At 46.3% G+C, this 62,768-nt stretch overlaps 4 protein-coding genes, 2 long non-coding RNA genes and 1 pseudogene across 7 annotated transcripts; all 7 read right to left on the bottom strand.

Annotated features, from left to right (window-relative positions):
- Positions 1-9,447: 9,447 nt before the first annotated feature.
- Positions 9,448-25,709, bottom strand: LOC127329700 (uncharacterized). Its single transcript, XM_051356171.2, has 3 exons — positions 24,910-25,709; positions 12,356-12,903; positions 9,448-12,233 (listed from the first exon to the last, which is right to left on the bottom strand). Exons 1-3 carry the CDS (start codon positions 25,679-25,681, stop codon positions 11,802-11,804), a joined length of 1,752 nt encoding a protein of 583 aa, XP_051212131.2. The 5' UTR covers positions 25,682-25,709; the 3' UTR covers positions 9,448-11,801.
- Positions 13,245-17,057, bottom strand: LOC127331063 (uncharacterized). Of its 2 annotated transcripts, XR_007869557.2 has the most exons (5): positions 16,078-17,057; positions 15,502-15,550; positions 15,265-15,384; positions 15,026-15,132; positions 13,245-13,938 (listed from the first exon to the last, which is right to left on the bottom strand). It is a non-coding gene; the product is annotated as an uncharacterized lncRNA (long non-coding RNA). The 2 variants fall into 2 exon arrangements; XR_011751284.1 differs by lacking the exon at positions 15,502-15,550.
- On the bottom strand, positions 18,510-19,147 carry LOC139835948 (uncharacterized). Its single transcript, XR_011751285.1, has 3 exons — positions 19,024-19,147; positions 18,717-18,827; positions 18,510-18,621 (listed from the first exon to the last, which is right to left on the bottom strand). It is a non-coding gene; the product is annotated as an uncharacterized lncRNA (long non-coding RNA).
- LOC127331062 (protein ALP1-like) lies at positions 22,314-23,512 on the bottom strand (annotated as a pseudogene).
- Positions 25,710-25,896: 187 nt separating the features above from the next.
- On the bottom strand, positions 25,897-30,699 carry LOC127331060 (indole-2-monooxygenase-like). Its single transcript, XM_071825231.1, has 5 exons — positions 30,532-30,699; positions 28,533-29,486; positions 27,781-28,404; positions 25,953-26,033; positions 25,897-25,911 (listed from the first exon to the last, which is right to left on the bottom strand). Exons 1-5 carry the CDS (start codon positions 30,697-30,699, stop codon positions 25,897-25,899), a joined length of 1,842 nt encoding a protein of 613 aa, XP_071681332.1.
- An 18,269-nt stretch (positions 30,700-48,968) lies between these two features.
- Positions 48,969-51,836, bottom strand: LOC127328186 (indole-2-monooxygenase-like). The gene is made up of 3 exons (XM_071825230.1): positions 51,778-51,836; positions 50,029-50,581; positions 48,969-48,989 (listed from the first exon to the last, which is right to left on the bottom strand). The coding sequence occupies exons 1-3, from the start codon at positions 51,834-51,836 to the stop codon at positions 48,969-48,971; spliced, it is 633 nt and encodes a 210-aa protein (XP_071681331.1).
- A 969-nt stretch (positions 51,837-52,805) lies between these two features.
- LOC127331058 (indole-2-monooxygenase-like) lies at positions 52,806-54,539 on the bottom strand. The gene is made up of 2 exons (XM_071825229.1): positions 53,571-54,539; positions 52,806-53,430 (listed from the first exon to the last, which is right to left on the bottom strand). Exons 1-2 carry the CDS (start codon positions 54,537-54,539, stop codon positions 52,807-52,809), a joined length of 1,593 nt encoding a protein of 530 aa, XP_071681330.1. The 3' UTR covers position 52,806.
- Positions 54,540-62,768: the final 8,229 nt, after the last annotated feature.

The raw sequence follows: 62,768 nt of genomic DNA, 5'->3' as shown, positions 1-62,768 counted from the left end.
CCTTGATAGGTGCAAAAATAAGGCCCCAATTACTAGGAAATGCTTTCATTTCCAAGATTTGAAGAAGGAAAGGCCATTTGATTTTATCAAACACCTTCTCAAAATCAATCTTGAAAAGAACCCCTTCTTATTTCTTTACATGAATATCATTTAAGATCTCATGTAGAACAGTAACACCGTCTAGAATATATCTCCCTTTCAGGAATGCTGTTTGAGAGGCTTTAATAACCTCACCAACAGACGGGATCACTCTATTAACCATGATTTTAGTAACAATTTTAAAAATCACATTCAGAAGACATATAGGTCTAAACTTTTGGATCCTATCAGCATCAGAACCTTTCGGTACCAGTGTGATAACCCCATAGTTAATTCTATCAATGTCAATTTTTTGATCATAGAAATCTTCGAGCAAGGCACATCTTGATGGTTTCCCAAAAATGCTGAAAGAATTCTAAGTTGAAACCATCGAACAACAGCTTTATTAGGTTCCATTTGGAAGACAACATTTTTTAGTTCTTCCAAAGTAAACCTACCATCAAGATAACTCCTATCAGCCTCCGAAATTCTAGCTGCCCCCCTCAGGATTAAGGGAGATAGTCGAATGATCTGATCTGCCAAATAGAGCCTTATAAAAGTTTGTGATGTATTTAATCAGCTCTGGTTGTCCCTCTATCACCCCTTCATCTTGTACCAAATTAGTTATGTTCTTCTTCCTTCTTCTCCCATTTGCTTTCATGTGATAATACTTTATATTATCGTCGCCTTCTAGCAAATTTTTCTCCTTAGAACGTTGTAACCATTTAATTTCTTCTTCATGCGTAACAGTCCTAAGGGCATTATATCTCTATCAATAGCAGTTAGTCCATTATCTTCTGCAAGTTTGTCCATCTCATCTAACTCAACAATTTTTTTTTCCTTTTTCTCTTATACTCACCCTCAAAATTTCTATTCCAGCCTTTAAGGCAATTCCTCATTCTCACCATTTTTTGGTGCCATATATCCATACTACTACAACCAGTTGTTCTCTGACTCCAGTTTTTAGTTACCAACTCTTTTAGGTATGGTCTAAGCAACCAACAGTTTTCAAATCTGAACATTGTTGCTGGTTGGATAGCTTTGTCACCGGTGGAGATCAGTAAGGGTGTATGGTCAGATAAATCCCTCGCAAGAGCCTCCACGGTGACTAGGGGATAATGCTCTTCCCATAACGGGGAGACAATAACCCTATCTAGTAATTCAAAAGTGGGGTTGTCAACATGGCCATTCGACCAAGTATATTTCCTTCCACTAAGTTTAATTTCCATAAGGTCACCTTGCGCAAGAACCGAATTAAAAAAGGACACTCCATTTGCTATAACCTCCTGGTTTGTTCTTGTCACTTTCTTTTCTAGTCATATTGAAGTCGCCAGTCAACATTAACGGGACCAATGACTTATTAATAATGTGCACAAGTTCAACCAGGAAGCTAACCTTACCGCACTGTTGCGCATCTCCATAACTATCACCAAATTCCAGGAAAAACCATCAGCTTTGTTAATTAGCAAAGCTCTGGTAAAGTATTTCCCAATTTCTTTTTCAACCACATCAAAAGTGTTTTTATTTAATCCTACAAGAATACCCCTAGATCTACCTCTTGAAGGATTACATATCTAGCCAAAGTCAAAGCCTCCACTTAGTGCATTTAGCAACCAAGGGGGGTACCCTGTTCTCATTGTTTCCTGTAGTCCCACAAAGTCGATTTGTTTTTCCTTGATAGTATCACTGACTAGATCCCTTTTTTGCCTTGTCACCCACTCCCCTGATATTGTATATAAAGCCGTTTAACATTTATACTTTCTAGGGGTTTTTCCTCTCCTCCGGAACACAGTCCTGACAGTGACTTGACAGCAAAGATTGTGTTAACAATCTCCCTATCATCACCTCCATTAATATTAGCCTTCTGAAAACGATTCAAACTGGCCATATTAAATTCATCTAACTCATCATTAGTCAAGGAGAGAAGCTCCTGGAGCACAGAATCCACATCAACAGGTTGCAGGATTTCTGGGACCGGTAGGTTTTCCTCTTTGCTAACTTTACAACTTTCTAAGAACATTTTAATCGAGCCTATTCGCAAAAGTGATAAATTATCTTCCACCATATATAAGGAAGCACCCAAACCAACACCAACAATATTAGATATATCTAACAGGGTAGCGTTTGAGGAGTTAATAACAGTAGGTAAGTTATCTTCGGTACCTTCATCAGTAGCCAGGTTCTTAGATTTGAAGTTTTTTGCTCTGTCAAGAATGGGCACATCATCACTGTACTTGCCAACCAATCTTCCACTAAACATGTTATTGATTCCCTGTCCATTCTTTGTCTTCTTTGTCCCTGAACCCCGGAATTATTCTGTCCATTCTTGCTCCCAAGCTCTCCTGCATCGATTGAACATCTCCGGCTCCCTCTTCATCATTAGACAACTGGACTTTCCCATCTTCTTCATCATCATCTGAGCTTTCCCATCGTGGAACTTATCTTCCCCATCTGACATAATATCATTGACATGCCTCATCACAGTATCTCTGACTTGTCCCTGCTGCAACACATCTGGTTCTGCTGTTTTTTTACTGCCTCCGCTTTTTTCCTTCATTGATACTTGTCATCAACTTGTTAGTAGGAGCTTTATTTCCAAATTGTATCAACTCCAACTCATCTTGCTCTCTTAGAGCTTGCCCCCGTTGCACAAGCGCTGCAATTGTACTTATGCGGATACTTTTTCCTCCACCAATCTGCTGACTCGGAGTTGAATTCTCAGCATCAGTCCCCTTAAGCCTCTAAGGATCTCTCTTGTCCTCCATCTCTGATATGTCTTCCTCTTCTATGGCATCAAAATTTAACAAGTTATCATCAGCACTCTTCATCCAACCTAGCTCAACTACTTCTGTAACTTTAATCCAGACATGGTAGATTAGCAAGTTAGAACCAGTGACTGTGGTAAACTTTGGAATCTTGTTGACATCTGTTATGCCAATCTTAATATGCACCTAACCATTTTTCCGGAATACTTCCATATCAACCTCAATCACAAAGCCAATTGTGGAGCCAACTTCATATAGTCCGTGAAAATTCTTCAACTCTTTAGGAATCCTCTTAGCTTGCACCCATACCACGGACAGCTTCCCATCCGCCAAAGATTCAAAGCTCCATTTTTTGACACTAATCCATGATACGCGTACAGCACGCGACCGTTGGGAACCCCAAGAGGAAGGTGTGATGCGTACAGCGGCAAGTTTTCCCTCAGTTAGAAACCAAGGTTTATCGAACCAGTAGGAGCCAAGAAGCACGTTGAAGGTTGATGGCGGCGAAGTGTAGTGCGACGCAACACCAGGGATTCCGGCGCCAACGTGGAACCTGCACAACACAACCAAAGTACTTTGTCCCAACGTAACAGTGAGGTTGTCAATCTCACCGGCTTGCTGTAACAAAGGATTAGATATATAGTGTGGATGATGATTGTTTGCAGAAAACAGTAGAACAAGTATTGCAGTAGATTGTATTCGATTAAAAGAATGGACCGGGGTCCACAGTTCACTAGAGGCGTCTCTCCGATAAGAATAAGCATGTTGGGTGAACAAATTACAGTTGGGCAATTGACAAATAAAGAGGGCATGACCATGCACATACATGATATGATGAGTATTGTGAGATTTAATTGGGCATTACGACAAAGTACATAGACCGCTATCCAGCATGCATCTATGCCTAAAAAGTCCACCTTCAGGTTATCATCCGAACCCCTTCCAGTATTAAGTTGCAAACAACAGACAATTGCATTAATTATGGTGCGTAATGTAATCAACAACTACATCCTTAGACATAGCATTGATGTTTTATCCCTAGTGGCAACAGCACATCCACAACCTTAGAACTTTCTGTCACTGTCCCAGATTTAATGGAGGCATGAACCCACTATCGAGCATAAATACTCCCTCTTGGAGTTACTAGAAAAAACTTGGCCAGAGCCTCTACTAATAACGGAGAGCATGCAAGATCATAAACAACACATAGATAATAGATTGATAATCAACATAGCATAGTATTCTCTATCCATCGGATCCCAACAAACACAACATATAGCATTACACATAGATGATCTTGATCATGTTAGGCAGCTCACAAGATCCAACAATGAAGCACAATTAGGAGAAGACGACCATCTAGCTACTGCTATGGACCCATAGTCCAGGGGTGAACTACTCACTCATCACTCCGGAGGCGACCATGGCGGTGAAGAGTCCTCCGGGAGATGATTCCCCTCTCCGGCAGGGTGCCGGAGGCGATCTCCTGAATCCCCCGAGATGGGATTGGCAGCGGCGGCGTCTCTGGAAGGTTTTCCATATCGTGGCTCTCGGTACTGGGGGTTTCGCGACGAAGGCTTTAAGTAGGCGGAAGGGCAGGTCAGGAGGCGTCACGGGGGGCCCCACACGCTAGGGCCGCGCGGGCCCCCCTGGGCCACGCCGCCCTAGTGTGGCGGCGCCCCGTGGCCCCACTTCGTCTCCCCCTCGGACTTCTGGAAGCTTCGTGGCAAAATAGGCCCCTGGGCATTGATTTCGTCCAATTCCGAGAATATTTCCTTACTAGGATTTCTGAAACCAAAAACAGCAGAAAACAGCAACTGGCTCTTCGGCATCTCGTTAATAGGTTAGTGTCGGAAAATGCATAAATATGACATAAAGTATGCATAAAACATGTAGATATCATCAATAATGTGGCATGGAACATAAAAAATTATCGATACGTTGGAGACGTATCAGCATCCCCAAGCTTAGTTCCTGCTCGTCCCGAGTAGGTAAACGATAACAAAGATAATTTCTGGAGTGACATGCCATCATAATCATGATCATACTATTGTAAGCACATGTAATGAATGCAGCGATCAAAGCAATGGTAAATGACATGAGTAAACAAATGAATCATATAGCAAAGACTTTTATGAATAGTACTTTCAAGACAAGCATCAATAAGTCTTGCATAAGAGTTAACTCATAAAGCAATAATTCAAAGTATAGGTATCGAAGCAACACAAAGGAAGATTAAGTTTCAGCGGTTGCTTTCAACTTGTAACATGTATATCTCATGGATATTGTCAATGTAAAGTAATATAACAAGTGCAATATGCAAGTATGTAGGAATCAATGCACAGTTCACACAAGCGTTTGCTTCTTGAGGTGGAGAGAGATAGGTGAACTGACTCAACATAAAAGTAAAAGAAAGGCCCTTCGCAGAGGAAAGCATTGAATGCTATATTTGTGCTAGAGCTTTGATTTTGAAAACAAGAAACAATTTTGTCAACGGTAGTAATAAAGCATATGTGTTATGTAAATTATATCCTACAAGTTGCAAGCCTCATGCATAGTATACTAATAGTGCCCGCACCTTGTCCTAATTAGCTCGGATTACCTGGATTATCACCGCAATACATATGTTTTAACCAAGTGTCACAAAGGGTTACCTCTATGCCGTCTGTACAAAGGTCTAAGGAGAAAGCTCGCATTGGATTTCTTGCTTTTGATTATTCTCAACTTAGACATCCATACCGGGACAACATAGACAACAGATAATGGACTCCTCTTTAATGCTTAAGCATTCAACAACAATTAATTTTCTCATATGAGATTGAGGATATTTGTCCAAAACTGAAACTTCCACCATGGATCATGGCTTTAGTTAGCGGCCCAATGTTCTTCTCTAACAGTATGCATGCTCAAACCATTCAACTCATGGTAAATCGCCCTTACTTCAGACAAGACGGACATGCATAGCAACTCACATGATATTCAACAAAGAGTAGTTGATGGCGTCCCCAGGAACATGGTTATCGCACAACAAGCAACTTAATAAGAGATAAAATGCATAAGTACATATTCAATACAACAATAGTTTTTAGGCTATTTGTCCCATGAGCTATATATTGCAAAGGTGAAGGATAGAAATTTAAAGGTAGCACTCAAGCAATTTACTTTGGAATGGCGGAGAAATACCATGTAGTAGGTAGGTATGGTGGACACAAATGGCATAGTGGTTGGCTCAAGGATTTTGGATGCATGAGAAGTATTCCCTCTCGATACAAGGCTTAGGCTAGCAAGGCTATTTGAAACAAACACAAGTATGAAGCGGTACAGCAAAACTCACATAAAAGACATATTGTAAACATTATAAGACTCTATACCGTCTTCCTTGTTGTTCGAACTCTTACTAGAAATTATCTAGACCTTAGAGAGACCAATTATGCAAACCAAATTTTAGCAAGCTCTATGTATTTCTTCATTAATAGGTGCAAAGTATATGATGCAAGAGCTTAAACATGAGCACAACAATTGCCAAGTATCAAATTATCCAAGACATTTTACCAATTACTACATGTAGCATTTCCCGTTTCCAACCATATAACAATTTAACGAAGAAGATTCAACCTTCGCCATGAACATTATGAGTAAAGCCTAAGGACATATTTGTCCATATGCAACAGCGGAGCGTGTCTCTCTCCCACACAATGAATGCTAGGATCCATTTTATTCAAACAAAACAAAAGTAAAAACAAACAGACGCTCCAAGCAAAGTACATAATATGTGATGGAATAAAAATATAGCTTTACTAGAGGAACCTGATAATGTTGTCGATGAAGAAGGGGATGCCTTGGGCATCCCCAAGCTTAGACGCTTGAGTCTTCTTGAAATATGCAGGGGTGAACCACCGGGGCATCCCCAAGCTTAGAGCTTTCACTCTCCTTGATCATATTGTATCATCCTCCTCTCTTGATCCTTGAAAACTTCCTCCACACCAAACTCAAAACAACTCATTAGAGGGTTAGTGCATAATCAAAATTCACATGTTCAGAGGTGACATAATCATTCTTAACACTTCTGGACATTGCACAAAGCTACTGAAAGTTAATGGAATCGAAAAATCCTTCAAGCATAGCAAAACAGGCAATGCGAAATAAAAGGTAGAATCTGTCAAAACAGAATAGTTCGTAAAGACGAATTTATAAGAGGCACCAGACTTGCTCAAATGAAAATGCTCAAATTGAATGAAAGTTGCATACATATCTGAGAATCACTCACGTAAATTGGCATAATTTTCTGAGTTACCTACAGAGAATTAGGCCCAGATTCGTGACAGCAAGAAATCTGTTTCTGCGCAGTAATCGAAATCTAGTATGAACCTTACTATCAAAGACTTTACTTGGCACAACAATGCAACAAAACTAAGATAAGGAGAGGTTGCTACAGTAGTAACAACTTCCAGGACTCAAATATAAAATAAAAGTGCAGTAGTAAAATCATGGGTTGTCTCCCATAAGCGCTTTTCTTTAACGCCTTTCAGCTAGGCGCAGAAAGTGTGTATCAAGTGTTATCAAGAGATGATGCATCAACGTTACCTTGGGTTTTACACCTACCTTTCTTGTTCTTTTTCTTACTCTTTGATTTAGGGAATACATGTCTACCCCCCCGGTGTAGAGGTGGATTTTAGGGTGCCTTCTCCCACATCTATGACTGCTCCCTATAGTTTCAGCAGGGATCTTCCGAGTGTGATTTGTCCTGTTCCTACACATTCAATAACAAGATAATCAATGGATATTGTTCTTCCAAGAATGGCTGTATGAACACCCGCGGCTATTCCCTTAGGAATTATAACAGAGTTATCGATAAGAGTTATTCCTTCTCCCCCTTCAACGAGTCCCCAAAGTGTTAAAGATTCAAAAATACTCTTAGGCATAAGGCAAAATTCAGACATAATATCACAATTGGCATGAAAAGTTTGACCACCGATAACAACTTTAATAGTAGGGTCCCATAATGAAGGTTCAGAGTTCACTAAAACTTGATCAAGACGGTTACGAACATAGCTATAATTTTCGTGCAAGCGAGATGCACTTGTCTCAAGAGTGTTTAATCTATTATAAATGCTAATAAGGGCGGAATCAAAGTTATTAGCTGAATCATGTGATGCAACCAATTTCTTTATGGCATTAAAACCTTGATCCCCACTGCAATGAAGGAAATCTCCTCCCACTACAGCATCCAAGGCATATCTATAGCGAATCATAAGCCCAAAATAAAAGTTACTAAGGAGCAAACTTAGAGTCATTTGAGGTTCAGCTTTACGATAAGAATCAAAAATTCTGGACCAAGCATCTTTAAAACTCTCCTCATCCGCTTGTTTAAAAGTGAAGACTAATTCCTCAGGTGAAGAAGTAACAGGTGCAGAACTAGACATGGTAACAAAAGTAAAATGCAAGTAACTAAGTAAAATGCAAGTAACTAATTTTTTTTGTGTTTTTTTAATATGGCAAACAAGATAGCAAATAAAGTAAAACTAGCAACTAATTTTTTTGTATTTTGATTTAGTGCAGCAAACAAAGTAGCAAATAAAACAAAGCAAGACAAAAACAAAGTAAAGAGATTGGAGGCGGAGACTCCCCTTGCAGCGTGTCTTGATCTCCCCGGCAACGGCGCCAGAAAACAGTCTTGATACGCGTACATCACGCGACCGTTGGGAACCCCAAGAGGAAGGTGTGATGCGTACAGCGGCAAGTTTTCCCTCAGTAAGAAACCAAGGTTTATCGAACCAGTAGGAGCCAAGAAGCACGTTGAAGGTTGATGGCGGCGAAGTGTAGTGCGACGCAACACCAGGGATTCCGGCGCCAACGTGGAACCTGCACAACACAACCAAAGTATTTTATCCCAACGTAACAGTGAGGTTGTCAATCTCACCGGCTTGCTGTAACAAAGGATTAGATGTATAGTGTGGATGATGATTGTTTGCAGAAAACAGTAGAACAAGTATTGCAGTAGATTGTATTCGATTAAAAGAATGGACCGGGGTCCACAGTTCACTAGAGGCATCTCTCCGATAAGAATAAGCATGTTGGGTGAACAAATTACAGTTGGGCAATTGACAAATAAAGAGGGCATGACCATGCACATACATGATATGATGAGTATAGTGAGATTTAATTGGGCATTACGACAAAGTACATAGACCGCTATCCAGCCTATGCCTAAAAAGTCCACCTTCAGGTTATCATCCGAACCCCTTCCAGTATGGTGCGTAATGTAATCAACAACTACATCCTTAGACATAGCATCGATGTTTTATCCCTAGTGGCAACAGCACATCCAGAACCTTAGAACTTTCTGTCAGTGTCCCAGATTTAATGGAGGCATGAACCCACTATCGAGCATAAATACTCCCTCTTGGAGTTACTAGCAAAAACTTGGCCAGAGCCTCTACTAATAACGGAGAGCATGCAAGATCATAAACAACACATAGATAATAGCATAGTATTCTCTATCCATCGGATCCCAACAAACACAACATATAGCATTACAGATAGATGATCTTGATCATGTTAGGCAGCTCACAAGATCCAACAATGAAGCACAATTAGGAGAAGACGACCATCTAACTACTCACTCATCACTCCGGAGGCGACCATGGCGGTGAAGAGTCCTCCGGGAGATGATTCCCCTCTCCGGCAGGGTGCCGGAGGCGATCTCCTGAATCCCCCGAGATGGGATTGGCGGCGGCGGCGTCTCTGGAAGGTTTTCCGTATCGTGGCTCTCGGTACTGGGGGTTTCGCGATGAAGGCGTTAAGTAGGCGGAAGGGCAGGTCAGGAGGCGTCACGGGGGGCCCCACACGCTAGGGCCGCGTGGGCCCCCCTGGGCCGCGCCGCCCTAGTGTGGCGGCGCCCCGTGGCCCGACTTCGTCTCTCCCTCGGACTTCTGGAAGCTTCGTGGCAAAATAGGCCCCTGGGCATTGATTTCGTCCAATTCCGAGAATATTTCCTTACTAGGATTTCTGAAACCAAAAACAGCAGAAAACAGCAACTGGCTCTTCGGCATCTCGTTAATAGGTTAGTGCCGGAAAATGCATAAATATGACATAAAGTATGCATAAAACATGTAGATATCATCAATAATGTGGCATGGAACATAAGAAAATATCGATACGTTGGAGACGTATCAATCCATATCTGGGTTCCTCTCAAAGGCACCCAATCATATATAGCTGCCTCACTAACCTTATCAGCAGAGGGAAATTCCACCTTGAAGACACCAGGTTTCAACTCCTTTGCCTTCCAATCCCATTTGCAGGGGTATGTTTTGCTCAAATTCAGAACCAGGATCTCAACAGTTACATTGAAGTATAAACCTTCCTTGATTTTCACTAAAGCTGAACCAGATTTTTTGTCATTTGAAGGAGTCTGTTTGGCATGTTCAGTTACAAAGAACCATATTCCCTCTGCGCCAAACCCAACCATTGCTGCCACAGATTTCTTCTGCTTAAGCCTAGTGCATTTGTTAGATATGTGAGAGGTTTTGTCACAATTGACACAAAGAACCTCCTCAGTGCATTCCTTCGTAGCATGCCCTTTATTCCAAAATTTGAAGCATTGAGCGAATGTGGTCGCGATCTTCATACATCTTCAATTGTGAGGTGTTACTTCAGAAGATGATTTTGTCAACCATTTTATTGTTGTGAATATATACCAAGCTAGGCATGTCCTACCTTTTTTAGAAATGGGGTGAGCCCCGGCCTCTGCATCGGTTGATGCACACAGCTTTTTATTAAGAAATTGAATATTCAAAGTTTGCAATTTAAGGATCAACGAGGGTCGATACAAAAATCAACCACCAAAAAAGAGAAAACTGCTAAGCAATCTAGGCATCATGTAATCTCTTAATAGGCCGCCAAGTAGCCCGATAGAAAATATCCTGGGCAACCATTCGAAGGCGGTTGCATCCAGAAACCGTGCACTCCCGCTGGTCCTCCGGGAGCAAGAAACGTCAAAGCTGGATCTAGTGAACTATAGTGTGAATAACCTTCAAGAAATTAGTAGAGTCCTTTCTATTAAAAATAATATCATTTCTGCAATTCCAAATTGACCAACATAAAGCCGAAACACTAATGCGAATTCTAACTTTATTAGTTTTGTCAGTTCCATTAAGCCAATTTCCAAACATATTTTTGACATTGGATGGAGGTGGAATATTATATACAGCAAAAATCACCGGCCAAATAAGCCTAGCAAAAGGACAGGAATAAACAAATGTTCAACTGATTTCTCAGCGTCACAGAAAGAGCATTTCGTATTTCCATTCAAATTCCTCTTTGCTAGATTATCACGGATCAAGAGGACTTTCTTACTAACGAACCACATAAAGATTTTAATTTTTAGTGATATTTTTATTTTCCAAAGATATTTACAAAGATATCTTGTATGCCCATTTAACATGTCACCATACATAGATTTAATAGTGAATTTTCCTGAAGATGTTAGGCCCCAAATGAACTTATCTTGATCATCATTTAAATTTATCTCCATTAATCTTTGGCATGTCCTACTATGAAAACAAAATCTCTTGTAACAACATGATCCGAGTTTTGCCAATGACTTTATATTGTTCGTACTTATTACATTCCAGCCGTGCCTCCTGCTAGGTTGATCTCATTGTTTCACTTTCATTTCAACTCGGTTCCTCTTAATTGACCTTGACACACTTGAGCACGCCGGCGATCACAATGTACGGCCAGAACTGCACCAGCAACCTCTTTAGGATTGCCCGTGGCAGCCTCTACCATGCCCGTGCTCCGAGCCTCTTCAGCAACATCAGCTCAGCAGCGAAAACCATCCACAAGATACAAGCGACATAAGCAAATGCAAGGGCCGCGATCGCAAAAGACGCCATGGCTGTTGTACGCGCGACCGGGGCCAGGACCACGTACAGTCCAAACACGAAGGCGGCGCTAAGGCTCCTCGCTGAGGAGGTCATGAGTATCGCCGCAAAGAGAAAGCTGATCATGCGGCCGCGTATGCCCATTAATTTTGGCAATCCCCGCGTATGTCAGCAGGGTGATGGATAGGGCCGAGAGGATGAACGCCAGCGTGTCGGCGATGATGAACACATGGAAGGCTGAGTGCCCAACGAGCGTTGGAGTGCCACCATTCTTATGGTCATCGCCCCGGTAGCCACCTGGCAGGGTAAAGGCTGCGGCGAAGGCAACCGTCGCGATCAGAACCGAGCCAATGCCAACGAGCTGCGTGTATGTGCTGATCTTCTGCACTTCTTCCTTTTGGTCTAGCTTAGGAATGTCTTGTTTGCTGAAGAGATCACATCTGTAAGTGCCAGTCTGAGCGCCAGCATCTCTTAGCAGTTTATGTATCACAATTCTAGTGTTCTGTACAGGAAGAAACACACCAGAAGAACCTGATCAGTACAAGTCAGTGGGACTATATGCATATATATCAGCACTACTGAAAGATTTACATATGCATGCATGAAGCAAGAACAAATGCTTACAAATCCATAATAAACCCCTGAGGGCATGGTGGTCCAAGAAAGATCAAGTGGTGTTTGCCCCTTGTTGTTTGTCACGTCCAGCATAACGAGTCTGTTTTTGATAAGCTGATTGAAGATCGCGAGGCCTCCTTTCTCAACAGCAAAGTGCAGAGCAGTGTTGCCACCATCATCCTGCATGTTTATGAAAGACGACGCTGAAAATTCATGCCCCTGCAGCATGCAAGCGTACTTGACCACGGACGGACTATCCTCTTCCACGGCCACGTGAAGGAAGGTCTTGCCCATGGCGTCGCACAGCTCGACGCAGTCATGGCGGGTGTCGAGCAAGACGCTAATCGCCTCAACTTTGTTCGCGAATGCGGCCACATGTATGGGAAAGGAACCGTTCTTGTCTGGCTGATACGCCGCCGATGGGTCGGCGGCTAGCAGCAAGCTAATCACCTCGTGTTTCCCCCATGACGCCGCAAAGTGAAGAGGCGTGCTTCCAGTGGATCGGTCTGCTTTTCTGATGAGACCCTTGTTCCACTCCAACAACATCTTTGTAGTATCTGCAGTTGCAGCTGGCTAGTCAAGAATTAAAGCAACTTAATGACCCGTTGCGCTATCGCGCAAATAGCAGAATCAAGTCGGAATTTAAATCATAAGTTGCAGCTTATTATAGTGATAATTATAACTTATTATAGTATTAAAAATTAGCAGGTAATTTAAACGAAATGTAACTGCTTTAGTATCCAGGGCGCTTTAGTATCGGAGGCTTGGAGCGCCCCTGTGAGAGCAACATGACAGTCCTCGTAGAAAAACACATAGCCCAAAGACTTGAATAACAAAGCCTGATTAAGCATGCAAAAAAATTCCAAATTCACAAATATTTTCAAAAAACAAAGTATTCCAATTTCTTATCACTTCATTTGCTTCCATAACTAAGGATTATTTTGTGTCCTTTTCAAAAACATAGCAGCCACTTGTGGCGTCTTAAGGAAGACAAAAATGAACATCTCCAACCTCAAAGTCTTCTTGGACAGTTGAAGTATTAAAACCTTACACATAGTCACTTGTAAAAACAATAAGAAAAGCAGGACAAACTTTTCTCATAGCTTCACTTGTCCCGAAGCGTTCCGAAGCTGGGACGGAACGATATTGTAAGTACATAACATAAAACCTGTATATATCATAACCATATATTGTTACAAAACCTGTGGATACAAACCTTTTGAACGAGTGGGTGAAGCAATATGGACAACTCACAAACTAATCGTTACAATATTTTTATTTTTCAAAGCATCATGCAATAAGGTTTTATTACTGCAAAGTTTGTCAAGATTCAGCTCTATCTGCACTGTGTGCGAAGAACAAACATATACCGGAACAAGTATTATACACCAGCATATACAAAATAGGTACCATTCGATGGTCAAAGGGAAAAGTCATAAAGTAACACAAGAAAACCTTCTTCCTTATCAGCGCATATGAATGGCTCCAATAACTAAGGATTTTATAACCTAACTGAAGGGTGTCGCTGTTAACTAAGTACCACAGTTCATCGAGCTCCATGGATAGATATCTGCACTACCTCCTGTAGTAGTCTGCAATGATCAAAAGCGATTGGAGAAAAGGAAGTACATGTGAAGGACAGAAGTTTGAAAGAAAAATCTATAACCTGGAATGGACACATTGCACATTACCAAATATGTTCTAAAACTAAATATATCTTGGGCATCTACTTATAGACCTATCAAAAGGGTCAAATAGTTAAGAGGTTGGGGCAATTGAAAGATTCTTGCGATCACATAGTGATGCGGTTGGGCTAGTCATTTTCTGGTAGGAGGGTTAGATGCCTTGAGTAAAATAATTATAAAGCAATTAACATGAACATACGAACGCAAGCACTTATATCCCAGTTTCTGTGAATGTATGCTTTGGTTTCCATACTTTATTCTTCAACTTGGACAAACCTCTCTGCAATTTATAAAAATAAAAGTATTTACGTTGTCCTCAGTTTAGCAAAGATGTCTTGCATTCAGAACAGATTCTTATAGTGTATTCCTGATTATTCTGTGTTGAATTTATAACAAGAAACGAAGAACTAATCGATATTTTCCATACGCAAGCAAACCACCGCGGGTCACGATACTTGCTATTTTTCCTAGGCTCTCTGACTGGGTTGGTTCCACCAATGCAATGTAAGATTGTACATGCTGAATGTTGATCTATATGAAGACCTAGACATTGCAGACCAGGATATTAGAGACTACACAATGGTATGCCACTACAAAAGAAGCGATTAAATATAACCTTGGAAAAATCATGTTAAGAAAATAAGTTCAGAAAGATGATTGAAGCAAGCACCACATAAAGAAGTCAACCGATAAAGCGTCAAACATAAAGGTATATACAAAGGAAACATACTTGTAATGTAATCTATACACAACTAATTTGTTTTCTGGCAATCATAAAGTGGTAAAATATCTATATTTTGAGAATGTACAACTGCACTAATACTGTATCAACCATGTGATACAGACACATATCTGTTTTGGATCAATCTCATTTCACAATTTTCTGTTACCATATGGAATGATTCATTCGTAAATAACAATGTTGCGGGAGAGATACTGAAATGCCAAAAGTAAACATAAAATAGAATATGGGAGCAGATCTGACTAAACTTACCTACTAACATCCCATCTCATCACCCTTTTGTCCGCAGCATCAAAGGCCAACAGTCTCCAAATTTGGATTCCACACAACCTGAAAGACATCGCCCCTACAGCTGCAAACTGTGCAGCACAAAGTATCAGATGGTTAACTGCATATCAGTTAAGGATAGCAGGTAGATTAACTGACCAATGAAAAACAGAAAATTAACTGACTGACGTAAAGAGGTAACAATAAAGAAAATACACACTCACAGTTGTCGGAAGTATGCAAGCTTCTTGATAGTTTTCACAAGTAAAATACTTAATAGTTGCATCACCAGATGCCGTAGCCAAGATCCATTAATTGAACAGATTGAAGAACAATGAGTTGACCTGACAAAGTAATGATATACACTATGAATAGGAAGCATGATAAACTGAAAATGAGGAACATATATTTTCACAGAAGCAAACCGTGGCACCAACATTAATGGTAAACAAAAAAATTACCTTCTTTCTATAGTTTCTTTTATTTATTGTGGGAAGTGGTAGAACACAACTGTGGTAGCAACAAAAATGGATATCTGAGCATTCATGCCATGATGTAGTGTAGGTTGCACTCAAACAAAATTTTAATAAAACTTGTAACGCCAACAAGAACCTATATTTGCATTAAAATCACATTAAAAAATGAGGACAACATTAATGGTATGATTAAATAATAACCAATCAAGATAAGTGTGAGCATATCTAGAGAATTCATAAACTTGCATGTATAATTTAAGGTTAACCATAATTCTCCTCAACTGTTCCGTAATTAGAGCCGGATGAAAATAACACATGAAAAATATTTTAATAAATAAAAAAATAACAAACCAGACGGGAATCTTTTCATAGGAACATAGGCTTTAAGATGTGTCAAACACTGATGGCTAGAGCACTCAAGGATGGAAGGGATAAGGACCATAAATTCAAAACTATGCAGTAACCATGCTTTAATCTAGGAATCAGCAAACTATCTAATGCCTAGTACAGATTTGCAGCAGTTAGTACTCATTCACATATGGGAACAAAAAACATTATCACCTTCAAAATTTTGTTGCCTTTGTCTTGACTCTTGAGTCTCAATAAATTTTCCTATAAACAAAAAGTGAGTTGATAATCTCCTGCAATGGAACAAAGAGCTAAATAAATTAGCATCAAAGTAAACTGAGTTTGGTTTAGTATTCCATAAGAAAGTCGTTGAAAGATGGAGGGTCAAATCAAACATAAATAAATGAAAGACATAATATCAGATGAAGATGGCATGTGCATGATTAGTCGTATTATTAGGTAATACCAGCAACAGCAAGTGCATCCATATTACCACCAAAAAAATATCAATTATTTTGACTGCAATGAAACTGATCAAAGCAAAAATACCAATTATTTTGACCCACAACAGACTACTCCTTTAGAATCACAAAAGGTCTGGCTTGACTACATTTCAACAGTAAATTTTTAATTTGGGGACAAACTTCTCAAGCGTGATCTAAAATCAATTTGAGTACTTGTTTTTTGATGAGTAAAGCAAGCTGCTTGGGGGGAACTTGCTCTGCTTATAGAATAGGGTTGGGGAAGAGGCGACCAGGACAGCGATGGGCGAGGGCATGGCCGAGGGAGGGCGGCCAGCACTGCTCGGCCTGTGCCCAGCACCTCCTTCACCCAACGCCACCCCAAGAGCCGCTCGCTGCTCCTCCACCTGCGGCCTAGCTCCGCCCTCACTTCTCCTCCTCCTCCGGCCCAGCGCCGTCCCTCGCTGCTCCTCCACATCCGGCCCAGCGCCACCACAAGAACGACCTAGCACAAGAGGAGTGACAAGGGAATAAGACTTACTTTCATGCGGCAATCCCAGCCTGGAGTAATGGCATACATCCCCCTTGTAGCGCAAGGACCAATGTGCAACTTGCAGTCATACACCCTCTCAAGTGACTGCAAATGAACATATTCAGTTACAGAAACTTGAATTGAGAATGGATTATAACCAGGAAAACTATAAATGGTGGAAAGCTACCTATGTAACTACACTTTTCACCATGGCTGTTTTTAGAACCTATTCATAACAGCATGGGTATTTCTTTGAAATGGTTCTTCAGCATATGGTACAAATTCCCTCAACAAGTTAGTTTTTTTGCAAATCATTTCTTATCCATAAACCATGAAGCAACTTAAGTAACTTCAATCAAACATACAATGAACAAGAGAGAATAATTGATCTACCCAAACTGTGAGACATTGAATCACAAGCCTATGCACGAACAACAACATACATCTACTTCCCATTCGGTAATTGCCTTAAACGCAAATGAACACTATTCATTTGTTTATCCATAGGAGCAACAACCAAAACCAAGTTTGATTGTTATATAATACTCCATTAGGGGACGGAGCACCTTATTGTCATAGAGTTGGCACCGTCTTTGTAGATCAGTGATAACACCAAAAATACTTCAATTTTCCTCGTTGGAAATCTCCTATCTCAAGGTTTAGCCAATTAATCAATATGCTATTTCTCTCAGACGAAAGAAATGCTATATATTCAGAATTCAGTTCAAACAGTCTCGGTAATCCTTCAGCTACGAAGGCAGTAAAAAACAATGAAATGAACAATACAAGTCAAAATCTATAACAAGAATGCTTCTAGCGGAAATGAGAGCAGTACCTAGACAGCATGTATCTGAATCTTGGCCTAGATCCATATATATTCTCGCCAGGAACGAGAGCATGTGGAATGCAGTATAAAACACAGCAATATAAGAATTTTGGCCTAGCTGGAGTTCAAGCATCATAGGACTAAAAACCATCAACAATGCTCTATTAAAAATAGGCACCTGGTCCATGTCAGGGAATGCATCAGGACCCTGTCAAGAAATCCATTCCTCTCATAACACGTCTATTAAAATATAGAGATTCTTCAGTATATAAAAGATAGTTGGTCCCTTGTAACGTGAAGTGTATTATTAAGTTATAAAGCCTAACAGCTTAGATACATTATCTTTCATCCCTCCAAAGATTTGAGATAACAAAAAATACAGTAGTTCCAATTTCTTGGCAACATGACCAATTACATTACTTACATGGACATTGTGCTGCTATATTTGGATGCAGACAAAAAACCACGACATTCGATAACTCACAGTGCCATATGTAACAGAAAAGGACCAGTTTGAATGGATTTAGACAAAGGAAGATTCAAATCCTACCAAAAAGGAGCAAGACCAGGACAGGAGCGATGCATTGTCTTATCACATGGTTTAGCAGACACCAGTCACCGACAACAGAACTCCATGGCACTGGATCAAATTGATATTTAGTTAGTGCACTGGATCATGAGAAAGGAATAGCAAAGATCCAGTTAGTGATAATGAAATGAAATTTAGTTCAAACAGACGGACCTATTATAGAACAATCATATTTTTCCTATTAGGTAGCTACAAATAGAATCCATCATTATTATTTAGCTATTATACCAATCTTACCTGTTGTTTTGAGGTACAGTCTTGAAGGAGATATCAACAAGTTGTCACCTAATTCTGTTAACTTGACCTGAAGTTGCCCTCCATTCAGGAGTTATCATGTCTTAGTTGCGGACTGCAGAAATTTTATTTTAATGCTAACACAACATCGTTATGAAAAATGGGGCACGCATGGAAGTGCACGTATGAAATGCAGAACTCGGTACGAACCTTCTCTGTGGACCTCATAGCTGATGAATGCACTATGCTAGTCTATATCAAGGGCCTTAGCAGAAAACCAAGCCGGTTCAAACCCACCCACATGGCTACATCAGCAAAAACCTGAAAAATGGAATAGTATCAGACAAGGTACTTATCTTGTGACAGATCAAAACGTCATCTTGTAGCAGATTGGATCAGATAATATACAGTAAGGGTGACAAACAAACATGCTGTCCATTACAGCTATTTCAATGTGTGTAATTAAACTTGCCAAGCTCAAACTTTAGCTACACAAAATTGTAAAGATTGGTCCCACCTTTCTGCCAGATTTATTATTACCAGAAGGCACCTCCAATTCTTCTGTTACCACATTATCAATGGTCTTTCCAGCCTTTTTATTCTTCACTCTATCAGACTTCCAGTGGCCATCATGACCAGCTTCTACCTAGAGTAAAAGGGAGAGGTTCACCAATTAAATTAAACAGTTCCATTCCCAAATCAACTAAATAATGCTATTAGCAAAGAAAGTATGGAGAAAATTCTTTTGCAATGTAACATCTCGAATAACCAACCCTCTTTAAGTAAACTAAGCAGATGAAAATGCCAACCCATTTTGGGCTGAATCATGTCATCTTAACCTCCTTGGTAAGCAGGGATCAGGGGACCACCATCAGCATGAATTCCGCGATCTGCAGATCGATCTTCACCTTGCACAGCAACTTTGAGTGCTGCACATAGCTGAATCCATCTAAATGGAATATATCCAAGAACTTGCGATGGTTGAATAGAATTCCATGTAAAGGAACATCTTGCTTTGGAGATCCTCCTCGCCACCTTGAGAGCAATGATTTTTACCAAAAACGATGCCACCTCACAGCAAGATAGCAAGACCAACTGAGAAATATTGAACCAGACGAAGTAAGAAATATTAGCAGGAAGGAGCTAACTGAAACTGAGGTCTGGGTGATGATCTCACAAGAAGGTTGAGCCTGTCGATAGGGGGATGACGTGCCTGGAAGGAAAGAAGCGGGACACCAAATAACACACCCTTGGTGGACACCTGACGATGCTTGTGCAGCTGCGTCACAAGTCACCATCCAGCCTTGCCTCTCTTCTCAAATCCCATCCAGCCGCCGTCGTACCTAAAACCATGTGCACCCTTTTCAATAGCCTTGTGATACATATACTGAGAGTTTCAAGCACGCTAGATACTGCCACCACACATGGATATAAAAAGTAGCTAATTCAATATTCCCCGAAACTATTTTTAGAAAACAATCACAAACAATGTGTGTGATTAACAACTAAATGGTACAATATAATGTTAATCTACTAACAGCGGTAGAGAATGCAACCTGCATGCCGTTGTCGGTACCAGCAGCGTTGGCTCCTGTCTCAAGATCCATCAATAGTCGCTCGCACTAATGATGATGTCAGTTCTCAGCTCATCTTCCACAACATCCTATGCAGCAAGGCAAATGCCGTAGAACCTAAAGATATTAGCAAAGATTAAATAAAAATTACAAACCGAAGGCATATCTACAGAAGTTAATTTTTTTTCTAGAATAAATGGAGCTAGTTTCCTAGGACAAAGTTATTCGTCATGTACTTTTTATTTTCAATCTTCAGAATATGAACTTGTAAAACCATTCCAAACTGTAGCACCTTTAACTGTTTATTCTGACTTTTTTAGATTCATCAATTTAGAGATTTCCTTATAGCAAGCAATGCATCATTGACCCCAAACTTGTACCTCAGCTTTTGCGTTTGGCATGTCGAAGCAGCCGAAGAACATAGAGAAGCAACAGGATTGATATAACTTTTAATTTCAGCGATATCTAGCACTACGAAATTGCATACAATGGCATTCCTCCAAATCAGCTTCCTATGGTTCTTCTGTTTGGTCAAATCCATGCCAAAGCTACAAATGGAGTAGCAAATTATCATGAACAACAGACGGGCAAATCAATTCAGAATCCAAAGATATATGTAGATCTAGAGCAGATGATCTCTCCGTGCCTCCTCTGGCCATGTCCATGTCTGCCAATCCACTCCGGTTGGGGAAGAGGAGATCAGGATGACGACGAGCGAGGGCATGGCCAAGGGAGTGCGGCCGGCACCAGTCGGCCTGCCCCCAGCACCCCTTCACCCAGCGCCACCCCAAGAGCCGCTCGTCGCTGCTCCCTCCACCTCCGTCCCAGCGCCGCCCCTCGCTGCTCCTCTACCTCCGGCTGGGTAGGTCGCGGGAGAGGGGCGCGATGACGACGGTTTGGGGCCTCTGAGGAGGAGACACGAGGGGGTGAGGCAATGCGCCACAGCCTACAATGGGTAGCTCGATTTATGCACTCACCGCGCCTCCCCGTCACCATCGACGTCGCAGCTCGCCTCCAGCAGTGGGCTGCCGCGGATCCCGACGCCTCCCACCAGTTCTTCACTTGAGGCAGCCGCCCCGCGCTGGCCCGTCTCTGGCCGCGACCGTCGCCTCCAGTCGTCGCCGCCGCGGATCCACCCAGTGCCGGCCCGTCTCTGGCCGCGCCCGGTGCCTCAGCAGCTCCTCTGTTTCTGCGCGGGACCAAAAGGTCAGCAACAATCATTGGATAGGCTCCTCCGCAGGAAGGAAAAAGGAAGAGGACATAGGTGGCCGTACCCTCAACGGCGTCGTCGAACGCGACTGGCGGCGACCGGTGCCTCCTGGCACTCTTCGCAGCGGCGCCCTCGAGCGCATGGCGCGGCCGAGATCGTCGGCCCAGCTCCTCCCGATGCAAGGCAAGAGGAGCTGCTGAGGCGCGACGGCGGCGGCTCGGGGCGCCGTCCACTGGCGGCGGCGGCTACGCGGTGGCAACGCGGCGGAGTCGAGGGGCGGGAGTAGGAGGCGTGGGACGGGAGAATGGAGCAGATATTTTCACGATCTAGGTTTTCACCCGGGCCGGGCGTGCGCGACTCGGACGAGAAGCACGTGCACGAGCCAGAGGAGTTTGGTTCGCTCGCTGACGCAAGTGTCCCCGCAAGTATATGGGCCTAACTGTCATGGACTCGTTCGAAGGAGCAAGAAGTGTGAAAAGTAATTACCTCATCCAACGGTTCAGGTGAAAAGCGGGAGTGAGAAACTACTGTTGCAAGGTGATTGGATGTACCAGATTGATTTGCCCCTTTGGATGGCCTGGTTGGCCGGGTCATCTTGGAGCTTTTATAGGAGGAATAACATGATGTGTACCCTTTTGCTATTCTCAAATCTAAAATAAGTTAGGAGTTAAAACTATTTATCTCCCATGGCATCCAATGATTCGAAATACTTCCTCCAGTCCATATTAGGCCCCCTTTGTTTGGGCTTTGGATTCTGAGATTCTGCTGTCAATCCTGATTCCTGATAATCAGCTGTGATTCTTAATTCCTGAGAATCAGAAGCAGTCTGTTTGTTTACCCTGCTGTGGGATCTGGGAATCAGAATCTGTCTGTTTGTTTACTTTGCTGTTTGGACAGCTTTACGAACCGTAATTAATATAAAATGTATGTTATGGTTTCATTTGTGCTTGCTCTAGTTATTGTTTCTGTCGGGGTTTCATCGAAATGCAAGTATGTATATAAATATTTAAGAAATTGAAACAATCATCCAAAATGCACGTTCAATTACCAACCATCATCCAAAACGTACATCAACCATCACTCGAACGTAATGCGTAAAACTAAACTTCATCTGTAGCTACCAATAATCCATCAGCTATTCTCTCCCTGGTTACTTTCATGAGAACATCATCACCATGCACAATGTTAGATACCCGACCAGTAGGTGGAGGTAGTAGATCCCCTGGCATGTAGTACTCATCACGGTCACATCTATCAAACTCTTTATCTCTCAAGTGGCTGTCTCTGATAAAATTATGAAGTGCCATACAAGCAACAATGATCAAAGCTTGCTTGTCACAGGGTAAGCTGGCATATGTAATAAAATACGCCACTTCATCTTTAACACACCAAATGCACGCTCAATGACATTGCGTAGCGACGAATGGGCATGGTTAAAGATTTCTTTTTTACCATTAGGGGGGGTCACCGTGGATAAATTCTGGCACATGGTATTTTGTCGACTTGTATGGAGCTAGATACCCCTCACAATTTGGATAACCCGAATCAACAAGATAGTACATACCTGGAAAAACAACACGTGTATTGTTATGTAATATAGTATTGTATTATGGTAATATAATAATACACGAAGTAATTGTAATGTTACCTTTCGGCGGGTGTGGAAACTTAGCTGCATACTTCACCAACGTGTCCTCAAATATCCTTGTGTCATGTGCCGACCCTGGCCATCCCGCAACTACAGAGGTGAATCTCATATCAAAATCGCACACTGCCATGATATTCTATGTTGGATACCCATGCCGACCAACATGGTTCACTATCTCTTCAGCTGGAACAACCACAGGGATATGAGACCCATCAATTGCACCAATGCAATCATCAAAGTGAGGTGAAAATCTAGAATCCCGAAGTCTTTCATACACGTCTCTGAAGTTCGGATCTTTTGGCTTAATAGTATCTACATCCATCTTATTCAAGCACTCTAGCACATGATTGAATTTCCTGTGTATTACCTCGGTTCACCGCTTGAATCGATTCTCCACTTGGCTAACGGATTGAGGACCACCAACTGTCCACAAGAACATACCCAAGCACTCCTCTGAGCTCATGTTCCTTGTTGACATCAAACCATAATTTTGCACAAGAGTCTCATGCAATCTATCAAAACACGGTCTGTACATCCTAAACATGGCATAGCAATCTTTGTTTGTACTCAAATTTCAGTAACCCATTTTTGACCGGTCACGATAGGAATTCTCCTATTTCTTTTTGTTAAGAACTTCTCACCGTACATCACTGCAACATGTGCAGCTCGCATGTAGTACTCCCTCCTTTTCCTTTTTGCCGCAGCTGCAACCATTTCAGAATTAACTCCATCCGAATCGCTCTCACTATGACTTGTGCTCATCTAAAACACAATATAAAAGCAAATAAAATGTCATGATACATAGCCACAAATTAAACATAGCAACAAATAAAATGTCATCATACGTAACCACAAATGAAACGGAACAACAAATAAAATATCATCATACGCAGCAGTAGTATTCAAAGTTTCTAACAACACTCACATTACTTTCTAAACAAACATTGCAGTACTATTCCTAATTTCTTAACAGCACTTCATATCTAGTAGCAAATAAACAAACAAGAGTACATGGTTTAGAAAAAAACAAACAAAAGTACATGTACGTACCTTCACAGTACGCGCAGGATGGAGCTGGACTGGACGTGGTGGAGCGGGGCTTGCTGGGCGTGGCCGGATGGAGGGACCTGCTGGAGCGGACCTTCTGTGCGTGGCCGGATGGAGGGGATTGCTGGGCGCGGCCGGGAGAAGTGGGTCGGCGGCCGGCCGGCCGGGAGCAGCGGGCGGCGAGCAGGCGCGGGTCGGCGACCGGGATGCGCGGGTCAGCGGCCGGGAGGAGCGGGCGGCGGCCGGGCTCGAGGCGGCGGCCGGCCGAGCAGGGCTGCGTGCGGGCGCGAGCCAGCGGCGGCGGCCTCTCGAGCGAGGACGGCAAATCGTGAATCAGCGATCGAGCGAGGCTGCGGACGGAAGAAAACGTTTCGGCCCAGAAGAAGCTCGGGAATCACCTATTTCCTCAATTCTCAGATTGTGGTACTCTATATGTATTTTTTAGAATCAATTCTGGACAATCTGGATATTATGGAGGCCTGTTTGTTTCAGATTCTAATTTCACAGTAGTTAGAATCCAAGAATCAAGAATTTAAGCCCAAACAAAGGGGTACTTAATAGACTCAACTTTATCTATATCACGTACATCCTTACGATATGTATAGGGCATGTACATTGGCAGGGAAGGTCACGTCATATAGAAAAGACACTAAATATAAATGATATAATATATTATCTTTTATTTTTATTTCTAGCAATAAATACGAAACAATTAAATTCTAGAAAAACATTAGACTGCTCTTGAGTATGTGGTATCAATTAAATTCTGTTGCGAAGTACAGGTAATATGCTACTACCTCGGGTCGCAATTAATTGACACGCCTAACCACCTAAGGATGCCTGGCCTCCCTCTGCGTCGATTAAATCCGACCAGAGGGAGTAGTTGACATAGAATTAGAAATTCCGAAAAGTAAATTAGTGTACCTTGGCCCTTGAGAACGGCTGCGTGCAAGGCATTCCGGCCGTCCGGTCCAGAGTAGGACAGCGCCGAGTCTTTCTCATAGAGTTGCTGGGCGATGTCGTCGTGGCCCAGCTCGACGGCCAAGTAGAGCGGCGAGGCGCCCTCCGACAGCGGCACGCGAGCCAGCTGCGGGTCCTCCGCCATGAGCAGGGTGATCATGTCGTCGTCCCTCGAACGAACCGCGTCGTGAAGCACCGTCTCTCCACGCTTGTTCTGCACCCTCAGTATGGCCTTCACCTTGTCGTCTACGTCGCTGCCGCCGCCGTTCTCGGATCTTGCAAGGAATACGAGATGGGCGACCATTCCGCGGTGCCCGGCACGGGCGGCGCGGTGCAGGGGCGTATCGCCGTTCTTGTTCCGGGCGTTGAGGAGGAGGTGTCCGGCCTTGCCATGAATCATGGACGCGCTCTTGAGGAACTGCTCGCCGTCTCCCCTCGAGGCAACCACGTGGAGGAGGGAGTCCCCCTCAGCGGCTGGCGCTATTGCGGCAGAAGATGGCATGACCCCAACATCGACGCCGTCGGCGACAACTTGCTCGATCTCGATGGGAATGACGTGCTGATGAGGTGCCCCAAGCTCCGCATCTCCTTCGCCGCTGATAAGGAGATGCTCAAGCCGCAACCAGTCGCCGCGCCGGGCGGCCATGAGCAGCTGGGGATCATGCGGCTTGTTGCTATGCACCTGCAGGCAGCTGGGATTAGGAGCTTGCTTTGTGTTACAGTTCTCTGGAACCATATTCTTGGTTACAGTGGCACTAGCTAGCTGGTAGTATTTTCCCGCAAAAAAAAAGCTAGCTGGTAGTACGTGCATACGTGTACATCCTCGATCGAGGAGCACGTATAAATCAACGACGACTAGTACATGTAAAAAGGCTGAGGAGGGGAATACAATTTTTGCTCAAACCACACGTAAAGAGCATACAAGCAAAGCAATTTGAGATGGCCAACCAGCTAGCAGGATACACGCTGAAAAGCCTTAATTGTACTGTTGAGATGCTCTTACACACATGCCAAGCAATAAATTGTTCGGCACAAGACTGGGCACCCTTCCTGTTAAGTACTTTTACATGAACGAATAAATCGAGGACCTACCAGTTTTTTTTGGTAACTAGCTTAGACAACATACAAAAATTGTTTTCTTCCTAGACCGGAAATTTTCCATGCATGTGCATGTGGTGTTGTGGTATACCTTGCATGTGCGTATAAAGTTTTACTGAAATGGAAATGCAAAAGGCCAAGTCTATGTTTAATTAACCGATGTTCCCGGGTGCTCTTCTTTTGAGTTTATGGCACCAATAAACTAAATGATTCCCTTGCCAAAGGACAAAGAGGAAAAGAAGTGCTTGTAGATTTTCTTTTTTCCTTTTTTCTTTTACAAAACATTGCGGGGTCGCTTATGCAATGTTTTGTTTGAGGGTAGATAACGATCGGATGGAACCATTCCAAATTTAATGTATGGGATGATCCATTAGCGTGTTTTTTCATTGGTTCATTTGATCTCTCTATCATAAATATGGTGGCACAAAATAATAAGCATCGATGCCAAAAAAGAATGCATGATAAATACAAGTGCAAGCTCATGATTGTCAAGTACGATTCTTGTATATGGTCATCATCTCCTAACGTTAACATACTCCTCATCCAGGGAAGTATGAAACCAATACTCCCCCTAAGCGCATGAATTCACAATATGTAGTAGCTTAGGTACAAAGGACATATCATTGCCTGAACTGCTATGATATGAAGTTGGGCATTGGTCCTTGGCCTTATATGTGATCTACCCTTATTATCCTTAGTAATGTGGTTTGAGAAGAGTGCCAACATGCCTAAGTGATTTTGCATCGAGCTAATCACAACACACAATCAACTCTAGCTAATGCACAATGTTCTCACCGACGTCCTATATCTAGATTGATTAAGTATCTAGCATCAGGACGGAAGAAAATCCTATATGACTGGCCAAAGCGATGGACCACCTTCACCTAGCGACAGACGTAGCAACTGAATATAAGTTACAACCTACTACCCACTATGAAGTTAGTAACATAGAGTAGTACCTTGTGCATGTTACTACCCTATGTTACTTCCCACTATGACTAGCTTCACGCCACCGGGGCAAGTAGCCAGGTCTCCTTGACTGAGGACGGGGAGCAGCAGGATCAAGCACCGAGAAATGCGACACGGTTAGCCGGAGAATTGCGGCGGCGGCGAGAAGAAGCAGCAGGCTAGCCGTGCGGTGCCGGAGAAGGGAATGGGGACTTGAGATTTGGGAATTGGGGATAAACAAGCTTGCTTTGAAGTTCAGTTCACCACGTGTCAGCCTCCCGAGTTGGTCCAACAAAGGGAGCATAGGACCCTGGTCGTAAAAGATTTTCTTCCCATCAGAACCGTCGTAACATTGTGCATCAGTAAATGCATCAAGGAAAAGCATAATTAGTGGTTGCATATGAAAAGTTCACCTCACAAACAAAATATCGACCACCAATAATACATAAATAATATGGTAATAACATATAGGGAAATTCATATGGTTCTTTAATAATGACATTACTTGGAAATATTTGATCAAGATATTGCCACAAATACAAATCTAATTGTGGACTAATCCAAATTTATCATAGAGACAACATAGGATTTGATGGAGGCGATTCCAGTGGCTTTCCCCCGTCTAGTCTAGCTGAGAGGGCAGGCTGCTTCATCTTTATTCAATAATAATACACATGTGCTTAACTAGAAGTCCAAAAGCACGATATTATTCCAATAGGTAATATAGTCCTCAGTTAATCTTGTGGGCACAAAACGCACAAGACCTTTACATGAACCACGAAGTTAAGCTTGCGGCAGCAGAGGGACGAGGAGGAGCTTCTCCTTGCGGTGCACAGTGATCCCAAATGATTCGGCCATACTAATGCCACCTTCCTGCGCCGATCGAGGTGGCAGCTTCCAGTCGAATTGGTACATGAGATTCGCCAGCATGATCTCGACGGTCACAATGGCGAAGTTTATGCCAGGGCATATCCTTCGCCCGGCCCCAAACGGGAGGTAGAGGAAGTCGTTCCCCCTGTAGTCCACGGCCGCGGCGCTGCCGCCTTCCAGGAACCGCTCAGGCATGAACTCCTCCGCGCTCTCCCAGCCGCTTGGATCCCTCGCGAGAGCCCAGCTGTTGACGATGACGCGCGTCCCTGATGGTATGGTGTAGCCGTTGATGTCGCAGTCGGCCATGGAGAGGTGGGGCACGAGGAGCGGAGCGGGCGTGTGGAGCCGGAGCGTCTCCTTGATCACCGCTTTCAGGTAGGCCAAACCGTTGAGGTCGTCTTCGGTGACCATGTCTTTTTCCTTGGGTATGATGTTCCTCACCTCGGCTTGTAGCTTGGCCATGAGGTGGGGGTTTTGCATGAGCCGAACCATGGCGTACTCCAGCACTATGAATGATGTGTCCGTGCCAGCTTCAAGCATGATCTGATCAGCAGGTAAATACAAAAAACCAACAGCTTAGCATGCATATAGAGCTAGACTAGCTTAGCTAGTATGTGACGTGTAGGTGAAGGTGCCGTTTAATTGTGAGGTCATACTATACGTGTGCGTACCGTCAACTGAGCCTTGATATGGTCTTTCGTGAGGTTGTACTCTTGCTGAACGGAAAGCAAGACGTCGATGAAGTCGCAGTCCTCGCCGCCGCGTTCTGACGCCGGTTTGCTGGCGTGGTGGTCGATGAGGCTATCAAGCAGGTCGTCCCACATCTTGTGCACTCTCCGGGCCTTGGCGCACACCATCCTCTTGATGAGGTCCATCTTCACCAGCGCCGGGAAGTGGTCCTCGAGGTTGAAGCCGCCGATGAGCGAGGAGTTGGCCTCCACCAGCTCCCGGAAGAGCTTGTTGTGGCCCTGCTTCCGGAAGGACTTGCCGGACACCGCGTGGCAGACGACGTCGTTGGCGAAGGCGCTGAGCATGTCGCTGAGGTCGACGGGGGCGCCGGCGCCGACCGCGTCGCGGAGCTTGGCGACGACCAGCCTGACCTCGTGCTCCCGCGCGTGGCGGTAGGAGCGGACCTTCCTGGCGGTGAGGAGGTGCGTGGTGGCGATCTTCTTGACCTGGCGCCAGTGGTGGCCGTAGGGGCAGAAGGCGACGTCGGTGGAGCCGTAGAAGAGGATGTCGGTGACGGGGGAGTGCGGCCGGGACGCGAAGACGTGGTCGTGCGTGCGCAGGACGGCCTGCGCGGCGGCCGGCGAGGAGACGACGAGCGTGGGGACGGCGCCGAGGCGGAGGAGCATGAGGCCGTCGCGGCCGTGCTGGGCGGCGAGGTCGCGGAGGGAGACGTGCGGGAGGGAGCCCAGCAGGTGCAGGTGGCCGATGACGGGCAGCCGGCCGCAGGGAGAGGGCAGCTTGCCCAGCACCTCCTCTCTGGCTCTCGCCGTGGCCGTCCCGTTCCCGAAGCGGCGCACCATGAGGAGGACGGACGCCAAGAGAAGAGGGACCAGGACTAGGAGGGCTGCTGCCTGTGCAGACCTCGCCTCATGGAGAATGGAGAAGGACCTGCGTCGCTTCACCCATCGCTCACAACGGAATCACAGCAGCGGAGCAGGTCGTTCGATTGACTCATCTCGCCCCTTTTCACGCGCGCGCGATCGTGCACTCGAATCGTTCTTTCTTGAGAAAAGTCTGAAATAAACCTTGACTTAGTAGTGGAGGTCTGAGATGAACCCCAACCTTCTAATCCCTGAAAACACAACCCTGAACTTTCTAATCCCAGTCAATCCCGGCCAAATCTTGCGATCTGCTCGTTTGTGCGTGTGTTTGCTGGTCAACCGGGATTAAACGCCACAATGGGCTAGTCAATGGATTGGATAGTTTTGGCCCATAACTCCAGCATGCAAAACCCTTGGTCCTCGGCATGCTGTGTGCAGTAGCTAGCCTACTCCTCCCCCTTACGACGGCAGCGATGGCGTTCGGCGGCTGATCGCTGTGGCCGACAGACTCGTATGTAGAGGACTGAAATCGCAGGTAATCGACACCATGGAGTGCTCTAGTAATGCCCTCAGTTCCCATCCGAGTTTGAGAAGAAAGCCATCTTGCTTTCCTCACGGAAAACAATAGGGGACAATCACCAGTAACTGGTTTGCACATGGTAGGTAAGGGCATCTCAGCGGCGCGACGCATTTTAGCGTCCGCGCGCGTCTGTTTGCGTCGGCTCTTTTGGTCGAAATCGACCGCGCGTCCGTTTGCGTCGGGGGTGGCTCCAGCGGCACGACGCATTTTTTTAGAACGAATCATTTTTTTTAAACATGAAATATAATTTACATACTTACAACATTTTTAAAAAAACCTAAACGCCTACTGCTGCTCATCGTCGCTGTGCTGCTCCTCGTCGCTGTCGACCAGGATGAGCTCCGGTATGACCCACGGCCAGTTGCCATCCGGGGGAGCGTACGCCGGACGCACCGCCGGTGCTCGAGGTTGAGGAGGCTGCGGCTGTGGCGGCGGTGGAGGCGCCCAGGGCTGCGGCTGTGGCGGCGGTTGAGGCGCCCAGACATAAGGCTGTGGCGGCGGTGGTGGCGGTGGAGGAGGCGCCGCCGGCTCCAGGAGCGCCTGTCGAAGTGCTTCATCCGCCGACAGGCCCGGCTGCATGACGACGGTGGCGTAGCGGGGCAGCGGCGACTGCACAGGCGTGTCGTACTCGGAGACGAGGACGGCGACCTTCGCCATCTCGTCGTCCGTCGTGTTCTCCGGGAAGTCGAAGTTCCGGCCCTCCGCCATGGCCTGCTGCCATTCGTGGAAGACGACAGCGACGTAGTCGTCGCTGTCGTCCTTCACCTCCTCGCTATGGTATGCGAGCGCCTCGACGTAGTCGTCGTCGTACGCAGCGTAGGCTTCGTCGTCGTCATCCTCGCGGTCGTCGGCGTCGTTGTGCGGCGCCTGCTCACGTCGCGTCGGCGCCTGCTGACGACGCGTCGGCGCCTGCTGTCGACGAGCCGACGGTGCAGGGCCGAAGGGATAATCCCTGTCGCCCATGAAGCCTGCCCTTCGTCTCATGTCCGTCTCCGTGGACAGGTACGTACGCCAAAGCTCCGAGTCGATGGCGTACGACGGATCGGCGCGGAGGTCCGCCGGCAGATACCGCCTCCGGCGCCGGATCTCCGCGGTTCGCTCGAGCTCACGCGCGAGTGCGGAGGGATGGGCACCGGCGGCGGTGAGCCGCCGGCCGTCGAGCACCGCACGCCGAACCAGGCGTCGTCGCACGGCATCCATTTGCCGTGCATGAGCCTCCCCACCGTGACGGGGAGCGGGACCTCGAAGTCGTTTTTCTTCCCCATGGCGGCTGGCGTGGTGGTGCAAGTGGAGGTGTGGTGTGGGCGAAGGAGCAACGCGGCCGGTGGATTTTTAAGGGCGGCCGCGCGCGGAATACGATGCCATTGAAGGCGGCGCAGAAGCCCAGCCGCCGCCCGCCAGTGCGCGCGCAGAACAGGCAGCCGCGCCATTGATGGCGAAGACTACGGCGCAGACGTGGAAGCGCTGACCGCCGAATACCCTCGGTGCAGACTCGCTGCCAAGCGGGCCCGATGGAGATGCGAGCGGACACTTTGCGCATCCGCGCAGCGTCCGCAAAGACGCAGGGGCCAGGTTTGCGTCTCCGCGGACGGCCCGGTCACTTTGCGTCAGCTGCAGAGGGTGCCAGACGCATTTTCGGTCAAAGCGGACGCAAACGGTCGCTCAGCGCCTGTTTGCGTCGCACCGCTGGAGATGCCCTAATCAGATTGGATTAGGTCATAGCTAGGCACCTAGCTACCTTTGTAATGAAAAAAACCATGATTTGAGTAAAGAAATCACCATGGCCCTCGTCAAGTGCCTTTGGCACTCCAATCCGCTACATTTTATGTTCTGCGTATGCTAAACTACTAATCAATTTGCCTATTGGAGTTATGGGCCGAAACAACCACGTCCATCTACTAGGCTGGACCAGCCCACTTTGGCGTTAAATCCTGGTTGATCAGCCCCACATGAGTAAACACACGCGCAAACGAGCAGATCGCGACATTTGGCCGGGATTGACCGGGATTAGAAAGGTCAGGGTCGTGTTTTCAGGGATTAGAAGGTTGGGGTTCATCTTAGACCTCCACTATGAAGTGAAGGTTTGTTTCAGACTTTACTCTTCTTGCTTTGGTTGCCCCGCGCGCGCGTGGATCGAACAGACGTGCACAACTCGTCCATCCATCCATTAAAATCGCACCTTTTGAATCGTTTCTTTGCCCCGCAACCGATCCATTAAAACCGTACGTACGGCGCGGACCGAATTCCGAGCCGGCGAAAACAAGTTACTACGTACGTGGCTTTTATTAATTTCTCCTCGATCACGTACGCGCCTCCATTGGATGCCTATATCGCGCGCGCGTGGTTAATTGGGACTCACAAGCACGGGAGAGCTCCAGTCTGCCGACGGCCGCCAGCCGTCGGCACAGCAAGAAAGGCCGTCGGCACAGGCTGTGCCGACGGTGACCGTCGGCGTAGCTTCGTCGGCATAGTTCCGGTCGGGGACTGCCCGATCACCGTCGGTACAGACTGGCCGTCGGCACAGATTGTTGTACCGACGGTATAACCGTCGGCATAGTATTTCAAAATTTTCAATTTTTTTTTTTGAAAAAAGATTATAAAAAAAATTGAATTTTTTTTATTTTTTTTCAATTTCCTTCTTATTCTATTTTACTTGTTATTCTTTCACTTACACTTAGTACATCTAATCTTAGGTCAAATTGCACTTGTATTCAAACTTCCCAGTTGGTCACCCATCCTCACACTACTCCTGCCCCAGCACGCTTAACTTCATGGTTCTCTTCGGATGAGCTTCCATGAAAGATATGACGCCCTTGTTGTTAATACTACCATATCAATCATATTAACCCTTTGACCGTGCTGCCACATCTCTATATTTTTGAATTCTAAACAATTACTTAAGTAAACAACAATGAATATATATAAATAATAATAATATAAAATTTGAAAAACAATTAAATGATTTAATTTTTGTCTTTTTATTTAATATGGAATAATTAATATCAGTAAATACGAATTTGGCAAATAATATGTCTAAATTGATTAGAAAAATAAGAGGAATACAAATATGACATCCATATCATATTTTTGAACCTACAATTTAATTTACCCAAAAATCATGAGCAATAGATCAAGTACCTCTAGTTTAAATCTGGTTGACTTTATCGAAAATGAGGTGGGAAACGGCCTCGACATGGCATAGTTTGCCGAAATGAGGTCATATTTGGCACGTGTGTGGGTCCTAGGATGAGAAGCAAGACCCCGGACGCGGATTTCTATTCCGACCCACGGGCGACCATATTTTCATTTTTAGCGTGCTCAAACAGTTTTTATTTGTGAAACAGCTACATGGGGCGCATTTTAGTATGACGTGAAACCTCCGTGCGATGATAGTAGACCACCTACGCACCACCTATCACATGGCATGTACACGCGTTAGCTATTTGAGAACCCATGCAGCTTCCGGCGGTGTCCCGCCGATTCCGCTGGAAACTGACCGGATTTGAACTAGGGCTCAACTATCCGTCACTCCAGAAATTCCGGAAAAATTGTTTTTAGTTCTACGATGCATCATTATATGTGCTAATTTTTGTCCGTTTAGTTTGTTCGCGAATGGGTGCACCCGCACGCCCGGTACGGCGATACCGCATGTCCCGAGGGTCCTGTTTTGGCCAGATGGCAATTTGAACGAAGTCAAAAAATCTCACGGAGCCGCGTGGTGTCATTTTATATGTCATGGTAACTATTCCGTTTATCAAAACTGGGATACGGCAATTATTTTGAATAAACCTTCACGAAAAGGGCTATCATGTCCGGAGTTCTATGGATTTCAGGGGAAATGAGGTGGGAAACGGCCTCGGCATGGCATAGTTTCCCGAAACAAGGTCATATTTGGCACGTGTGTGGGCCCTAGGATGGAAAGCGAGACCCCGAGTGCGGATTTCTAATCCGACTCACGGGCGACCATCTTTTCATTTTTAGCGTGCCCAAACGGTTTTTATTTGTGAAGCAGCTACATGGGGCACATTTTAGTATGACATGAAACCTCCGTGCGATGATAGTAGACCACCTACGCACCACCTATCACATGACATGTGCACGCATTAGCTTTTTGGGAACTCATGCGGCTTTCGGCGGTGCCCCGCCGAATCCGCTGGAAACTGACCGGATTTGAACTAGGGCTCAACTATCCGTCGCTCCAGAAATTCCGGAAAAAATGTTTTTAGTTCTACGACGCATCATTATATGTGCTAATTTTTGTCCGTTTAGTTTGTTCGCGAATGGGTGCACCCGCACGCCCGGTACGGCGATACCGCATGTCCCGAGGGTCCTGTTTTGGCCAGATGGCAATTTGAACGAAGTCAAAAAATCTCACGGAGCCGCGTGGTGTCATTTTATATGTCATGGTAACTATTCCGTTTGTCAAAACTGGGATACGGCAATTATTTTGAATAAACCTTCACGAAAAGGGCTATCATGTCCGGAGTTCTATGGATTTCAGGGGAAATGAGGTGGGAAACGGCCTCGGCATGGCATAGTTTCCCGAAACAAGGTCATATTTGGCACGTGTGTGGGCCCTAGGATGGAAAGCGAGACCCCGGGTGTGGATTTCTAATCCGACCCACGGGCGACCATCTTTTCATTTTTAGCGTGCCCAAACGGTTTTTATTTGTGAAGCAGCTACATGGGGCGCATTTTAGTATGACATGAAACCTCCGTGCGATGATAGTAGACCACCTACGCACCACCTATCACATGACATGTGCACGCATTAGCTTTTTGGGAACTCATGCGGCTTTCGGCGGTGTCCCGCCGAATCCGCTGGAAACTGACCGGATTTGAACTAGGGCTCAACTATCCGTCGCTCCAGAAATTCCGGAAAAAATGTTTCGACGGCCAGACTGGTCATGTGCCGACGGCCAGACTGGTCATGTGCCGACGGCCAGAACTGTGCCGACGGTGACCGTCGGCACCTCCAGCCTGTACCGACGGCCAATTTAACGCCGACGGTCATCCTCGTCGCCGCGCTCCGGAGGCTACTGTGCCGACGGCCCCGACATTTGGCCGTCGGCACATCGCCTGGCCGTCGGCGTATGGCAATTCTCCCGTAGTGACGTACGTACGCGCGCCAACAACTCAACTGAATTTCCGATCGATTCTTCTTCCTTTCTTCCTTTCCCCCGAATTACCGATTCTTCTTCTTCTTTCCGATTGGCCGGCACTTGATGGACTACTTCTTTTCATTCTTGCTTCCTCTCTTCTCTACTTCTCTTCCCGCTCACAAATAACAGCAACAAGTGTCATCTACGTACACCTTATCTCCCAACCAAACCAAACAAGAACGACCTCTACGTAGTCTACTACGTACACGTATTATTGAGCTCATTTATAACTAGCTAGCGGTACTACCATATACTACTAGTTGCCTCCCTCTGCTCACGACGATCGGGTGGACGCATTTCAGCTGCATGCGTGTACCAACAGGGAAGATTGTTCACTTAATATAGTGACACTTATCAAGTCACACTTATTCATTCACAAACTAACACATAAGATTATCATGGTGTAGCCACCACTGCATGAGCGCGTTTCCTTACCGGCGCCACCTTGCACTTGCCCCAACCGTCGTCCTCCAACGCCAATGGCCACGTCGGATCCTCCTACGGCTCAGACCAAGGCGGTGGCGACCAACTAGTCCGAATGGTGAGCACGACGATGGCGACACGCGTTAGTCGGTGGGTACAATTACAGAAAGAACCTTGGCTTTAGAAGCAATAGCACAAGAGTCCAAATAAATTACAAAAAGGATCCCAATAAGATTAAAAAACAAAGAAATCAGGTCCTTCTTCTCCACCGCGTCGATTACTGGATCTTGGACCTTGGTCGCTGGCGGCGACGCCGGGGACTGCGCCACTTGGTTCGTCGCCAGGATGGATCACCACGCCAAGATCGAAGACCTTCCCCCTCAGCACTAAGGCCTGGAAGAAGTACATACTCCCCGGAGCTGATTCTTCCGAGGTGCGGAGTTGCCCCCTTGGCCAAAAATAGCGGCGGCTGAAGGCGCCGACGCTTGAGATCTGCCGCCGATAGAGAGCTTCCATTGTGGTGAGCACCGCACGCTCACCCGTGTGCCTCTTAACTCCAGATCGACGAGCTCTGGGGCTCTCACCCTCCTGTCTGTCTCCACGACCACAAGGGGGAGGAAGAGCAGCCCAAGAACTCACCAAATCCAGAGCCAGAGAGAAGTACCTGGATCTCTGCTCCGCCGGGGAGAGCACACGGCTTGGCTTCTCCTCCTCGCCTCCACGGCCGGCCATAAGAAGCTCTGTCGTGTGCCGCAGAAAGCATCGCCTCTCCCCCTCGCCTCCATGGCCGGCCAGGGGAGGCTCTACTTCACAGTGGTCTCTACTTTATTTGCGGAGACCGTGGCTCCCTCCTTTTTTCTATGCTCCGACCACCGGAGACATATATAGCAGCAAGAAGAACCCTAATCCCCAGATCTTGCCGCCTAGATCTGAGGCACAGCTCCAAACCACCACTAGGGGAGGAAAACTAGAAGAAAACTTACGTATGTACAGCCGGGGCCGTCTCCTCTCCATCTCCAGCCGGCTATTCCGGCGGAGATGAGGAAGGAGCGGCCCGGAGAGGGGGGGAGAGAGCAGCTACTGTAGTGAGTTGAGAGCGGGTTGGGGGGGGGGGGGAATGAGAGCGCCGCGATTTAACATTATGGAACCGAGCGAGACAAACTGAGAACACTACTGGTCAAACCCCTGAGTCGTAGCTTACTGACGCGCAATGCAATGATGGATTTACCTACCTACCGTATGCGAGCCGTAGATCTGGCTTGCTGGCTAGCACAAATTAGGCATGGTCTTTTTTTTTACCGGGATTGGGAACTGCATTAGTGAAAGCGGTAGGTACAAAAAAAAATACAAGGAGGGTCTCAAAAATTGAAATTACAACATGATCCTCACTCTTAGCAACTAGGACCTTAGAAAGAAGTGCACTCAAGTCCAACTCCACCGCATAATCTGTGAGACCTCAAATCATGGCTACTCACCTCGTCGCCAAGGACGAGACCACATGGGATGATGCAAGCGTGTGTCACCACACCGAGATCAAACAACCTCCATAATGGCACATTGGCTTGAAGGTTGACGAAGCTAACGCATACAAGATACCTGAGAACGGAGTGGCCTCCCCGTTGGCCAAGGATAACGCCGGCCGATGGTGCCACCATTGATGAACTCCGCAGTAGATCGACGCGGATTCACAAACTCCTGAGAGACTCCAAATCCTAGCATCTTTACTCTTCTTCCGCCACCAGAGCGACCAGAACTCCACCGCGACATGACGCCAGACTCCATAAAGGAAGCAACAATTCTAAACCTAGCCCTAGACTTAGCCACTTTGTACAAGGATTCACCAGCCTCCTAATCCATCTACACACCGGCCAGCGCGGCTGTCGGGGGCGAGAGGAAGAGGAGCCAAGGATCTGGTTAATTCTCAAAGGGGTTGGGGGGAGGCACGTGAGAGAGGAGAAGGAAGCTAAATCGATGCAACATGAGATTGTGACGTGAGAAGCCGTGAAGAACAAAGATAGGGTAAACAAAATAAAAGCCTTCGCAAGCATGGCCAAATAATCTGATAATGTGTGTGTGTGTGTGTGTGTGTGTGTGTGTTTATCGACTTTCAAGAGATCCCATGGCCGATATCAAAGCATTCCGCGGCTAGCGGAAGGTGGCGTCGGGAAGAGCTAGCCTGGCAACGTGCATTGTTAGTGGCGGGTGATGATGTAAATTTTCAATCATGTCAACATGCTCGGGCGAGCCAAGGCGTGAAGTTGCTGCATTCGGCGACGTTCGGCTCAGGGTTCTACGACGGTCTCGTGAGGAGCAAATACAGTATATACCATTATACCGAGCCTGAAAGGACGTGGGTGCACGACATGGGGCATCGATGACCTTGCCGGTTGTCTAGGGAGCCATGCATCTCAATTAGTCGCGTGGCAATGGCATTTTAAGCATTTTGTTTTTGGTTCAACCACTTTATTTTATATTTAGTCATCTTTTAGTATGTAGGTTCACTTATTTTAGTTTGTATATAGTCTAATTTAAAAGTACCAAAACATTTTATATTGGTGCACCGATACATGCAAATACGTACACATCTGAACATGAAACGGGGTAATTCACGTCGAGGTGGATGCTGATGAATTGCTGCCACATGCCGCCTAATTTATTCCAGAGTGATTTTGGAGCAGACTCATCGGGGAAGACGCAATTTATTGGGAGAGCAAATAATTAGCGGACCAACCAAACACAGGAGTTGATGGGGCGGACGAAAACCCAACCCAACGAACGCCGGCGATCAATGCTCTTCTCGTTCCCGAAATCACAAAACACACAACCAATCTCTCGCGTCCTCTCATCTCCTGCCGCCTCTTGCTGATGCTGCTCACCGCCGGGAAACCAGCACCTCCGCTCACCGGCGCACCCAACCTCCTCGCCGCCCACCCTCAGATTTCCCGTGCATCCGCCATCTGGAGAAGAGAGGCCGTCGCGCCTCCCCCCTGTCGGTAGGGACGCCGCCCCGGTGCCTCTTCTCCAAACACCCTCTTCCTGGTGACGGAGGAGAATCCCACAGAAGAGGGCCGCACGCTTCGCTGGATCTGTGTGCTCCTGCTGGCCCGCCATGAATGCGCTCGTCCTTGTGGCAAGCGAGCCAACGACAGGGAAGGGGCGGAGCTTGGCCTGTCGTCCTTACAGAAAGGTCCAGAAACCAAAGCAAAATTACAAAGAAATCCTTCTGGATCCTGTCGTCCTGGTTGCTATTGGGTACGGGAAAATTGGGCGGCGGCCGACGGCTGGGCCGCAGGCGTGACAAGTTTGCCGCGGTGCAGTCATGGCGGCGGGGAGAACAGGAGGACGAGCTGGTGATGTGTCCTTCCCGGGGAGCTGCTGCGGGCGTCCATGGGGAAATGTTGCAGGGGACCTCCTGTTCAACCTCCCCGAGCTGCCTCCACCGCCGCCAGCAACATCCACGACCTCCTGCCACCGGTGGCCTCCGCAACCTACTGCTCCCGGTGATCTTTCTCTCCTCCTCCTCCTCCTCCCTCTCCATGCATTCCTTGTAAAATGTGTTTCTTTTTACCATGTTGAATGTGTTGAATGTGCTGCCAGTGGAGATCATTGCATTACCTGTGTTCGTTTTTGTGGGGTACTGGTGCCCATATTTACTAAGATTGCTGTCACTTTTTTCTTAAATTTTGCATGACTATCCCTCAAGTCTTTTGATCCACGATTGACTGACTGACGGGCAAGTTAACCGGCGACGCCCGCAGGCGGAGCTCGCCGTGTCGCATAAATGGCACCATGGAGGCAAGAAAGAAGAGATGGTGGTCGGCCCGGAACTGCTGCTTTCAGTGCCGGTGATGTCCCCGACTTGCGGCTACAATAAACGAGTCCCTCCAGCTGTTGTAGACAACCGCCCCAACCTGAAGCTGCCAGGTCAGCTCCCTCATTTTCACTTAGGTAGTAAATGGTTCACTGAATTAAAATTTGTCATGTGCGTAGGCATGTCCATACTTGTACATTTTCCGATTATGCATACATGTTTGCTGGTCAATCTGAATCTTGTACATACATGTGTAGGACATGGGATGCGCTACATTTTCTTGACTTTTTTTAGCTGCTTATTTGCACAATAGAGTCGGTATGTTCAGGGTTTTACTAGTACAAGTGATTTGTTCTTCCCTAAGAGCCGGTATGTGCGTAGGCACCGCAAACTGTTGAAGGGGACCTCCTGTACAACCTCCCCTAGCTGTCGCCATTGCTGCTGGCAACATCCCTGACCTCCTACCGCCGCTGGCTACCGCAGCCAACTACTCCCAGTGATGTCTGTGTCCCCGTCCTCCTCATCCATGCATTCATTGTAAATGTGTTTCTTTTTTTATCATGTTGAATGTTTTACTGGTGGAGATCATGCGGAATGAATTTTGATATATCTTTTTGAATTGTTTCATTGCATTACCTTAGAAAGAAAAAAATGTTCAACAAAAATCAATTGCATCGTGCGAAGGTATGTTCTCACCAGAGCATGGACACTTAAGTTTGATCTCACCAAAGCATTGACAATAGAGTTTGATTTGTAGATGAACAAAACCAGGTCTAATCTTTCATTTCCAGGCAGGTGAACCCCCAATATCGCCCAGTAGTGCATCCATGCAAACCATACCATCAAACTAATTGGAAGAGCAAGTCATGTGCAAATTAAGAACCACCACCAAGATCCAGGTCATCGAGGTCATACATGCGTATAGGAGCAGTTCCAGTGATCGTGCGGATGATGGCGCATAATATTTGGGAAGGTAATTACGGCAAGGGTGGGATTAGGGGATTGGGAGTAGTTATTGTTGTGTGATTCGATTGTGTGGCATATCATACAACATTGGGAGAACGTGGACCATTAAATATAGACATATGAATGGTCAAGATGCACCGACAGTCTCGCTTTTTTATATTAGTATTGATATGCTTCTCTATCGTTTAAGTTCATTGGCTATAGTAATCTTGCGGAGATTTGTAAGTAAGCTATGATTCTCAACACATATGACATTTTCTAGGCATGCATTGTACTTCTACTGCAATCACTTAGTCAGAAACTGATGGTACTACCTGATGATGAAATTGTTAATGTGAATGCCCATGGTTTAATTTCCACCATCCTTTTATATTTTCAGCTATTCCCAAGAATCCAGTTAGGATCTACCTGATGCATGGGCAATCTTGTTTGTGTCTTGGTTACTTGTGTTCAGAATTTGGGGCTCCTCAACTAACAATCTATGTTGTATCATACTAGTACTTTTGACTTAAGCTCTAGGATGCTTTGCTCATGATATGTTGTTGCTCACTTAAGAAAAAGTAATGACATTGAGTTTAGTGTTTCTTAGTTACCTCCTTGCTTGTGATCATATCCTGCTGGTCAGATGGTGCTAGTTCTGCTTTAGTGTTGCTACCCTGTGATGCTCTTGATACTTATTTCTGAATTACTAGGTGATGGCACTACTTGCTGTCATGTCTCGCTGTTCTGTCATAGTCTTGTTGATAGTTATCAAGTTCAGCTGATGGGTATCCTAAGTTGACAAGCACACTGTGTCAGAAGTGTTAACCGCATGTGGGTTTAATTTTGATATTCCAAGTGTTTTTTCTGTCTTGGCTAGGCTGTTTGCTGAGTGTTAGCTTGAGAGGGCTGATTTTTTTTTTATAAATGTGAGTCTTTGTATTTAACTTGTGGGCCGTTTGTGGGCACAATGTTAGCTCCAGGCTTGTGCATTTGGTTTGGGTGACTAATGTGAACCTTAACCAGATATTTATTTAATGCAATGAGCTTGAGTTCTTATTAAGAGGGTTTTGTTGTCTAAAATGTTGTTGATTGCACTTGTTGGAACGGATCTGGTGCTTATTAATAAGATGTATTTTCGCCTTAATTTAGAAAAAAAGTTGATTTGTAAAACGCTTAATATAGCTACATACTTGAAACCTCAAATGAGTAAATAAAATGGTAATTAGAAGTGCAACATTCGTACAATGTGCGGCCAAATTTTAGTACCTGACATCTTTTCGAACAATGTTAAACAACTTTGCAACAACGGGGCGGCTTGTCGTCGCGCCAAGGCTTACTAGTAAGATGTATTTTTGCATGTAAACTGGAAAATTCTTTATTACTTGTTTTAGTGGATAGTTAGCGATGAAAATCTACATAATAATCATGGTGAATAGTCCAGGACATTGTGTAGTTTGGCTAGTTTTTTTTTCCTTATATTGTAATGGAATGGCTAGCCTTGCAATGAGTCATTAATTAGCACCATATCTGATCTCTATGCAGATGTTATGCAGCTCGAGTGCTGCTATTTGGGTAACTTGAATTTTTCAGGAAAATAGTTGCACTTTTTTTTTTGCATCAACAGCTTATTACTAAGTGTATATGCTATGTCGTTGAGTAGCATATTCTTGATGTTTCAGGGTTCTTCTAGGGTAGGGGATGGGAGGGGGTGACGTTGCGGTTCGGTACTGATGAGCCTCCTAGCCAACTTCGCCAAACACCAAGTCAACCTGAAGGTGGGTCCCATCATAGCCAAGATGTTGGAAAAGGTCAATGGCTGGTCCTAGTGAACATCATGAGCTTACCGCGCAGCAACCATAGTGGCTCATGGATGACCTCTCTGGCGAGTTATTTGTTTACCACTTGAATATCTGGCTCCCGTGTGGACCATCGTGCGATGGCTTCACTATGCTCTGGCATTTGAGACGATGAACCTTATTTGATATATGGTGATGATGATCATCTGGTCAGTGTAGTTTCTACGTTCTATTCCTAACACATTGACATATGTCCCTGGTTATTAGAGATCCTGATAAGCCAACGTAGTTGATGATTTTTGTGTTATAGGCCTAAACTTGCTATTATTTGGTATTGAATACCACTTGTGTACTGTGTGGTCTCGATAATTTATTGCTAGATCTTGGAATGATCTCGGTATTGCTATCTGTATGTACATAGATATTCTGCTGGTGAGGTTTAGATATTCCTTATGGTACTGGCGTTATCTGTTTACTTTCTAGAACGAAAAAATTTAGCTGGTATTTTTCCCTTTATCTGAATCTTCAACCATGTATTTTTTTTGTGAAACACTGAACTGGTTAACCTTGTTTAGATGAGCGATTAGTATTTGTACATGTATATGTGAGAAGTTAGTATCTCTACATGCATATCTGAGCAGTTAGTATCTATACATGCATCTGGTATCTACATGAATGTTTTTGTATTGTGATGGACTTCATGACTATGTGGGTACTACGTATGCGATCTTTGTTGTTTTCTCCCCTGTTTTTTTTGTATTCTGCTTTATAAGCATACCAAGCTAGCCTGCAAGCTCTTGCATGATTGGAAGTATCATCTCAATGTTATAATTAGAGGTCTAGAGCTTTACTTTTATCCGTTCCTGCTTTGAACTCACTTTTATTGATTTTATTCACAATGCTATGACATTCATTGTACTGATATTTGATGTTTCCTAACTGCAAGTTTTTGAAGCCTGGTAGCATAATATGATGGTGTCTGGTTCATGACTAGAGGGTGGCATTCTTAGACTTTTGTGGATTTTTTGGTAAGTTCCTCGTGCCACTCCTTTCTACTCTCTGTGCTCTGGGATAAAACGACCAGAGCCAAAGAATATATGGCTTCGTTTGGATGTTTTTATTCGTGGGCTTGGCATTACATTGGCTTGAATGTCAATATCTTGTGATATTTGCATTGAGATTCAATCTCAATATTTCCGTTTGGTGGGACGACATGCTTACCGGCAAGCCTCGCAAAGAGCAAAGACGTATCAGCGGGCGTTTCCTTTACGTTGTATGGAACGCATGGAAGGAAAGGAACCGTCGTATCTTCACCGGCCTTCGGCTCACATACCCGGAGGTTGCGGATCTTGCTAGGGAGGACATTACACAGCGTCAGCGCGCTTTTACCACCTCCGGACAGGCCATTCCGGCCGAGCCTGATTAGTTTTTTTCCTTTTGGGTGGTTTTTGCTATGTTACCACCTTAATCTAAACATATGCCTCCCTGTACAGTTTTGTTGTGTTTTTCCCCCTTGCTTAATGAAGAGGCAGTGCTCCTGCCGGTTGCTCCAAAAAAAAATGTTTAGGTATTTGGAACATAGAATTGATACCTTGGTTGAATATCAAATCCTGTTTGGGTGGTCAAAGTGATGAATTGCGTTTGTACGACATCATATGATCATTATACTTGTTTGCAAATGTGTTTTGTATAATTTTCAAATATATTCGAGTAATTATATATCACATGATAAAGTCAAAGAAATCTTTATCTAAAATTTCCACATCATCACAAATCATATATGCACCAGAAATTAACAAAATGCTGGAGAAGCTTCACACCACATCACAAATCAACAAACTGTTGTAGGTCGAGACAGATTGAGCCAGTTTCTTCCTTCCAAATTTCCCATGATACATCTAGTGAGAGGGGCGAGATCCTCGGCACGGCTGCTTGACAGAGAGCAAAGATAGAAGACAGGGAGAGGGTAGGGCACTATGCTGCTGTAGAATAGGTGGGGGAGGTCACCATCAGTACATGCGCCAGAAAGGAGAGGGCCGGGGTGCTCCGCACCGGTGACCTGTGCCGGATGAAAGAGAGTCGGGGTGGATGGGAAAGGTCGGGTAGAGGGATATCAGAGAAGGGCGGCGGGATCATGCCTCGCTGGAGGGCCGCCGTGCCATTCACCGGAGGATGGGGAGGGCGGAAGGAGGAGAAGTACTGCGCCGCCGCCGCTGTGACTGCCTCCTCCTGCTGGGTCTCTCGGGGATAGCGAGCAACGCGAATCCACAACGATGTCGAGGTAAAAGGCTCAACTTTCGGGAGCGACCTGGCTGTACATGAATTGGGCCTTCGCAATATTCAGCCCGAATACCAAGCGTGAATGTTTAGGCCGGCCAAACAGATGTATTCAGGGTATTCGGGCCTAAGAAATGCCAATATCTAATACCAAGGCTGAATGCATACATCCAAACGGACCATATATGTTTCTAGGTTCTCAGGTTCAAACTAGGCTAAGAAATGTTAAGTTGGTTTGCATGTAAGATAGTTGCAATTGGTGTTGTTAAAGCACATCCATGTTTTGATTAGATGTAAATTTAAACAATTGAAATCATTTCTTCCGAGCCAACTTTTGAACATAATATATGATTTTATTTTGCAAGGAAGTTTGAAAATATTCAGTTGTTTTTGTCTCTGTATAATTGTACTAGATCATGTAGTTTTGATAATTAAATCATGCATCACTCCCTTTTGGCAACAAAAAAATATTATAAGCATTTATGATTCGTTTGAATGAATAGAGACATCAGGAGAAGAGGCGCAACTTGGCAGTGACTGCTGAGCTCAGTTGCCAGCGCCGCTTCCACACGATGTGCGCTTGTGCTCGAGCCTCCCCACTGCCAAGACCAAGAGCCAAGAGGCATGAAAGCACCCCTTCCCAGACCTAGCCGACGATGCAATCCTGTCGCTGTTGCTGATGATGCATGTCTTTGATGAGGTGGTTTTTCCATTTCTAGTGAGGTAGATCCTTCATCTCTATGCTTGTTTCTTGTGCTTTTGTGTGTATCCTTCTATGTGTTCTTCTCTGAATTTTAAGAGAATCAAATGTTCATAACTTCTTTTGTTAAAATGCATCTGCCTTTATTCAAAGCATGTAATTGACCAAAGTTTTATATGTAGTCTAGGTGATCATAGCGAAGATCAATATAACTCTTCTGTGTTGAACGTGTGAATATTGGTTGATATAAAGTTCTAGTGCATTTTTCTGTTGGTATCTGATGGTTTTGTCTCAAGTGTGATTTCTGTAGTAGGTAGCTATGTGTTATGCCAGTGGTGTCGATGACGTTCTTTGTGCCCTGGACGTATGTGAGTTGCTAGACATTCATGATGATGATGATGACCATTACTTGTTTGCATGCCCCTTTGACACAAGATTCTATAGTAGTACATATTCTATTCAAATTGTTGCTATGTTCGTGATATTAGCTTCAAACTAATTATTTGCTTATGATAGAATTTGCCGGGTACTTAGTCCTTGTAAAAAATAATGTCTTGCTCATTTTTTGATAGTGGCAATTGGTGAAAATACTTATATTTACCATGACGGGTTTAGAAGTTACTTGGTCGCTTTTTTTATAGTCTTGACATGCCTACGGTGATCGCCGTGCAAAAAAGGAGGTGATCAAAGTTGGCCTCCCTGAGCTCCTTTTGGTGTTTGCCTGCTTTGGATGCTGCTGCCGGTGTCTCCCCCGAATGTGTCCCATGGCTGCTGCAGGCGGCACGGCTTCACGGCTTCGGATGCTCCCCTAGAGCCCTCCAATGGTTGGTGGCCATCAATGGGTAGTGGTCTCGCTTTCCGGTGGGACCACACCTCTTCGTGCACTGAGATCATCATCGTATACAAATGAAACTATGGGCAGCGTGTCATGACATTCTAAGGTTAGTATTTGGTTATGTTGTTAGTATGACATCATGATTAATTGGATTATGCCGCAAATTTGCAGGAAAAAAATTATTTTTTGTTAATTTAGTCACTCATGTTAGCTTTTGGTTGTGTCGATTTAGCCTTTTTTTGGTATTCAGATTGTTACCACCTTGATGTTATGTAAAGGTGTTTGATTTCCTAACAATATCGAAGTGTATTCTTGTTTGAACATACATATTTGATATTTTCTGTTCACTAAATAAATAGTTGATTTGCTATGATGATAAATAGATTGGCTATGAGGAGATAATAGAATCAGTTTTTTTTTTCATATGTTTGTGAGATTTCTTTTGATGGTTGCATGTCTGGTAATATAGCTACACTATATTGTTGCATTGGTCTCATTGGTTGTTTGTTACGCTTGATGTCGTATGCTGATATTGACTGAAACAAATGCCTTAATGTCTAATGTTAAGTTGTGTGTGGTGATACTGCCTTGGCCTCATTGGTTGTTTGTTACGCTTGATGTCGTATGCTTATATTGAGTGAAACAAATGCCTTAATGTCTACTGTTAAGCGGAAGGCTCGCTGGTGGGCTGCAACCACAGCCATGCTCTTGCCGGCGCCGAGGCCGTGTTGTGAGCACCCTGCCCTGGCATAGCTGTTGGAGGAACCAAGGCTGTTTCTACTACTCTCTTCTTCGCCGAGGTATAAATCCTTCATTATTAGGCCCATCTAGTGTTATTCTCTGTGTGCTGTATAGTTTTGTCCTTCTCTAAATCATCTAGTCTAGGAGAGCACACATTTAGAGCTCCTGTTAGTGAGATGCATATAATTTTTCGCAAAGCACCTAGTGGATCAAAGCTCTATTTTTTCTAGTTCATCACAGACTGATGCAATCTCGGTGTCAGTTTATTGAATCACCATGTTTACATGTTAGTGTTGCACCATTTTGCCGCAACCACAAAGCTGCAATAAGCCTATTTTGTCCCTATGCGCTTCCTTGTTCTAGGTTTATCTAGTAGAGATCATCTCATGTAAACTATGTTGCTGTTAAGCATGCTATAGTTGTGTTTCTTCTTTGGTCTATGCTACCTACATGTATTGCTGTGATCTTATATATGAGCTGAGTATGTACTTGGTTTTGCTATTCATCATTTCTGCATATTTTGGTGTATGTGTTCATTTGGGGTAGCCCAAACAAATGGTAGAAGCCTAGAAGCTATTGGGATGCACTTGCTTAGAACATTTGAGAATCAGTCATGATTCTTGTGCATAAACTTCTTCCAGTGTGGTCATTTTGCTGAGCTAACTTTTGAACATAATACATGATGTGTTTGTGAAAGAAAATGGAAATTATTATGTTGTTTTTGCCTTTCTATAACCATACTATATGTTGCATTTTTTGGTAAGGAAATACTGCATCACTCCCTTTTGAAAACAAAAGAAAGCATTTAGAATTCATGTCTGTAAACAGAGACATCAGGAGGAGAGGCGCAGCTAGCCGGCGAGTGTCGGTCAAAGCTGCAGTTCTACCACTGCTTCTTGCTCATATCGATGTGTTCTCTCCAGTGCAGTCATGCCGCCACCAATTTGTCAATTCTTCAACGGCAAATGGACGAGGCACTTCAAGAAAGACATGACTCCTGAAGCCCTACAACAGTTCCTACTCATCCATGGCAAACTCGCGAGCATGCAGCTGCAACCTGATGTGTCGGACGAGGTGATATGGAGGTGGACGGTTGATGGGCAGTACTCTGCTACCTCGGCTTACGCTATGCAGTTTGAAGGTGCCCTATGCCGACACTTTCGAGTGCTGATATGGAGTGGTGTGATGCTCCTCTGAAATGTCGAACCTTCTCGTGGCTTGCCATGTTAGGGAAATGCCACACTGCAGACTGCCTTATGAAGAAAGGATGGCCTCACAATGCCGCGTGCGTGCTATGCCTCAGTGAGCCAGACTCTGGAACAAGGTCTTGCGCACTGCTGGGTTGCCTCTCAGCTTGGTGCCTAGCCCTAACACGGCTTGTTTGCAGATTGGTTCTTGACGACCCAGATGTCACAGCCGCAGGCAATCAAGAAACAATGGGCAAGCCTAGTTCACCTCACTTGGTGGACAATTTGGAAAGAGCGTAATAATAGGATCTTCCACAACAATGCAGCGCCGATCAGCAGAATCCATTCCAATATCATCGAGGAAGCGGAATTGGCCAGACGCATGCAAAAAAAGGGCTCATGAGCTGCTGCATAGACCGAGAGAGCCGGATTGACTAATCCATGATGTTTCGCATCTTCCTAGCTTGCTAGCTGCAGGTTCTTTTCTTTGTATGTTTTATTTTCCCTTTGGTCACCTTGTACATCTTGTACCCTCTTTCTAATATCAATGAAAAGCAGGCCAAGGCTGCCTTTTCGTAAAAAAAAAAAGAGTTGCCATGTTGGATGATCTAGGCAGCTAGTTTAGACGGGATAGTATTGTCACACTTGAGGGGTGATATATGTGCATGTCTAGCTAGGTGTGTGTTACATTTCCCGATGTCCAAACTCCTGGAACTATCTAGCTGTGTGAATGTACCTGCCGATTGTAGCTTAGCTAGCTGATGTATACTTATGATGTCTAGAGCTGATTACGTTCGATAGAATCTTGCGCATTTATATTATGTACTTTTGTATCCGTCCAGGAACTGATTATGAAACTTTTGAGTTATGCATTAGGATTAACTTTCACTGATGTTGGTTTTCTAGTGTCGTGGCATTTCCGTTTGGTTCAGCCTATGGTTTGGTTGAATATCACCTGAGGTGTTTCTGTTTGCACTTTTGTAGTTTGTGAAATCTGTTGTGTGGTAAAAGAAAAAATATCTTGATAATTTTTTTTTCAGTTGATTATTCAGGGTAAGTACGTTAATTTTATGTTCTTAACGCAAATTGTTGAACTATCACTGCTCTTTCTTGACCTCCTTGTAAACAGCACAAGAAAATAATTTGGCATTGCTCATCTGGGCTGGTTCCTTAGTACAAAAGGAGTATTTGGTTTGTTCTGAAATGGATTAGCACATAAGTAGGATCTGGCTAAGAAGCACGACTGCCAATTGTGCTGGACATAGGGCCCTGTAAACGAACGGTGACGTGCATCCATATTGTTTCATCAGTTAAAACAAGTACCATGACGTCATATAGTCGGTACAACTAGCATAAACAAAATTGTTGCTCGTGGTGAGATTGGTCTCACACCTCTTCGACAGCAACTTGTGAATCCTCATAGAAATACAAAGCCAGAAAATACATCTGTGTGCGTGTATCTACTTAGCACCTATATAGCTGTCAAGGTTTAGCTACTGCGAGAGATGAACAACTCAGGGCCTCAAAAGAGTGAAAAAAGTTTCAAGTTTGAACATTCTAAACGATGATCAGTTGGTAACATGAAACTAAAACATTGCAGGTTCTGGAGTAGCTAAGCCCTATTTAATCCACTTCAAAAAAATCTGTGTTAATCTCTCAGAAAACTAGCACCAACCATGCAATCGATCTTAGTAAAACAAGTAGTACTAATTTGCACTAGTTCCGGGGTCACCAGTAGTAACTGGGGAAACTAATCGTTAAATCTTAGGAACCATAATAAATGAATGGGTCCTGATTTTTAGGTGAAACTAAGCGACAGACTCCCAAACTAAGCTAGAGCTGTGCTATTATGGCTCTGGCATGCATGGGATTAAAAATCAAGGATTCATTAGCGATCCGTCTGCGCGATCCGCGGGACAACGTAATCTTAGGCTGTTTACAAGCTGCTAACAGCCACCAACGAAGCAAGATGACAGAACCAAAAGAAAATTTCATCTTCTTCCCGCTCTACCTATGTTCCCTCCCCCCAAAATTTGAACCTCCAATCTTGGCCTCCTTCATCCTATATATACAAAGAGGGGTGGAGCTAACGCGTGCGTCGCGTGTGACTTAGACTTTGACTCTTGCTCGGAGAGGAGAGGAGAGGAGAGGAGGCACTCTGCCGCCGCCCACTTCATCAACAACTGCCGTGGTGGACAGATGCGAGGAGTGGCCATGGTGGTCCTCGCCGCCGCGTTCTGACGCCGGCTTGCTGGCGTGGTGGTCGATGAGGCTATCAAGCAGGTCGTCCCACATCTTGTGCACTCTCCGGGCCTTGGCGCACACCATCCTCTTGATGATGTCCAGCTTCACCAGCGCCGGGAAGTGGTCCTCGAGGTTGAAGCCGCCGATGAGCGAGGAGTTGGCCTCCACCAGCTCCCGGAAGAGCTTGTTGTGGCCCTGCTTCCGGAAGGACTTGCCGGACACGGCGTGGCAGACGACGTCGTTGGCGAAGGCGCTGAGCATGTCGCTGAGGTCGACGGGGGCGCCGGCGCCGACCGCGTCGCGGAGCTTGGCGACGACGAGCCTGACCTCGTGCTCCCGCGCGTGGCGGTAGGAGCGGACCTTCCTGGCGGTGAGGAGGTGCGTGGTGGCGATCTTCTTGACCTGGCGCCAGTGGTGGCCGTAGGGGCAGAAGGCGACGTCGGTGGTAAAAAAAAAAAGCAAATATCTTGATATTTTTTTTTTCAGTTGATTATTCAGGGTAAGTACGTTAATTTTGTGTTCTTAACGTAAATTGTTGAACTATCACTGCTCTTTCGTGACCTCCTTGTAAACAGCACAAGAAAATAATTTGGCAAAGCCAAGCTAGTTTTGAAGTTCACTTTCAGCTGCACATGCATTGCTCATCTGGGCTGGTTCCTTAGTACAAAAAGAGTATTGGTTTGTTCAGAAATGGATCAGCACATAAGTACGATCTGGCTAAGAAGCACGACTGCCAATTGTGCTGGACATAGGGCCCTGTAAACGGTGACATGCATACATATTGTTTCATCAGTTAAAACAAGTACCATGACGTCATATAGTCGGTACAACTAGAATAAACAAAAAGATTGCTTGTGGTGAGATTGGTCTCACACCTCTTCGACAGCAACCTGTGAATCCTCAAAGAAATACAAAGCCAGAAAATACATCTGTGTGCGTGTATCTACTTGGCACCTATATAGGGCTGCCAAGTTGTAGCTACTGCGAGAGATGAACAACTCAGGGCCTCAAAAGAATGAAAAAAGTTTCAAGTTTGAACATTCTAAACGATGATCAGTTGGTAACATGAAACTAAAACATGCAGGTTCTGGAGTAGCTAAGCCCTATTTAATCAACCTAAAAAAAATCTGTGTTAATCTCTCTCAGAAAACTAGCACCAACCATACAATCGATCTTAGTAAAATATGTAGTAGTACTAATTTGCACTAGTTCCGGGGTCACGGTAGTAGTAACTGGGGAAACTAATCGTCAAATCTTAGGAACCATAATAAATGAATGGGTCCTGATTTTTAGGTGAAACTAAGCGACAGACTCCCGAACTCTTCCATCTCTCTCACATGCTAGAGCTGTGCTATTATGGGCTCTGGCATGCATGAGATTAAAAATCAAGGATCCATTAGAGATCCATCTGGCCGATCCGTGGGGCAACGTAATCTTAGGCGTCCATCTATCGCAAGCTGCTAATAGCCACCAACGAAGCAAGATGATAGAACCAAAAGAAATTTCATCTTCTTTCCGCTCTACCTATGTTCCCTCCCCCAAAATTTGAACCTCCAATCTTGGCCTCCTTCAGCCTATATATCCCAGGAGGTGGAACCAACGCGTGCGTCGCGTGTGACTTAGACTTTGACTCTTGCTCGGAGAGGAGAGGAGAGGAGGCACTCTGCCGCCGCCCACTTCATCAACAACTGCCGTGGTGGACAGATGCGAGGAGTGGCCATGGTGGACGAGCAGCCGCGTCTATCGTTTCAATCGGTGGCGGGGCCGTGGTGAAGATGGCTGCATCACCCAGTAGGAACTGGGAGTCATTCGTCGTCTTCCTGTGCTTATAATCTCAGTTCGCTTGGCCGTCCGCGAGCAAGCCCAACAGGTAACCTCATCATGCATAGTTTCTGCTTCTCACCTTTGAGCATCTGTTTTTTGAGTCCATCTTGCGGGGCTGATTAATTTTACCCATAGTGGGAGTAACTACATCACATACCCAAGATATTTTCGTGACATGACATGATAATAAATAAATAAAGAGAGTGTGGTGTTAACTAGCTATATTACCATAACATCACACACCACAAAAAAAGGAACATAATAGATGACACAATCCACGAAACCAAATATAAGTTACAACCTACTACCCACTATGAAGGATAGTAAAATAGAGTAGTAACTTGTGCATGTTACTACCCTATGTTACTCCACACTATGACTAGCTTCACGCCACCGGGGCATGTAGTCAGATCTCCTTGACTGAGGATGGGGAGCAGCAGGATCAAGCGCCAAGAAATGCGACACGGTTAGATGGTGAATTGCGGTGGCGGCGAGAAGAAGCAGCAGGCTAGCCGTGTGGTGCGGGAGAAGGGAACATGGATGACTTGCGATTTGGGAATTGGGGATAAACAAGCTTTCTTTGAGGTCAGATGTATTTGTGATGATCCGATCGTAACTATAAGATCAGGATCATCCCTTCCTTTTCTCTGTTTGTTGTAACCTTCCGTGTACTCATCCTCTGCCGATGTTGGCATATAAATTAACACGCAACCGATGGAAGTCCCCATCGTTAAACCAAAACCCTCTAGCGATCATAGTTACTACCCTATGTTACTCCCCACTATGACTAGCTTCAAAATAGAAGTTCAAAAGCACGATATTATTGCGATATACAGGTAATATAGAGTCTAGAGTCCTCAGTTAATCTTACGGCAGTAGAGGGACGAGGAGGAGCTTCTCCTTGCGGTGCACAGTGATCCCAAATGATTCGGCCATACTAATGCCACCTTCCTGCGCCGATCGAGGTGGCAGCTTCCAGTCGAAGTGGTACATGAGATTCGCCAGCATGATCTCGACGGTCACGATGGCGAAGTTGATGCCGGGGCATATCCTTCGCCCGGCCCCAAATGGGAGGTAGAGGAAGTCGTTCCCCCTGTAGTCCACGGCGGCGGCGCTGCCGCCTTCCAAGAACCGCTCGGGCACGAACTCCTCCGCGCTCTCCCAGCCGCTAGGGTCCCTCGCGAGAGCCCAGCTATTGACGATGACGCGCGTCTCCGATGGTATCGTGTAGCCGTTGACGTCGCAGCCGGCCATGGATAGGTGGGGCACGAGGAGCGGCGCCGGCATGTGGAGCCGGAGCGTCTCCTTGATCACCGCTTTCAGGTAGGCCAAACCAGTGAGATCGTCTTCGGTGACCGTGTCTTTTTCCTTGGGTACGGTGTTCCTCACCTCGGCTTGTAGCTTGGCCATGAGGTGGGGGCTTTGCATGAGCCGGACCATGGCGTACTCCAGCACTATGAATGATGTGTCCGTGCCAGCTTCAAACATGATCTACATGCATACATACATTTTGTGCAAGAATACAAAGAATCAACATCTTAGCATGTATATAGAGCTAGAATAGCTTTGCTAGTATGTGACGTGTAGGTGAAGGTGCCGTTTAATTGTGAGGTCATACTATACGTGCGTACCGTCAACTGAGCCTTGATATGGTCTTTCGTGAGGTTGTACTCTTGCTGCACGGAAAGCAAGACGTCGATGAAGTCGCAGTCCTCGCCGCCGCGTTCTGACGCCGGCTTGCTGGCGTGGTGGTCGATGAGGCTATCAAGCAGGTCGTCCCACATCTTGTGCACTCTCCGGGCCTTGGCGCACACCATCCTCTTGATGATGTCCAGCTTCACCAGCGCCGGGAAGTGGTCCTCGAGGTTGAAGCCGCCGATGAGCGAGGAGTTGGCCTCCACCAGCTCCCGGAAGAGCTTGTTGTGGCCCTGCTTCCGGAAGGACTTGCCGGACACGGCGTGGCAGATGACGTCGTTGGCGAAGGCGTTGAGCAGGTCGCTCATGTTGACGGCGTCGCCGCCGACCGCGTCACGGCGGAGCTTGGCGACGACGAGCCTGACCTCGTGCTCCCGCGCGTGGCGGTAGGAGCGGACCTTCCTGGCGGTGAGGAGGTGGGTGGTGGCGATCTTCTTGACCTGGCGCCAGTGGTGGCCGTAGGGGCAGAAGGCGACGTCGGTGGAGCCGTAGAAGAGGATGTCGGTGACGGGGGAGTGCGGCCGGGACGCGAAGACGTGGTCGTGCGTGCGCAGGACGGCCTGCGCGGCGGCCGGCGAGGAGACGACGAGCGTGGGGACGGCGCCGAGGCGGAGGAGCATGAGGCCGTCGCGGCCGTGCTGGGCGGCGAGGTCGCGGAGGGAGACGTGCGGGAAGGAGCCCAGCAGGTGCAGGTGACCAATGACGGGGAGCCGGCCACGGGGAGAGGGCAGCTTGCCCAGCGCCTCCTCTCTGGCTCTCGCCGTGGCCGTCCCGTTCCCGAAGCGGCGCACCATGAGGAGGACGGACGCCAAGAGAACAGGGACCAGGACTAGGAGGGCTGCTGCCTGTGCAGACCTCGCCTCATGGGGAATGGAGAAGGACCTGCGTCGCTTCACTTCACCCATCGCTCACAATCACAGCAGCGGAGCAGGTCGTTCGATTGACTCATCTTTCCTTCCACCTTTTCACGCGCGCGCGATCGTGCACTCGAATCGTTTCTTTCTTTCGTTGCCCCGCGCGCGCGCGTGGATCGAACAGACGTGCTGTTCAACCTTTTGACAAGTTTTTTTTAAATAGAAGGCCCTCCGGCCCAGATCTGGGCCCGCCGCCGCCACCCCTGGCCACGGCCGCCCCGGCGTCAAGGTCGCGCCAGCACCGGTGGCTGGGCCGCCGTGCCGCGCCACCACCAAGCCGGGATCCGGATGCGCCCCCGCGTCGGCCGGAGGGGGATGGGCGTCGACGCCGCTGAAGACCGCCCCGCGAGGCCCGCAGCAGCTCGCGCCGAGAAGAGCCACCGCCGCCGGCACCGTGCGGGCTTTGCCCGGCGGCTCGCGCCGGCAGCGGCAGCGGGGAGGGGCGGGGGAGGAGCGCTGAGGCGGGGAGGAGGAGGGGTCGCCCCTGTCGCCGCGGGGGCGACGCGGAGCGACGCGAGTCGTTCGAGCCCCCTTCTCGTCTCTTCTTTCCTTCCACCTTTTGACAAGTTAAAATCGTCCATCCATTAAAATCGCACCTTTTGACTCGATCCATTAAAACCGTACGTACGGCGCGGACCGAATTCCGAGCCGGCGAAAACAAGTTACTACGTACGTGGCTTTTATTAATTTCTCCTCGATCACGTACGCGCCTCCATTGGATGCCTATATCGCGCGCGCGTGGTTAATTGGGACTCACAAGCACGTACGTTAAAGTTAGGAAAAGAAGTAGTCCATCAAGTGCCTACGTACGTATAATTCTCTTCCCCCTTGGCCAAAAATAGCGGCGACTGAAGGCGCCGACGCTTGAGATCTGCCGCCGATAGAGAGCTTCCATTGTGGTGAGCACCGCACGCTCAGCCGTGTGCCTCTTAACTCCAGATCGACGAGCTCTGGGGCTCTCACCCTCCTGTCTGTCTCCACGACCACAAGGAGGAGGAAGAGCTGCCCAAGAACTCACCAAATCCAGAGCCAGAGAGAAGTACCTGGATCTCTGCTCCGCCGGGGAGAGCACACGGCTTGGCTTCTCCTCCTCGCCTCCACGGCTGGCCATAAGAAGCTCTGTCGTGTGCCGCAGAAAGCATCGCCTCTCCCCCTCGCCTCCATGGCCGGCCAGGGGAGGCTCTACTTCACAGTGCCTCAGCAGCATCAGAAGATCTGTGGTCTCTACTTTATTTGCGGAGACCGTGGCTCCCTCCTTTTTTCTATGCTCCGACCACCGGAGACATATATAGCAGCAAGAAGAAGAACCCTAATCCCCAGATCTTGCCGCCTAGATCTGAGGCACAGCTCCCAACCACCACTAGGGGAGGAAAACTAGAAGAAAACTTACGTATGTACAGCCGGGGCCGTCTCCTCTCCATCTCCAGCCGGCTATTCCGGCGGAGATGAGGAAGGAGCGGCCCGGAGAGGGGGGGGGGAGAGAGAGCAGCTACTGTAGTGAGTTGAGAGCGGGTTGGGGGGAATGAGAGCGCCGCGATTTAACATTATGGAACCGAGCGAGACAAACTGAGAACACTACTGGTCAAACCCCTGAGTCGTAGCTTACTGACGCGCAATGCAATGATGGATTTACCTACCTACCGTATGCGAGCCGTAGATCTGGCTTGCTGGCTAGCACAAATTAGGCATGGTCTTTTTTTTTACCGGGCTTGGGAACTGCATTAGTGAAAGCGGTAGGTACAAAAAAAAATACAAGGAGGGTCTCAAAAATTGAAATTACAACATGATCCTCACTCTTAGCAACTAGGACCTTAGAAAGAAGTGCACTCAAGTCCAACTCCACCGCATAATCTGTGAGACCTCAAATCATGGCTACTCACCCCGTCGCCAAGGACGAGACCACATGGGATGATGCAAGCGTGTGTCACCACACCGAGATCAAACAACCTCCATAATGGCACATTGGCTTGAAGGTTGACGAAGCTAACGCATACAAGATACCTGAGAACGGAGTGGCCTCCCCGTTGGCCAAGGATAACGCCGGCCGATGGTGCCACCATTGATGAACTCCGCAGTAGATCGACGCGGATTCAGAAACTCCCTGAGAGACTCCAAATCCTAGCATCTTTACTCTTCTTCCGCCACCAGAGCGACCAGAACTCCACCGCGACATGACGCCAGACTCCATAAAGGAAGCAACAATTCTAAACCTAGCCCTAGACTTAGCCACTTTGTACAAGGATTCACCAGCCTCCTAATCCATCTACACACCGGCCAGCGCGGCTGTCGGGGGCGAGAGGAAGAGGAGCCAAGGATCTGGTTAATTCTCAAAGGGGTTGGGGGGAGGCACGTGAGAGAGGAGAAGGAAGCTAAATCGATGCAACATGAGATTGTGACGTGAGAAGCCGTGAAGAACAAAGATAGGGTAAACAAAATAAAAGCCTTCGCAAGCATGGCCAAATAATCTGATAATGTGTGTGTGTGTGTGTGTTTTTATCGACTTTCAAGAGATCCCATGGCCGATATCAAAGCATTCCGCGGCTAGCGGAAGGTGGCGTCGGGAAGAGCTAGCCTGGCAACGTGCATTGTTAGTGGCGGGTGACGATGTAAATTTTCAATCATGTCAACATGCTCGGGCGAGCCAAGGCGTGAAGTTGCTGCATTCGGCGACGTTCGGCTCAGGGTTCTACGACGGTCTCGTGAGGAGCAAATACAGTATATACCATTATACCGAGCCTGAAAGGACGTGATCGAGTGCGCGACATGGGGCATCGATGACCTTGCCGGTTGTCTAGGGAGCCATGCATCTCAATTAGTCGCGTGGCAATGGCATTTTAAGCATTTTGTTTTTGGTTCAACCACTTTATTTTATATTTAGTCAACTTTAGTATGTAGGTTCACTTATTTTAGTTTGTATATAGTCTAATTTAAAAGTACCAAAACATTTTATATTGGTGCACCGATACATGCAAATACGTACTACACATGTGAACATGAAACGGGGTAATTCACGTCCAGGTGGATGCTGATGAATTGCTGCCACATGCCGCCTAATTTATTCCAGAGTGATTTTGGAGCAGACTCATCGGGGAAGACGCAATTTATTGGGAGAGCAAATAATTAGCGGACCAACCAAACACAGGAGTTGATGGGGCGGACGAAAACCCAACCCAACGAACGCCGGCGATCAATGCTCTTCTCGTTCCCGAAATCACAAAACACACAACCAATCTCTCGCGTCCTCTCATCTCCTGTCGGATCCTCTTTCTTCCCCATCGCCGCCGCCTCTTGCTGCTGCTGCTCACCGCCGGGAAACCAGCACCTCCGCTCACCGGCGCACCCAACCTCCTCGCCGCCCACCCTCAGATTTCCCGTGCATCCGCCGTCCGGAGAAGAGAGGCCGTCGCGCCTCCCACCTGTCGGTAGGGACGCCGCCCCGGTGCCTCTTGTCCAAACACCCTCTTCCTGGTGACGGAGGAGAATCCCACAGAAGAGGGCCGCACGCTTCGCTGGATCTGTGTGCTCCTGCTGGCCCGCCATGAATGCGCTCGTCCTTGTGGCAAGCGAGCCAACGACAGGGAAGGGGCGGAGCTTGGCCTGTCGTCCTGGTTGCTATTGGGTACGGGAAAATTGGGCGGCGGCCGACGGCTGGGCCGCGGTGCAGTCATGGCGGCGGGGAGAACAGGAGGATGAGCTGGTGATGTGTCCTTCCCGGGAGCTGCTGCGGTCGTCCATGGGGAAATGTTGCAGGGGACCTCCTGTTCAACCTCCCCGAGCTGCCTCCACCGCCGGCGGCAACATCCACAACCTCCTGCCACCGGTGGCCTCCGCAACCTACTGCTCCCGGTGATCTTTCTCTCCTCCTCCTCCTCCTCCTCCTCCCTCTCCATGCATTCCTTGTAAAATGTGTTTCTTTTTACCATGTTGAATGTGTTGAATGTGCTGCCAGTGGAGATCATTGCATTACCTGTGTTCGTTTTTGTGGGGTACTGGTGCCCATATTTACTAAGATTGCTGTCACTTTTTCTTAAATTTTGCATGACTATCCCTCAAGTTATTTGATCCACGATTGACTGACCGGCAAGTTAATCGGCGAGTCCCGCAGGCGGAGCTCGCCGTGTCGCATAAATGGCAGCATGGAGGCAAGAAAGAAGAGATGGTGGTCGGCCCGGAGCTGCTGCTTTCAGTGCCGGTGATGTCCCCGACTTGCTGCTACAATAAACCACTCCCTCCAGTTGTTGTAGACAACCGCCCCAACCTGCAGCTGCCAGGTGAGGACCCTCATTTTCACTTAGGTAGTAAATGGTTCACTGAATTAAAATTTGTCATGTGCCTAGGCATGTCCATACTTGTACATTTTCCCATTATGCATACATGTTTGCTGGTCAATCTGAATGTTGTACATACATGTGTAGGACATGGATGCGCTCCATTTTCTTGACTTTTTTTTAGCTGCTTATTTGCACAATAGAGCCGGTATGTTCAAGGTTTTACTAGCTAGTACAAGTGATTGTTCTTCCCTAAGAGCCGGTATGTGCGTAGGCATCGCAAACTGTTGAAGGAGACCTCTTGTACAACCTCCCCTAGCTGCTGCCATTGCTGCTGGCAACATCCCTGACCTCCTACCACCGCTGGCTACCGCAGCCAACTACTCCCAGTGATCTCTGTGTCCCCGTCCTCCTTATCCATGCATTCATTGTAAATGTGTTTCTTTTTTTTTATCATGTTGAATGTTTTACTGGTGTAGATCATGCGAATGAATTTTGATATATCTTTTTGAATTGTTTCATTGCATTACTTATGTTCGTTTTTCTTGGGTAGTGCTGCTCAAATTTACTAAGATTGCTGTCACTTTTTTCTTAAACTTTCTAGGACTATCCCTCAAGATCCACTATTGATGGGCAAGTTCATCGGCGGCCGCGGCCGGCTGGCAGAGCTGGCCGTATGTACAAATGGCAGCATTGAGGCAAGAAGGAAGAGATGGCGGTTGCCTTCCCGGAGCTGCTGCAATCAACGACTCCCTCCCGCTGTTGTAGGCGACCACCCAAACCTGTAACTGCTAGGTGAGGTCCATCTGTTACACTTAGTAGATGTTTCACCGCATCAAAATTTGCTGTTTGCATAGGCAGGTCCATAATTGTATACTTTCGTATTATGCATCCATGTTTGCTGGTCAATCTGAATGTTGTCCATACATGTGTAGGACATGGATGCATAATACGAAAGTATACAATCTGAATGTTGTCAATATCTTTAGTTCATGTCCTCAGATGTTGAATAACTCATTTCTAATATATATGTGGTAGCCTCTACACAGAGAGAATATTTTGCTAATAATATTTGGACAAATTATTTGTACTCTAATAGAGTTTCTCTCTTATCTGTCTCTTTCTTGCTCTCAAACTGTCTCCAATCATGGACATATGCATTGTAACTATACACAAAGTAGCTTGTCTACCAACATTTAAGGGTTCCTACCACGGGAATTTGTCTGGCCTGGAAGAGGTTTATAAGTAACATGAAAGGTTTTCACTATGGAACGAAGAAGCACATTGTTGGCTGATGCAGATGAGTACTATGTGCCTCTAGTCATACCATAGTGTAAAATCTTACGATAAAAACAATAGTGAATCCTACCTAATGATAAGAAGTGACATTTTAAATTTTAGATTAGATGGAAATTATAGTCAACAATAAGAAATCTAACCAGGTCATCCAAATATGTTAAATTGTATTCCCAAACATTTACTTTTGTACCACCCATAGTAGTCTTCACAATATTTAGGTTGATGAACTTGAAAATGAGAATGGAGTTTGGTATATCCAAATAAAAATAATAAAGTGATCTAGCTTTATTATTAGGGCCTATTTTTTTCATGAAAAATAAAGTCCCGGTAGTACCATCTAAATGACAACCGAGCACTGCACCCCAGAATCTTCAATCCTTCATGGACAAAATAGCTTTGGCACATGCAACCTAGTGACCAGGAGCTCATGGGTAATCGTCACGGTTAGAAACATCTAACTTCAGCTCATAAACTCTTGGTCTTAACACATTGATTAATAATCTGCAAACGAAACCGCATCAAAGCTGTCTCGAAAAAAGAAGATAAAAATACTGAATTTGGCTCATCAAACCCTCAAAAGAAAACAATGTTCAACAAAAATCAATTGCATCATGCGAAGGTATGTTCTCACCAGAGCATGGACACTTAAGTTTGATCTCACCAAAGCATGGACACTTGAGTTTGCTTTGTAGATGAACGAAACCAGGTCTTTCATTTCTAGGCAGGTCAACCCCCAATATCGCCCAGTAGTGCATCCATGCAAACCATATCATCAAACTAATTGGAAGAGAAAGTCATGTTCAAATTAAGAACCACCACCAAAATCCAGGTCGTCGAGGTCATACATGCGTATAGGAGCAGTTCCAGTGATCGTGCGGATGGCGCATAATATTTGGGAAGGTAGAAAAGTGGTCAAGCCTGGCTCACCCTCTGCCTCCCGGGTCGCTCACGCGGGCGACTCCGGAGGCGACCACCCCAAACCCTAAAACCAAACCGAGCTCCCCTGCTCCCTAGCCGCCGCCGCCAGCGGTGATGGCGGCTCCCGGCCGGCGAATGCGGGGGGCTGTGTTCGTGGCGCACCCTGACGGAGCTCCTTCGCGCGGGTCACGCGGGCTGCGAGGCGGCGTGGTGTAGGCGCGGGGAATGAAGGCGGCACGCGGCGGTGTGGCGCCAGGAAGCTGCGCGGCGAGGAATGCCTGCTGGTGGCGGCGCTCATGCCCGACCTGGGCCGTGCGGGCTGCAGCTGTGGCGCTCCGCGACGATGCTAGCTGCGGTGTTGGCTTCCCCTTCTTCGATCCCCCTCCTCCAACCCTCCTCCCGGCCATCGCTGGTGGAGGACGTCGGACGTGCGGGCATGCGAGCAACGGCCCTTTGGGCGATGGCTGCTCTGCTTTGCCCCGACGGATCCCGGCGGCGGTAGCTGCGGGCCGGCGCGGCGGCGCCTGCGCTGGCCGGTGCCCCTCCTCCTGCGACGTTTCTAGGCTTCCTCCGAGTGTCGGTCTACTCCAGCAACCTTCATCACCACCTCCGGTCTGCCCCTGCACCATTGAAGGTCCTGTTCGTGGGTCGAGGCGAAATCCCCGCGTGGCAACAGCCTGCGCTGTCAACGTCGACGCCCGAGGGTGCCGTTACCTTCTTGGAGGCATTGGCATGACTCTCACCAGACTTTCTCCTCGAGCATCGGGGAAACCCTAGGTCTGGCCTGCTGGATCGGGCAGCGGCGGCTTCTCAGCGCTGTTCCCCTCTTGAGGGCGCTGCTTTGGCTGCAAGTGGAGTATTGGTTGCTGCAGCTGGATGTTGGTGATGCGTCGCTACGGCGTAGACTGCTTCACAAGGCATGGAAATCCAGGGCGCTGCGTATGCCAAAGCCGACGCCTCTCGATGATTGCTACAATAGTTCCAGCTAGACCCTGCCTCCCACTTGCCGACTCTCTTGGCACATGATGGGTGTGAGGTACGTTGGCCTGGGCAGTCTTGGAGTTGCAATCATCCTTGGAAGAGTCCGCAACGGCGGTGTCGCTGCCCTGTTGTCCCACGTCTGAATGCCTCACCATTCTTGGTTGGAGGCAAGGCTAGGCGAGGCCTAATGTTGTTGCGGTCTGTAGTCGAGGGCACCTCCTTACCAAGTTGTAGTCGCTTGGTGAGGACGGTCGTGTGTGTGTGTGTGTTGTGTGTGTGTGTCCCTCCTTCTGGACGTTGTACTCCCGTTGTCTTCTTCCTGTTCAATGAAATGAAACGCAACATGTCTTGCGTTCTCTAAAAAAAAACTTGGGAAGGTAATTATGGCAAGGGTGGGATTAGGGGTTGGGAGCAATTATTATTGTTGTGTGATTCGATTGTGTGGCATATCATACAACATTGGAAGAACGTGGACCATTAAATATAGGCATATGAACGGTCAAGATGCACCGGATCTGACAGTCTCGCTCTTTTTATATTAGTGGTGATATGCTTCTCTATCGTTTAAGTTCATTGGCTATAGTAATCTTGCGGAGATTTGTAAGTAAGCTATGATTCTCAACACATATAACATTTTCTAGGCATGCATTGTACTTCTACCGCAATCACTTAACTCGAAACTGATGGTACTACCCGATGATGAAATTGTTAATGTGAATGCCCATGGTTTAATTTCCACCATCCTTTTATATTT

The sequence above is a fragment of the Lolium perenne genome, chromosome 2 (assembly GCF_019359855.2).
Source record: "Lolium perenne isolate Kyuss_39 chromosome 2, Kyuss_2.0, whole genome shotgun sequence".
Lineage (NCBI taxonomy): Eukaryota > Viridiplantae > Streptophyta > Magnoliopsida > Poales > Poaceae > Lolium > Lolium perenne.
This window is presented reverse-complemented; position numbering and strand designations above follow the sequence as displayed.

Bases quoted from the DNA above. Each gene is read 5' to 3' on its own strand.
- LOC127331058 (XM_071825229.1), bottom strand. From the start codon at position 54,539: ATGGGTGAAGTGAAGCGACGCAGGTCCTTCTCCATTCCCCATGAGGCG. The intron at 53,431-53,570 runs GTACGCACGTAT...GTATGCATGTAG, and splicing joins ATATCAAGGCTCAGTTGACG to ATCATGTTTGAAGCTGGCAC.
- LOC127328186 (XM_071825230.1), bottom strand. From the start codon at position 51,836: ATGGCCACTCCTCGCATCTGTCCACCACGGCAGTTGTTGATGAAGTGG. The intron at 50,582-51,777 runs GTGCCTCCTCTC...AAAAATATCAAG, and splicing joins ATGAAGTGGGCGGCGGCAGA to ATATTTGCTTTTTTTTTTTA. The intron at 48,990-50,028 runs GTGCCTCCTCTC...GCTGTTTACAAG, and splicing joins ATGAAGTGGGCGGCGGCAGA to GAGGTCAAGAAAGAGCAGTG.
- LOC127331060 (XM_071825231.1), bottom strand. From the start codon at position 30,699: ATGGCGGAGGGCCGGAACTTCGACTTCCCGGAGAACACGACGGACGAC. The intron at 29,487-30,531 runs GCGCTCCTGGAG...CGATGGGTGAAG, and splicing joins CGGATGAAGCACTTCGACAG to CGACGCAGGTCCTTCTCCAT. The intron at 28,405-28,532 runs GTACGCACACGT...CCTGCTGATCAG, and splicing joins ATATCAAGGCTCAGTTGACG to ATCATGCTTGAAGCTGGCAC.
- LOC127329700 (XM_051356171.2), bottom strand. From the start codon at position 25,681: ATGGTTCCAGAGAACTGTAACACAAAGCAAGCTCCTAATCCCAGCTGC. The intron at 12,904-24,909 runs GTACACTAATTT...CTGCAACTGCAG, and splicing joins AGCCGTTCTCAAGGGCCAAG to ATACTACAAAGATGTTGTTG. The intron at 12,234-12,355 runs GTAAGCATTTGT...CTTCCTGTACAG, and splicing joins CAGGGGTTTATTATGGATTT to AACACTAGAATTGTGATACA.